The sequence below is a fragment of the Sarcophilus harrisii genome, chromosome 2 (genome assembly GCF_902635505.1).
Source record: "Sarcophilus harrisii chromosome 2, mSarHar1.11, whole genome shotgun sequence".
In the NCBI taxonomy this organism is placed as follows: Eukaryota; Metazoa; Chordata; class Mammalia; order Dasyuromorphia; family Dasyuridae; genus Sarcophilus; species Sarcophilus harrisii.
In genome coordinates, this window is record NC_045427.1 from 464,878,342 (window position 1) to 464,950,430 (window position 72,089).

The 72,089-nt window shown below is 37.3% G+C and overlaps 1 long non-coding RNA gene across 1 annotated transcript; it reads right to left on the reverse strand.

Annotated features, from left to right (window-relative positions):
• Window positions 1–24,866: 24,866 nt before the first annotated feature.
• LOC116421168 lies at window positions 24,867–48,598 on the reverse strand. The gene is made up of 4 exons (XR_004231471.1): window positions 48,473–48,598; window positions 41,953–42,103; window positions 30,104–30,194; window positions 24,867–25,181 (listed from the first exon to the last, which is right to left on the reverse strand). It is a non-coding gene; the product is annotated as an uncharacterized LOC116421168 (long non-coding RNA).
• Window positions 48,599–72,089: the final 23,491 nt, after the last annotated feature.

Consider the following 72,089-nt stretch of genomic DNA (forward strand, 5'->3'; position numbering starts at 1 on the left):
CATCCTGCCATCTGGGGGAGGGGATGGGGGGGTAGGTAAGAGGTGAAAAACTGGAACAAGAGGTTTGGCAATTGTTAATGCTGTAAAGTTACCCATGCATATAACCTGTAAATAAAAGGCTATTAAATTAAATTAAAAAAAAAAAAAAGAAAAATAAGGCCTTATCTGAGAAACTTCCTTCAAAATTCTTTTTTTTTTTTGCTGAGGCAATTGGGGTCAAGTGACTTGCTCAGGGTCACACAGCTAGGAAGTGTCAAGTGTCTGAGGCCAAATTTGAACTCAGGTTCTCCTGACTTTAGGGCTGGTGCTCTATCCACTGCACCACTCCTTCCCCCAATATGCAGTCTCTTTTTTCACCCTCCCTTCCTGTATTCCAATCCCCTCCTATTTTCCATATCAGGAGAGATTTCTTTGATAATTGAAAGAGGATGTCTAGGCTCTTTTTTTTTTTTTTTTTGATCGTGACTTTCAGATGATGAAATAAATTTTAAATTATCTTTCCTGGATCTATTTTCCACATCAGTTATTTTTTCAATGAGATATTTTACATTTTTTTCTATTAAAAATTTTGTTTTGCCTTTTCTTTATTGTATCTTGATTTCTTATAAAGTCATTAGCTTCCATTTGCTCAATTCTAATTTTTAAGGAATTATTTTCCTCAGTGAGCTTTTGTACCTCCTTTCCCAATTGGCCAATTTTGCCTTTTAAGACATTCTTCTCCTCATTTGCTTTTGGTATTTCCTTTTGCACCACTTTCAATGTTCTTCCTAATTTTTCCTCTATTTCTCTCACTTGATTTTCAAAATCCCTTTTGAGCTTTTCCCTGGGCTGGACCCAATTCTTATTTTTCTTGGAGGCTTTAGATGTAAGAGCTTTGACTTTGTTATCATTTTCTGAATATGTGATTTGATCTTCCTTGTCACCATAGTAGCTTTCTATGGTTGGAAACTTTTGTTGTTGTTGTTGTCGTCTTATTTCCCTAGTCTATTACTAGACTTCTAATTTTGTTAAAGTAAGGTTCTATTTCCAGGGTGGAGGGTGCACTGTCCCAAGTTTCAAAGATTTCATGCAGCTATTTTCAGAGCTCCTTCTAGAGACCTGACCCTAAGTACTCTTTTCTACCCTGGAATTGTTAGGAGTGTCCCCCACCCTGCTATAGCTGTAAGATATACTAAAGCAACACAGTCCTGCTTTGCTCCATCTGGGGCTGGGGTTGAGCTAGGGTGGGCAGTGCATTCCAGACTCCCATCCTATTGCACACACCCTCTCTGCCAGCCTTCTAAGTCTTCCTTGGATTTTGCAGGGCAAGAGGTCCAGAACCACCATCACTGCTGCTGACACTGCCTCGCTGATGCTGGGGCCAGGGCTGGGGCCGGGGCTGGGGTCAGGACAGATCTGGGATCAGGTCAGGTCCAGAGCTGCGGCTGGGACTGTGCCAGCAGGGCCTGCACTGACATTGTGTGCTGCACTCCACAAACCTTTCCCACTGACCTTCCAAGTCCTCTGGTGTCTCTGGGCTGGAAGTTTCTACTACTGCCACTGATTCAGAATCAGGGCTGGATCTGGGTCTGATTCTGGGTCCAGGCTGAGGCTGAGCTGGAGTCCTGCAGCAGGACTATACACTGGACTCCTTGTCATAGACCTTTTATGCTGAGCTTCTAAGTTGCCTTCAATTGGAATATGTTTTATTTCATCTTCTGGGGTGTTCTGATGCTCTAAAATCTTGTTAGAGATATTATTTAAAGAAATTTGGACTGATTTGAAGGAGAGGTTGGATGAGTTCCAGCCTTTACTCCACTCTCTTTGCTCCACCACAGGTGATTTTAATTTTCAAAAAAAAAACAAAAACAAAAACAAAAAAACACCCCCAAAACATTTTTTGGTAAATCTTTTTATGCTTAACTTGAGTCTTATATTTGGAGATCAGATTTTTCTGTTCAGCTCTGGTCTTTGCATCAGATATGATTTAAAGTCCTCTACTTCATTGAATATCCATCTTTTGCCCTGAAAGATAATGCTTAATTTTACTGGGTAGTTAATTTTTAGTTGTAGTCCATACACCTTTGTCTTCCAGAATATTATATTTCTGGCCCTCTGATCTTTTAATGTAGAAACTGCTAGGTCTTGTGGGGCTGCTAGATCTGATTGATATTTGAATTGTTTTTGTTTTTTTTTCCCCTGGCTGCTTGTAGTATTTTTCCAAGTGAAGACTAAAAGACCTCTTTAATTTTATTTTTAATTCAATATTATTTTCTTTCCCCAATTACATGTTAATTTTTATTCTATCTTTCCTTTCCTCTCCTCCCCCTCTTTCCCTAATGATAATAACTAATATGAATAACAAACAATCAGATATAGATTATACATGTGTAATCATGTAAAATATTTCCATATTAGTCATTTTAAACAAGAAGACTAAAAGAAAAAGAATGAAAGAAAGTGTAAAATACCATGCTTCAGTCTATATTCAAACAATATCAGTTCTTTTTCTGGAGGCTTGAAAAATGAGTTATTAAATTTTAGTATTTTGGAATTATTAAATTTCAGAGAGCCTACCTAGATTGTGCAAATACAGATTGCTAGCTGTAGTAGGTTAGGGTAGGGGAGTGATTGTAGGTGATTCAGTTATACCCTTCTTCACCTTCTCCATTGAGAACACAAGCCCTGATGTTGGAATAGTGAATTGATGACATTTTCTCCTCCACACTTTTTTTTTTTTAATAGGACAGCATATTCCCTTGGATCTTTTTAAACCATTCTTTGTTGTAGGCCTTCTGGAAGGAAAATACTTTGAATTTCCTGTCATCTGGGCCAGCTGGCCTGGCTTCATTATGAAGTTTCAAAGAAACATGGTGCTAAATCTGAAGCTGTCTCGGGAAGCAGAATCTTTCCTTCTAGTTTGATAGAAGTGCCAGTATTGCCTATGGATTCAAGTTCAAATTCCTTAGTCAAATGTAACTGTTTACTAATCAGGGATGTCTAAAAGTAGAATGAGCTGTTTCAGGAAGTCATGAGCTCCCCACAAATGGAGATGTGAAATTCAGAGTCTGGATCTCTATTGGTGGGATGTAATAAGAGGAGGTTTCTGCTTAAGTAAACATTGGATTAGATAATTTTTTAGGTTCTTTCCAATTCTGAGATTTTATAATTCAACTTCCTCTTCTCTCATTAACTGGGTGCAACTTTATCTTTCCAATCTAATATCATATTATTATCCCCCACACAGAGTTCTGGAGAGAGTTCTATTACTCCCAACCTAGTGTCATTATTCTTCCAGCCTACTATGATATGACTATCCTCCACACATGTGGGAACTCATGTTAAAATGGACTTTTCCCCCACTCTCAAATCTGGTGCCACTTTTTTTTTCCAGCCTAAATGGAGTTCTTTTTCCATCTCTGCACCTGAGTTCACACTGTTCTCAGTGTCTAGGTTTCCCCTTTCCATCTTTGCCTGTTGAGTTCTATCTGTTCTTTAAAGACCAACTCAACCATCTGCTCTTTTAAGAAGTCCTTCCTGATTGTTTCCCCAACTCCCTTGGTAGTGACTTTTCAACTCAGGACCTTACTTTCTTTTGCACACCTCTAATCTACCTAACATATATTATCTTTTACTACTTACATTATTTTCCTCTCTCTCCCTGAAAGTTCCAATAAGAAGTAACTATATCTTATCTAAACTTTGTGGGTACTCTAATATTTAGAAGAGTATTCTGTGCACAATAGGTGTTAAGAAATGTTTGTTAAGTTGAATTTAATATGAGCCTCATATTCAAGGAAAGTTATGAGAAAGACCCAACTCCCTCTACGTTCTTCCAAATTCTTTGCTCAAATTGAGTTTGTTCTTAGGGGAATACACATTGTATGTCTTGTATTAGATAAGGCCTTTGAAATTTTCTTTGGGAGAAAAGGAGGTAAAGCCAAGATGGCAGAGTAAAGTAAAGACTCACCTGAGCTTTCCCCCCAAACCCTCCAAATACTTTAAAAAATGAATTCTAAACAAATTATAGAGCAATAGAACCCCCAAAAATGAAACAGTTTTCTAGCAGAAGACAACTTAGAAAGTCAGCAGGGAAGGTCTATAGCACTAGGGTGAGAGAGAAGCACAATCCACCATTGCAAACCAAGCTTGAGTCAACCAGGATGAATGAATCTGTGGCAGCAGTGGTAATTTCCGTATCTCTCAGCCCACAGACAATAAAGAGATTGGATAATGGATCAGAAAGATATTTTCAGGGGTCCCTTTGCTGGCACCAGGCACAGAATTCTGTTGCAGATCTGAGTTACAATCCTATGTGTTAATCCAAGTGTGATGTGGAGCATCAGTGCAGCAGAACTTAGGGCCACAAAGGGACAGGATCCTGTTTACAATTCCAGGGTTGAAAAGAGTGCTTGTGGTCATTCACAAACATATAGTAAACACACACATTTCCCTAAATCATATCAGCTTGAAAAAATCCCAAACTTACAGGTCCTCAGAACTGGCTTTGTAAATGGCTATACAAAACACCTGAAGTTTGGGAAAGTTCCTCCTCCACTTGAAAAGCAGAACTACACTTTAGCATAGAGTCAAAAGTCAAGAAATAACTTGGGGAAAATGAGCAAATAACAGACAAAAATTCTGGCCACAAAAAATTATTATAGTGGTAAGGAATCAAAACACACTCAGAAGAAAACAAAGTAAAAATTCCTTCACCCAAAGCCTCAAAGAAAAATATAATTGGACTCAGGCTGGAAAAATGTGAATTGGACTAAGACATGGTAGAACTCAAAAAGGATTTTTAAAATCAAGAGAGATGGAGGGAAAATTGGGAAGAGAAATGAGAGTGATTCAAGAAAATAATGAAAAAAGATTACTGAGGAAAGTAACACCTAAAGAAACAGGATAGATAAAATGGTAAAAGAGACACAGTAATCCAATAAAGAGAAGAATGCCTTGAAAAACAGAATTGGCCAAGTGGAAAAAGAGGTACAAAAGCTCTCTGAAGGAAATAATTCCTTAAAAATTAGAACTGGAAAATGGAAGCTAATGACTTTATGAGATATCAAGAAACATTGAAACAAAATCAAAAGAATGAAAAAAATGGAAGAGTACTAAATATCTCATTGGAAAATGTAACCTGGAAAATAGATTTAGAAGAGATAATTTTGATAATATTTGATAATATTGGATTACCTGAAAGTCATGATCAAAAAAGAACTTTGACATCATCTTTCAATAAATTACCAAAGAAAACTGTCCTGATATTCTAGAACCAGCAAGGGGGGTAGCACATGGATCTTACTCTCATCAGAAATGGCTCAAAGAGGGAGTAATATACACACTCAATTGGAAAGTAGAAATAAAAGAGGATAAGAGAAAGAGAGGGAGATAATAGAAGAGAAGGAAGTTTGGGAAAAGTAAAAGTCAGAAGCAAAACATTCTTTTAAAAAAATCTCTTTATTTTCAAAACATATGCATAGTTTTAAAATATTCATCCTTGCAAAACATTGGGTTCCAAATTTTTTTCCCCTCCTTTTCCCCTCTTCCTCCCCTAAAAGGAAAGTAACCCAATATATGTTAAACATGTGCAATTCTTCTATACATATTTCCACATGCTTCACAAGAAAAATCAGATTAAAAAGGAAAAAAATGAGAAAGAAAACAAAATGCAAGGGAACAACAACAAAAGTGAAATACTTTTATGTGATCCATATACAATTCCCACAGTCCTCTCTCTGGGGCCAGATGGCTCTCTCCATCACACAACCAGTAGAACTGGCCTGAATGACCTCACTGTTGAAAAGATCAATGTCCAGAAGAATTGTTGTTGCTGTGTACAATATTCTTTTGGCTCTTCTCAATAAGCAAAACACTTTTGACCATTGTCAAAAGTGGACAGGGTGAAAGGAGAAAAAAAGGGGGAAAAGAGGAAAGAAAGAAGGAAAGGAGGGAGAGAGCAGACAGACAGACAAAGAGAGAGAAAGAGAGAAAGAAAGTGAGAGAGAGAGGGAAAGAGAGAGAGAGAAGAGAGAGAGAGAGAGATGGAAAGACAGACAGACAGACAGACAGACAGAGAGAAGGATAAACAGGAGGAAAATAAGATGGAGGAAAATACATAGTTGGTAATTGTTACTGCAAAAAAATTTACAGTAAGTTTCTTTGATAAAGACTTCATTTCTCAAACATAGAAAATGAAATCAAATTTATAGAAACAAGCTATTCTTCAACTGGTAAATGGCCAAAGGATATAAACAGACAGTTTTCAGACAAAATAATCCAAGTCCTCTATAGTCATATTGAAAAAAATGCTCTAAATCACCATTAGGAAAGAAATGCAAATTAAAACAACTCTGAGCAACCCACACCTGTCAGATTAAATAATCTGACAGAACAAGAAAATGACAAATGGTGGAGAGGATGTGGGAAAGTTAAAACTTTTACTGTTGTGGTATTGGTGAAATTGTATAATGATTCAACTATTCTAGAGAGCAATTTGGAACTATGTCCAAGGGCTATAAAATCATGCATACACTTTGACCAAGCAATGCTCCTATTAGGACTGTATTCAAAAGCAATAAATAAACAAAAGGTAAAAGAACTTATGTGTACTAAAATATTTATATCAACCATCTTAGTGGTGAGAAAGAATTAAAAGTTGAGGTGATGTCCATCAATTGGGGAATTTGGCTAACAACTTGTATATGATTGTGATGGAATACTATTGTATTTTAAGAAATGATGAGCAGGATGTTTTCAGAAAAGCACAGAAAGATTTCAATGAAATGATATAAGAACTGGGAGAACATTGTACCCAATTATAGCAATATTATATGAACAACTTAGCTATTTTTACCAATACGATAGCCCAAGAAAATTTTGTAGATATGATGAAAGATGTTGTCCATCTCCAGAGAAAGAACTGCTAGAGCCTGAATGCAGATCAGAAATACTTTTTCTTTATTTGTCTTGGTTTATTTGTTTTTTTGGTCTGTGTTTTCTTTCACACAATGAAATATGTTTTACATGACTAACATGGGTAGCCCATGTCAAATTGCTTGCCTTCTTAATGAGGGAGGGAATGAAGAGATGGAGAGAATTTTGAACTAAAAATTTGAAAAGAAAGTTTGTTAAAATTGGTTTTTACATGAAACTGGGAAAAAATTAAAATATTAAATAAGATTTTAAAAAACAACAATTTTTTTGGATGTAGAAGGACTCCCAGAACTTAAGAGGGAGACGGATTTATATAAAATATCATGAAATAATGGTTTTAAAGGGGATACCATGTTTGAATAAATAGATCTGGAGCAAATAGACTCTGGGTAAGGAGGTGACTTGGGAAAAGTACAGTAGAATCAATTCTTCAAGTAATCAACAAGTATATATCCAGTATATCTGATGTGCCAGGCACATATGTTCTGGGTTTAAAAACAGAAGATAGCTAACCTTTGCTCTCATTTTAATAATGGAAAGAGCATGAATATATGCATATTCAAAATGATAGAAGGTAACCCAGGGAAGGGGCATGAAGGAATTTGTGTGTGGGTTGCACACTAGGAAAAACCTCAGGTATAAAGTGTTTCTGGAACTTTTGGTGAAGAAACCTGATATTCCAAGAAGAGGAGGTGAAGGAGAAATGAATTTCAGAGGCAGCAGGGGGCCTGCCAGTTCAAAGGCATGTGGAGAAAAAAACTTCATCATGCCTGAACTGTAGAATTGTGACGAGTTGTAATGTGTAATAGGGATAAAAAGATAGGAAGGGAACAAATTGTGAAGTTAACATATCAAACATGTAAAAATCCCAGAACTGATCTCAGTTCAAACAGATCCCAGAGGGAATAAGGAACCATTGGAATTTATGAAATATCAGAACGAAATGATCGGACTTATTTTTTAGGAAAATACCAAATGTGATGTTGGGAGTCTGGGGCTCTAGGGAGTTGAGTTGGGAGGAAAGTAAAAGATGTCGTTTTGTGTCGATTCTTTTATAAGGGAGTAGGACATAATTTTACATATATGAGTGTTGTTATGTATATATATACATATATAAACATATATATACACACACACAATATCCCAAATATATATGTAATATATACACACACCCCCAAATATGTGTATATACATATGTGTGTATGTGTGTGTGTATATATAAATACACATATGTATATAATGTGTGTATGTGTATATGTGTACATGTATACATATACCTATTTATGTCTAAGGGTAGCCATCTCCAGAGCAGAGCAAAGGAAGAAAGAAAAAAAAAGAAAAAAAATTTATGATAATTCTGCTGTACATTTGAAAGGAATAGCAAATTATGCATAGTAGATTTGTCATTTTGTGTACAATTATCTTTTTATTGTATTGTTATGAAAATGCTTATTTTATTCCATAAATTAAAAAATAAATTTAAGAAAGGGAGTGGGACAAACTTTATTTTGGAGGAGAAGACCTATAGTGAGGAGGTATCTATATCTCTATAAATATATATTTATAAAAACATAAATAACATATATATGGAGAGAGAATGAGAGAGAAAGAGAAAGAATGAGAGAAAAAGAGAGACAGAGATAGATAGAAACAGAAAGACAGAGACAGACAGAGACACAGAGAGAGAGAGAGACAGAGAGAGAGAGAGAGAGAGAGAGAGAGAAAGAGAGACAAAGAGAAAAAAAGAGAGAGATGCACACACACACACACACACACACACACACACACACACGGAATGTAATGTGGATTGCCATAGCCAAGGAGAGAAAGTGATTTCCAAAGGAGCTGGGGTGGGAGGATCAAGGCCTCCCAGTGATTTGATGTCATGGTTTTTTCACTGAAAGAGCTTTAGAAGCAGCCTTCCCTTCCCCCACCGGCTGCTTCCTCCTCCATGAGGAAGTTGGACAAGATGGTCACTGAGGTCCCTTCCAGCTTTTGCATTTCATAGATCCCTCTGGAGGTTCTCATTGTCCTGGTGGCCGCTTTCACTCCGGGGAGAGTCAGGAGAGAGCAGCCCTCCTCCCACCTTTTCTGAAGAGGCAGGATTATGGAATACTTACTTTTCTTTCCTCCCCTAGTTACCATAGTATCCTGTTTCCTTGGTTACCAGTGACCAAAGAGAGGACAGGATTTTGATGGAGCTTTCTAAAGAGAGATGTCAGTGAGGACCTTGTCTCTTTTTAAAGAACACTCGTTCTGAGGAGGCTGCTGGAGAAGAGGGGGCCAGGACACTTTCTGTATGAAGATGGAATTTTAAAATTTCATCTTCATGAGCAGAACTGAAACACTTAAAAGAAGGCCTGTGAGAAAGCAAAGCCCTGGAGCACTAGCTAGGCAAGGGCATCACTGCAGAGCATAGATGAAGGTGAAGGCCCAGATGCTAATTAAGAAATAATTTCTGAGAGTGCTGTATCCAAAAAAATGCATCCATCTCTGCACGCTGTAGACTGCTTCAGTAATTCTGGGCGATGTTGTGTTGCAGTGGGAAGAACAGTGGTCTTGGAAACAGAAGATTGAGACTCCAACCAGTTCTGTTATTTGCTAGCTGTTATGACCTTGGGCAAAAATAACTTCATACCTCCTGTCTTCAATATTCTCACCTGGAAAATGTTTACAGTAATACCTGCAATTTCCTTTTGAATAATGCCTTTAAGGTGCTTTCTTAGCTGAAAGGCAGTATAAAAACATATTAGATGTCACATCAAATGAGACTGTATAGGTTAAATACTTTGTAACAGTAAGGTACTACATTATATAGCACCTTAATAATCAATACTGTGCCATGACTTCAGTGATTTTTGGTCTTGTGGGAATGGCTATTCCCTTCAATAATACAGATCTTAAGTTTCTATAAGTCATTGGTGGATCTATATTAGTTTCTGTTTTCAAAATTCATTGTAGCCAACTAGGCAGTAGTTATTTGAATGTTGTTAGGTTGGCTAATGCTTGACCAACAGACCCACAATTCTTTCCTGAGATCACATTGGCTATTTTTATAGCTTGTTAGATCTTGCCAGAACTTGGGCTTTGCTAACTTAATCTTTGAGAACTGAGATTTCCCTCCATATCATTATGGTACATCAAAATCATTCTTTGTAACAGTTATATATTACTAGCACACTGAACTAAGTGGCTTTTCCTGTGGGGGAAAATAGACAGCTGGCTATTAGGTCTGGTCTTCCCAAAGGGAGAGGCTTCCATTCCAATGGGTTAGTGAACAAGCCAGATTAGTATAGAATAGTTTGGGCTAAATTCCATTTTTCTCTAAGATAGAAATAAAGAATCAATATTAAAAAAAAATCCAACTTCAGAAATGGCAATACCATCCTCTAGGTACTATTTTTGAGAGTGATATCCATTATTATTCTGGGCTCTGGTCTAGAAGTGACATGTTCTGGGTTTTTTTGGGGAAATTCTGATTATGACTCCTGTGCTAAGGACCTGTTTCTCTTTCTATCTGGTTGCAAGTGCAGCATGGGCTAGACTTTAGAATTTAGAATGAATAATGACACCTTACATTCATATAAGCAATTTTATTGTTGTTGTCTAGTCATTTTTCAGTTGTGTCTGACTTGGTGACCCCCATTTGGGATTTTCTTGAACACTGGAGTGATTTCACATTTCTTTTTCTATCTCATTTTACAGATGAAATAACTGAGCCAAACAGGGTTAAGTCACTTGTCTAGAATCATTCGGCAATAAATGTCTGAAACTTCAGTTTACAAAATTAGCTTTCTCACAACCCTATGAAATGGATAATGCAAGGATTATTATCTCCATCTTCCAAGTGAAGAAACAGAGACTCAGAACAGATAAGACAGATAATTGGATTATACTATTAATTGGAGACAGTCTGGATTTGGAATCAGAGCACTTGTGTTCATGTACTAACTGCTAATTACTATTCTTATGAGGGAAGATAAACTTGCTTTTCTGAATCTATTACTTCATCTGTACAGAGTAAATTGGACCAGTAGATCTCTAAAGTCCATTCTAGGTCAGATATTCTATTATAATGTGAATGAACTAATCAGGGGGACATATATTTATTGATGGGTTTCAGTCTGAGTAACCACATGAAAATTTGGAATAAGCCTGTGATTGAAAGAATGATATTATGTGATAATGAAAGTCTTCTAATTGGCTTCAGAAGAGTTCAGAGGCTGCTGAACTCTTTGAAGAGTCTACAAATGGGATATTCTATCCCTTCATACTCTCTTTATTTTCAAGAGTTAGGACTTCCAACCTTGAGAAACAACTCCAAGAACTAAGTGGGAAGAAAGATGGCTACTCTTTCTTGTATTTAGCCAATTGTGGCCAAGAGCACATGGCCTTATTTGTCTCTTCTGTGTTTGTTCCTTTACGTAGAAGATGGATTTTGTGGATATATCCAAGCAGTGACTTTGTAAATCAGTGAGGAGGTAAAAAAAATCCAATCAGAGGTCCCGTCAACAGCAGGAGCTGGAAGTAGTGGCTGATGGCAGTAGTTGTAGCTGCATCAGTAATACCCAACAACAACAACAAAAACTAATAAGAAATAGTAGAATTAAGTCAGCTTAAGAGAGCTTGACCTCTTGTAATGTAGAAGGAATGCTAGCTATGGACTCTAGACAGAACTAACCCACAAAGTTCATAGAAGAATTAACACCTATCAGGAATTTTACAAGGATTCCTGGAAGGGAGAATGGATTTCAAGGGCCTGAGGTTTGAAGGTATTGCCACATGTGCCTTTTGCATACTCTGCCCTGGTTAAACAAACCATGGGTTATCAGCTCTTCTGTATGTGAAGTCAGTCAGAAAATTCCATTATCACACAGCTGTCATAGGTGATTCCCTCATGTGTACCTAACTAGCATTGAATTTTAAGTTTACACCCATTCTACCCATGGATGTTGTGTATTTGTGGGATGGTGTCCCTTAAATGTGGAGAAAATATTGTATAAAAGCTTTTCTTACTATAGCTTCTCAGTATAAACCTTTTTCTAAAAGCTAATTGAGGCTACTCTTGAGTGTTCACGGGAAACACAGTGGTGGAGTTTGTGAATGACAAGATTAGAAACCTAGTCTTTTACTAGGGTGTTGGTGAAGATTTTTGAGAGTTTTATGGACTTTAGAGAGTCCCTGGATCTCCTGGAAGGAGATCAAATCAGTCAATACTTCAAAAAAAAAGTTAATTTAGGTTATGTATTAGAAAGTCAGATGCTGAAATTGGAATACTTTGACTACAAAATGAAAAGATGGAACTCATTGGGAAAGACCCTGTGTTTAAGGAGATTGAAGGAAAAAGGACAAAGAGGATGGCAAAGGATGAGATGGACAGATAGTGTCATGGAAACAACAAACATGAGCTGGGGCAGACCTAGAGAGGTAGTGGAGGATAGAAGGTCTGGCATGCTTTGGTCCGTGGGGTCATGAAGAATGTGACAGAACTGAGTGATTGAACAGTAACAAGCCTCTTAGAGAGGCTCTTAGAGTTGTTCCTAGACCCCGAGAGTACTACTCGGTCCACTGGGTACCCAGCCTATCTCTATAATACAAGCTGGGGCAGTGAGCTCAAGAGAAGCAGCTACATTATATTCCAAGTTAAATTCCTGCTCTCCTCTTCTATGTCCCTTTCAACTCTGACTTATTATCTTCTAAGAATCCTTCCAGTTTTAACTCTGATAATCCTATTACTCTCAGTCATATTCCCAACTCTCCCTGTAGGGAATATGAACCAGAAGGAAATCTGCATCTCATGCAAATGTAAATCAGGGTCTTAAAGGAAGCCCAGCCAACTTGGTGGGGGTAGGGTGGGGTGGAGAGTGGAATCTGTGCTGAGAAGGGCAGTTCTCCCAATTCAATCAGAGGCTTTGGGAAGGGTGGGAGAGAAGGAGGAGGGGGATGATTTTATTTTGCTACACTTGCATAACTGGTAATTCAATCTTCTGTTGTTTTGCTGTGATCTTGCCCCCCCTTCCCCCCAAGCCCCCAACATCAATCAGGGCTTGTTTGTTCTATTGACCTTCAGTTTTGTCATGGAGGCAGCAGCGCATCATGAATCAGGTCCTGTCTCTCCCCTCACAATAGCACTACCTGGTCTGAGCCTCTGTGACGGAGCACTGTTGCATGCGGTGGCTGGGGAGCAGAGTTAATAATTCTTTGTAGAGAGCTTTCAGGTAGGGGGAGTGGACCTTTCCCAGGACACAGAGGGCAGAATGACTCTAGCCACACTTGCCATGCAAGACTGAGAACTTAGTTTGAGGAGCCTTTAGGAGATTAATGAAACCCAGAGAGAGAGCGCACATCCTGGAAGAACCAGAGCAAGGGTGGAAGCAAACCTTTCCAGCCCCCAAGGGGCTAAGGGTAAATTCCTGAGCATGCAGCCTGCAAAGGGTCTCACCCTGGACTCAGCCCTTAAACCATAAAGCCTCAGAGCTCATATTATTTTAAACAACCTCAATGAGTAGATGCCTCTTGACATTGACTTTTTTTTTTCCCCCTGAGGCAATTGGGGTTAAGTGACTTGCACAGGGTCACACAGCCAGGAAGTGTTAAGTATCTGAGATTGGATTTGAACTGGGGACCTCTTGACTCCAGGGCCAATCCTCTATGCACTGTACCATTCAGCCAATCTAGCTGAATCAACATTGACTTTCAAAGGTGAGACCTAAGTTATCCCAATGTTGGAGATAGAGTGTGCTAGAAACTTATAGTTTCAGGGAAGAGGAAGGGCAGGAAAGGCCATTCTCTAGAGATCTTGTTGGGCCTAGAAACTGGACCCTTCCATCCCAATGGCTTTGGGGAACCCAAGAAAAAAGCATGGGGATTTCCTCTCTTCTCTGAAAGATATGTACCAAGAGGAGCACTGTCAAGGATCCGGGATTGGACCAGTTTGACAGTGAACAGAATGCTTATGAAGATGAGGTCTTAGGTTGTAGCTCAGAGAACTTTCTTTACTGATCCCATAATTCTAGGAGGCTCTTTCACAGAGAGATCCATAGGTAATCATAACAGTGACAACTTGAGAATGTGGGTAGTTGTGTGTAAATTCATCCTACCTTATTTGAAATGTGTTTCAAAGGTCATGTCTTTCAAATAATGAGAATATCTCTCTGTGCTCTATCCAGTATGATATAGAACCTATGTGGGATATGAAATTCCTGTGGGTTGTTTCCTGTGTGGAATTCCTATGTGTTCATTTGCCAGAGATTGATGGAATGCCTCCTATGAAAATAGCATTGTGCTGATGATTATCATTCCCACATGCTATTTTCCAGCCAACTTGGCCAACTACTATTCTCAAAACTCAGAAAGCCATCTCTTGCCTTAAATACAGGCTGTCTACTAAGCTTGGGATATACTTCTTCATTTGAGCCTTAGAATGCCCAGCTTCTTTGGGGGATATGTTCAAGTGCTCCCTTCTTCATAGTCTTAGCTGATACTTTCAGTCATTAATACTCTCTCCTTCTTCAAATTTTCTTATATTGATTTCTGTGTGTATTCTATCCTCCTCAATAAAATGTAAACTCCTTAAGAGCAGAAACATTTTTTAGTCTTTGTTTCCCCAGTACCTGGCAAAATGATTTGCACATAGTAGGTGCTTAAATGTTTATCCATTGAGTCAAGCTTAGTCATTTTTTAAAAAGTGTTTGAATTCAGCCTGACATTTTTCAGGCTTGGTCTGAGTTTTTAGAGGCCTTGGTCCTGTGCTGGTTTGCATGGTTGACTTAAAGATGTGGTAACCATGGTGACAGGAATCCTATCTGTCTCTAAAGGACAAAAGGGATGTAAGAAAAGTCTTTAGAAGGCAGTGGAAGGCATTAAGTTGTTAGACTGGAGAATAGGATAATAAATTAATAGAATGTTTATAAGGATGTTGTGAATAAAAATAGTCTTTGACCTGAGCTCATGATACGAGATGAGAGGCCACATAGAAGGTTAGGAAGGGCAGTGCCCTTGAAACCAGAAAACCAGGGTTCGCATTCCAGTTCTGCCCTCTCTTACCTGTCTGACCTTGGGTAAGATTTCACCATTCATTAATCCTAGGACGCCCAGAACTTTCCTTTAATCTATTAATCCACAAATAGTGAGTACCTAACAGGTGCTCAGTCCTATGCTTAAAGACAAGTATCTTATTAGCTTGAATAGAAACCTCACACTTAAAATGGATTCTCTTTGAGGGGCAGCTGAATGGTGAAGTGGATAGAGCAAGGTCCCTGCAGTCAGGACTTGAGTTCAAATGTAGCCTCAGACAGTAATAGCTATGTGACTCTAGATAAGTCACTTGACCTTGATTGCCTTTTTAAAAAGTTCTTTTTGGAAAGGAAAAAAAAAATTCAACACATGAAGTTACATATTTAAAATGATACCTCTCTTAGCCTCTATTCAGATTTTAATCAACCCAGATTTGGGGGAAATGCATGACCTTGGTTTGGACTGATTCGGCATGTGACAGACATAGTCCTTCCTGGCAAAGGACTAGTTGGGGAGTCAAGAGAGGCTCTAACGGAGTGTTCCCCTGCGTGGCTGCCATAAAGGGAAGCGAATGCGAGCATCCTCGTTTGCATAGTCAGGGAAGCTGGACAGGAGAGAGAGGCTTGTAAGGAGTCTAAAGGACAAGTTTCGTTTGGATAGCCAGAGAAGGGGGAGGACACCTTTAGGGACACAAAGTCATGGAGGCAGGAGCAAGTAGGATGGATGGGAGTTACAGGGATGGGAGTGGGGGACAAGGCACGTCTGGGAGGGAGAACATCTAAGCATAGAAAGGGGATAAGAGAGCACAAGTCATGCTTATCACTGGATCATCCTCCAGAGGTGAAAGGGACCTGAGAGTTCATTTGGTCCAGCCTCTTCCTTCTGCAGGTGAGGAAACTGAGCCTGAAGAGTTTAAATGACTTTTCTAAGATCATAAAAATGGCAATTAACATAGCTAGAATTTCAAATCCATATCTTCTCACTCCAAATACAATGTTCTTTCCACTTTCTTCTACCATATCCCTTAGATCAATCAGGGTCTAGTGACCACCATCTTGGACCATGGCCAGAATATATAAGTATGAGTTCTCTCGGCTTCATATTTAATAACTCATGTTTAAATAACAAGAGACAATTTTCACAGAAGAAAACACAGTGGCCCTGGAGTCAGAGTTTCAAATCCTGCCTCTTTCTCCTATTTCTTGTATGAGTTTGAACAAGTCATTTAGTTCTCTGGGCCTTAGTATCTTTATCTGTGAAATGAAGCCCTCTGGGGTCTTCTGGTTCTATAACCTTTATCTGATGATCCCCATTTCACAGATGAGGAAACTGAAGCTCAGAAAGTTCTATTGACTTGCCCAGGACTACACAGTGAGCAAATGTCAAAGCCAGACTAGGTCCCATAATTGAATGCTCAACATACTTTCGACCCTGCCAACTTTAATCCTGGCCCTAACTTACTTGGGTTGTATGCAGTGAGGTTTATGCAATGTGCTCATAGAGCCTGCCATTCCCAGAGCCCGGTTTGCATTGGAGGGGCTCTGTTCACCTTCTGTCATTGCTGTTTGTCCCTGTATAACTCTGGGTCAGTTTCCTAACATCCTTGGGCCTCAGTTTTCTTTATTTGACTTTTTTTTTCCTATCTTGTGAGGAAGCAGGCTTCTTTACCATGTCACTTTTTATAGGCTTTTTGACACTATTCCAGATAGCTCTAGCTCCCCATTATATGTTGTTTTAGAAAGTCACTCTTCAAGGGCAAGGACTATGTCTCCAGTACTCAGCATAGTGCCTGGCATATAGTAAGCATTTAATAAATGTCTTATCTACCTATTCTATGTATTATTTATCTAGTGTCTATTATCTATCATCATCTATTCATCTGTCTACTTATCTGCCTATTTTTATTATCTGTCTTATATCTATCTGCCTACTTTATCACTTGTCTACAATCTGTCTACCTATCATCTATTTGCCTATTTTATAACTATTATCTATCTACCTATTTTTATCATCCATCTATCATCTGTCTATCTCTCTGTCTACTTCATCCATCCATCAATCCATCTATCTATCTATTTTTCTCATTCATCTATCATCTATTACCTATCTATCTATCCTTCTATTTCCCCTGTCTATTTTTCCCATCCCATCATATATCATCTAAATATCTATCCATCTGTTTTTATCTATCTATCTATCTATTTTTCTCATCCATCATCTATCACCTATCTCTTCATCTATTTTCCCTATTTATCTATTTTTCTCATCCATCACCTATCTATTTCCCTATCTGTCTATTTCACTCATCCATTTATCATCTATCACCTATCTATCTATCCATCTATTTTGCCCATCCATCATCTATCTATCTATCTATCTATCTGCCTGTCTGTCTGTCTATCTATTTATCTATCATTTATATGTCTGTGTCTATCTTCTATCATCTATCTATAAAATGAGGGGGTTCTTATTTATACAATGACCCTAAAGTTCCCTCCAGTTCTAGATTTGACAATGTCTCACCTTGTTTCCAACCCTCACAGAATAATAATAAAGATTTTTTTTTTTTTAAGTACATGTCCTCCAACTCCAAAGACTGCAGCACTAACTGCTTAGCACAGGCCAAGCAAGAAATCAGAAAAGTCACAGCAGTACAGCTGGGAAAGCTGTTGAGTCTGTCACCTCCTTGGGAGCTGAGAAGTGCCAGACCCCGTGATTGGGAACCGCAGCCACTGTTGTCTAATAAAGAATCCCTACAGACAGGCACGCCCTGCCCACACTATGCTGTGAACACAGGTCACCATCTCTCAGACTGGGAAAGCTTACGGCCGCTCAGTAACCCTCTGTATTCTCTTTATGTCCTTAGATGGGCCCCATCTAGAATTATTGTCCTTGAAAAGGGCTGGATCTTGGGAATCATAAATATGGAGGCTTGGAAGGGATTTCAGAGGGCGTGTGGTCCTGTGAATACATCCCTGAGAAGTGACATCCTCTGCTTAAAAAACTTGTATTGACGTAGAGCTCATCTCCTTCTCAGGTAGCCCATTCCACTGTTGGATACCTTTAGTTGGTAAGAGATTTATCTTTATATTGAGTCAAAAAATGTTTCTCTATAACTTCTACCCATTAATCTTACTTCTGCCCCCTGGGCTCAGGAAAAATAAGTTTAATGCTTCTTCCTCCATGTGACAGCCCCACAGATATCTGAAGGTAAGCTATCACATCCCCTCGAGTCTTCCTTCTACCAGGCTAAACATACATAATTTTTTCAATTACTCCTCATGTGACAGGATTTAGCAGCCTTTCACTTTCTCAGCCATCCTTCTTGGGATATTTTTGTGATTATCATTGTTCTGCCTAGAAATGGGCCTAGAATTAAATGTAACACTCCAGATATAGGCTGACCAGGGGATTTTACAATGGGACTTCGTTCCTTGTGGACATTATACCTCTATTAATAAATCCTAAGATCTTAGTAGTATTTTGGTTTTTGAGACATATTGTTCAATCAGTAACACAGTCTAGATACTACCAAAAAAAAAAAGACATTCTCTAATCTCAAAAAGCTTATATTCTACTAATAATAGCTTAGATTATTCTGTGCTTGATAAACATTATCTCATTTGAGTCTCACGGCAATCTTTCTTTTTAAAACATTTAAAACTCTATTTTTTATTTTATTCAGAACTTAAAAAATAAACATTTTCATAGCATGAGCCTCATGGTAATCTTTTGAAGTAAAATCTATTTTTAGCCTCATTTTACAAATGAGAAAACTGGAGATCAAAGAACTTAAGTAATATGTTTTGGATTCAACATCTACTTAAATATCTATTGAATTATTTTGAGCTTGCAAAGTTATGTTCTTTTAATGCAATATATATACCAAATAACCCTACTTCCTCCTTAAAGTTTTCTGAGATTAACACAAATGGCCTGTACAATTCTCAAATTCTCCCTTTCAACTCACTTCCGTAATTACCTTTTGCTATGTTTGCTTCTCTGCATCCCCTCCCCAAGCACTGCACATGTTTTTAGATTGTTGTCATCTTCCCTGAAACAAGGGCAAGGCCAACATTCTTTGTCTAATAGTTGAGACCATTGATAGCTTCTTTTTAGAATTTTTTTTTGGAATTTTATTTTTAGATTTATTTTAAGAGTATTCTATTTTTTCCTATTGCACATAAAACAATTTTTAATGTTCATTTTTTAAACAAAATTTTGAATTCCAAAATTTTCTCTCATTTTCATCCCTTCTTCCTAAAACCATTAACAATTTCATATAGGTTATATATGTAGTTATGTAAAATATAATTTCATATTAGTTCTGTTGTGAAAGAAACATATCAAAAGGAAAAAACCACCAAAACAGAAAATGAAAATAATATGCTTCAATCTGCATTAGATTCCATCAGCTCTTTGTCTGAATGTGGATAGCATTTTCCATCATAAGTCTTTTGGATTCATCTTGGATCATTGTATTGCTGAGAAGAGCAAAATCATTCATAGTTGATCATCACATAATGTTGTTACTGTGTTACTTTTTTGCTCTTTTCATTTTAACAAGTATTTTTAATTAGTTATTCAACTGAAGTCTGTAGCTTAACTAAAATGGCCAGCTTTAGAGTCTTGAATGTGGGAGAATCAGTTTCTTCCTTGTCTCAATTCTTTCATTTTCCTTGCTTTGGGGAATATGCCCAATTTTATAACATTATAAAGAATCTTGGGGCCATGGTCTTCATATAGAATCACTGTGAGACTTTAAATAATCTCCTTCCTATCTCTCAGCCTTAGTTTCCTTCTCTGTACAATGAATTAAATTATTTCTAGGTTTCTTTCCTATTCCGACATATTATGATTATCTAAAATTATCTCAGGGGACTGAGAGCTAAGAAAGGGCATATTTCATTTCTCCCTGGGATAATCCCTGCCCCAAGGCATAAGTGATCAGGGCACTGAGAGTATGTGGAATAAAATATCACAGGGGCATGTGATACAATGCAACAGAAACTTTAAGTAAACAGTCGGAAAAATGTGTCAACATTGCTTTTGACAAGCTTTCAGTGTAGGGAATTAATACCAGCACTGACATCACAGCAGGATTTTTTTTTTAAGTCACCACCTCCTCTTGTTTTATTCCAAGCAGCAGGATCTTGGGAAAGGCCAATGTGACCGTAATTGTGGACTCTGTTTTGTTCAAATGTCAGGAGGGAAGAGGATTCTTTGGTGGGGTTTCTGGTTGTCATGGCAGTAGAGGATCTAGAGCACTGGTTGGCGGTCAGTCTGCCTTCACCTAAATGAAGTTAAATACTCATCTGCTTTTCTTAACCAATTATTTATTCTGAAGCCTTCTGAGTAGACAAGAGAAAAAGTGATATTGAGTGAAAGGTCCAAGTTCATGGCAAATTGATAAACTGAAGACTATCTAAGGGAAGACAACAAGAATGGCCAAAGATTTTAAATTTATGTTATGTGAAGACTGGCTTAAAGAATAAACTTAGGGGAAATATTGGTCTATCATATTCCTATCCACTCTCTTATCACACCTACTAGATAGCACAGTAGAGTGTTGGACCTGAAATCAGGAAGACCTGAGTTCAAGATACTTATCAGCTGTATGATGCTGGGCAAATCACTTAACCCTCAGTTTCCTATCTATAAAATGATCTGGAGAAGAAAATGGCAAACCACTCTAGTATCTTTGCCAAGAAAACCCCAAATGGGTCACAATGATTTGAATGTGACTGAAAAATGACTCAATGACAATGTTCCATTACTGTGTAGTTCCCTTGTGTAGATGCAGAGATTGGGTTCCCTGTGGGATGAAAATCTAAGTTAAAGGTATTGGCTGAATCCTGTTTCCAAAATGTAGCTCACAAGTTCCCAACTATGTATTTGCATGTTATCCAGAAGACACAAATAGTTTAATTAAAGATATTTATTAAAATAGCACAATAACAAAGTATAAACTCCACTAAGACATATTCTCATTTTTCAGTCATGTATGACTCTTCATAACCCCATTTGGGGCTTATTTTACAGATAAGGTAACTGAAGCAAATAGGGTTAAGTGATTTACTTAAGGTCACACAGCTATTCAGTGTCTGAAACCAATTGGAACTCCCAAGACCCAGAACTCTGTTCACAGCACCACCTAACAGCTCATTGATGCCTGCAGATAAAAACAAAACAAAACAAAACAAAACAAAACAAAACAATAACAAAGCAAGAACAACCAAAAAACAGCTGTTGTCCTCAAGAAGTTTATATTCTTTTTGGGGGGAAGAGATATACAATGGATATAAATAAGTAAATACAAGGTAATTTGAGGAGGGAATTAGTACTAACTACTGATTAGATCAGAAAGCTTCATGTAAGAGATTGACCCTAACCTGAATTTTGAAGGAAGCTAAAAAATATAGATCCCAGATATTGAGCTGAAAGGGACCTCTGAGGTCATTTTAGGCAGGCTTCTTAATTTTTTTTCACTCATAAACCTTTTTCATCGAGAAATTTTAACTTGACCCTGGGCAGACAGGTATATAAAATAAGTATAGAAATAAAACATTTACTGATAAATCATAATTTCATGACACATTAAGTTATAAGATCCCATAAGGGATCATGAACCACAGTTTAAGAAGCTGGAATCTTGTCTAACCCCCTCATTCTACAAATGAAGAAACTGAAAACCAGAGAAATTAAGTGATTTTATCCAGACCCCACAGGTAGCAGATGTCAAGGGAAAATTCAAGCCCAGTCCCTCTAACTCCTGAGTCTGACCCTTTCTATTCTACCATGTCATCACTTCAATTCTAAGATGTAGAAATGAGGAAATAGTATATGCTCAGAATAAAGTTAGAATCTGTAAAAAAAAGACATGGAAATGGGAAATGATTTGGGGGACAGCTAGTAGCCCAGTTTGTCTGGAATGCAGAGTGTGCAAAGAAGAGTTAATGAAATTTTGTAAAGATTGATTAGAGTCAGATTATAAAGGAGCTTAGGTGCCAGACTGAGGAATCTGTATTTTATCCCAGAAGCAGGCAGATGAGAGTGACAGAGACAGATATAGAGACAGCCAGATAGACAGACACAGAGAGACAGATAATGAGAAACAGAGAGACAGAGACAGAGAGACAGAGACAGACACACACACAGAGAAAGACAGACAGACACACACAGATGGAGAGAGAGAGAAAAAGGAAGGAAGAGACAGAGAAAGAAAAAAGAAAGAAAAGACAGTGACAGAGACAGAAACAGAGTACTTAACTCTGTGTCAGGCAGGGTGCTATGAGCTGGGTATACAGTTTCTGACTATATTCTAAGGGGGGAAGATGACATATAAAAGGGAGTTGAAAATCAGGGGATGGGTATGGGGGAAGGTACTCTTGAAGGAGAAAGATTGAAAAGCAGTCCAGAAAGTAAAGAGCTGAGAGGTTAGGAGTGCTGATCTGGTATGGGCACTTCTTCAAGTGAAGGATGAGGAAAAGAGCTTGTGACTGGAAGCAGCAGCAGGTAGGGGTATCTCTAGGACGAGAAGGCTGCTGGAATGGAGGTGGAAAAACAATCCAGAGTCAGAGGACTGAGCCGAATTAGGAGTAAGAAACCACTGAAACTTTTTGAACAGGAGAGAGCCATGGTCAAATCTGTTCCTTAAAAGAGGGCCTGGAAGGGAGTACAACGACGTTAGCTAATTCAAACCAGGGAAAACCCAAAGTGGGAGTTTTTTCTCCTGAGATAATACCTCCAACTTCTGTGGAAAAGTGATGGAAGAACATCCTTATTTGAGTAGAAAAATGGAATTGGGAGTGTGGGACATCAATGGTGGTATGGGAGCAGGCAGCTCACTGCATTCTTTCAGTTGGCTGCTTCCTATTTTAGCTAATTTTTTTTTTTTTTAACTAACTAGGTGCTAAGCTCTCCTGTTTCAACATTGCTGAAGGAAAAACAACAGCTATTAACGTCCTCTAAGTGGGGCTTCCTCATATTCCCCAATTTGTCTTGCCCTAGTTACTGCTCTGGAATCAGGGTTTTTGACTCCAAATTCAGCATCCATTCCCTATATAATTCAGCTTCCTAGAAAGAGAAGACAACTTTTGTCTTCAGGAAGCTTATATAAGTATATTAAAGAGACCTAACAACTATTCTAATGCATTAGGTGTTCAACAATATTTGAGCAAGTAATTTCTGCTTTCTGAGCCTCAATTTACTCAAGTATAAAATAAGGAACAGACTGGATTAGGTTGATTTTGAAGGTTCTCTCTAGGTCTAATATCTTGTGATCTTAAAACAGAACAGTTGGATGGGTCAAATGTGTGTGAGTTGAGTGTTGAGGGAATAGGGTTTGCAAGAAGCTCTGGTCTGGTGGAAGTGCAGATATAAGGGCACTATATGCAAATGCAAAGTTATTGATGAGAATGTGTATGCATGTGTGCACATGTATGTATATGCATGAGTACATGTGTTGCACACATGGGTGTGTACATGTGTATGTTGTATGTGAGTATATATGTGTATATAAGCATTGTGTGCATGTATATGTGCATGTTTGTATGTGAGCGAGTAGATATTCCTGAGAGGAGAAGGAAAAAGAGCATCCCTTCTTTTTCTGATGTCCTTCTTCTTTCCATTGCCTTATATTGACTTCTGCTTGAGCATTTTGCTGGTTTGATGGGAATTTCCCAACACGTATTTAATGAAACCATGAGGTTGGGTGGGAGGTGGTTGCTGGAGGAAGGAGGGTGGCTGCCATTTCCAGGTGGCCCCGGGACAGGAAAATCATCCCTGGTGGGCCCACAACACCTGTCATCACAGCCTCCCCCTCCTTCCTTCTTCTTCCCCCCTTCCCAGCCAAGCCTGCCTGTGTGATTGGCCCCCACTGAAGGACTTGACATTTATCCAAAGCAGACTTGAGATTTCCAATTTCGGGCTCCTGGAAACTCTTTAATCCACACAGAAAACATGCAGGAAATCTTCTACAAATATACTGCCAAGGTGTATTTCTGCCCTCATTTGAACAGTCAACTGTTATTTATAGGACTCTCAAGGCACTTTCCTAAGCATTCTCTCTCAGCTACCCTCTGTCTTTGTCTGTCTCCAGTTGTATCTCTACAGGACTATGGATTAGCCCATGCTGGTTGGTGAGTGAGTTCAAGCTCATCTCTAACACTCTAACTGACCCCAGACCGTGCCTCGTGACCCAGCCAGACATCCATCAGGACATGAGGGATCCCCCAAGCCTCTGCTTCTAGCATACCTGAGCCTCTCTGCGCCCCCCTTCCCTGCCTTGCCCCCTCTTGCTGTGGGGACAGAAATCAAATCAATGCTACCATTGTGGCTGGAAAGGGTATGAAAAACTTATTGCCTAACATCTCTATTCACAATCCCTGTGACTTCCCAGACCAAAACTCCCTTCCCTAGCCACCATCTCCTAATGACTTCTCAGGGGCATTGAGAGGATCAAGTTAGATAAAAGTCATGAAAGTACCTTGATATCCTGAGCTCCTGGAAATGGCAGTTTTGTAACTTTTCAGAGCTAGTAGGTACCTTTGAAGTTCTCTAGTCCAACTACCTATTTTTACCTTGGATTTAGAGAAAAGGGAAGTGACTTACTCAATGTCACACAGAGTACTGACACCAGGTTTTCTGTCTCTGAATGACACTCTTTCCCTGTGCCACATTAAAATATAAAAGGTTATTTTCTTTGCCCACTGAAGACCCTGTTGATCACTGAGTGAGCTTTTTGTTGTTGTTTGTTTTTGTTTTTGATCTTAACAATGAACATTTTGGATACCATCTGACTAAAAAGGACGCTGAAAATCCATCTTATTCCTCTTCTTCCAATCAGGACATTTAATTCATACCAAATAACCAGTTTTCAATCCTTTTCTCTGAACAAACTCCTTTGGCAAAGGGTTCTATAGTTTCATAATTTTAATAACTGGAAAGTTTCTTTTAATATCAATCTCTCTAGTTATGGTCCATCCTCCTTCTCCCTCTTCTCTTTCTGACACCCTTCTCCTTTCCTTTATATTGACTTCTGCTTGAGCTTTTTGCTGATTTGATGGGAATTTCCCAAGACTTATTTAATGAAACCATGAGATTGGGTGGGAGGTGGCTGCTGGAGGAAGGAGGGTGGCTGCCATTTCTAGGAGGCCCTGGGACAGGAAAATCACCATACAAACACATCCTCTTTTTCTTGGTAGAAATGGAGCCCAGACATTCACCACCAACCTGTATCCAAGTATGAGCTGGAACAGGAATAAAAGAGAGCAAAAATAGCTTTTAGTCAGTAGAGTGCTGCTGAACCGCTTACAGCCAGTTTGAAGTGTTTGCCCAGAGCAATCTCTTCCTTTGAGTATCCTGCAGTGACTTGGAGACCTGAGTTGATACAGCTTCTCACATTAGCTTCCCCTTTATCCCGTGTCACCAGGGGCAAGAATCGAGACCAATACAGACACACATTTGAAGGTTCAGAGGCTCTCTCTGGGATACCAGTGGACATTAAAAGACTTGAGGTGTGTGTGTGGGGAATTCATCGTCCCTCCTTCAACTGTTGGAAAAGATCCCTGAGAAGGACTTCTTCCTAAGTAACTGAATGTGGATGTCTGAATAGTAATGCAACTTGTCTCAGGTCTCTTTTATTGGCTAGACATTTGATTGCCAACAGAACCTACTATGGTGCTCATTTGCCATGAAATGGTGAAGAGAAAGGCAATGACTGTGGATTTGGAATATTGTGTCAGAAACTCCCAGGTTGTTAGATTGTAAGCTCCTTGAAGATACTGTGTTTGCATAGTGCCTGAAACATAGTAGGTCCTTAATAAATGTTTATTGAATTGAATTATAAAGACTTATTTGTAAAGTCTTAGGCTTCTCTTTTCGGGGGCAGGAAGATGAGATAGGGCCATAGGAAAAGCTCTGGAACTGGAGTAAGAGAGCTGGGTTCAAATATGGTCTTTGTTACTATCTTCTGATATTCATCCAAAACAGACGAGATTTCTACTTTGAGGCTCCTGGAAACTTTAAACACAGAAAACGTGGGAAAATTTAAATAAACAGAGGGATAAGATATATTTCTCTCATGTTTTTTATATAGGACTGGAGAAGCTTTTCTAGGTTTTCTCTGTCTCTGCTCCCTTTTAACTCTGACTGGATATACAGCTGTAAGGTGAGAGGGATATCGGGCACATGGAAAGTGCTTAGTTGACTAACTGGATGTCATTTAGCCATAAATCCAGTGATCCTATGTTATTGAGTCCTTTGATATAAATGAGTTGGATCTATATATTGGACTGATTGGCAGAGCAGACCCTTTCACCCCTCACCAGTACAGCTGGCCATCTATAAAGTCAGAATCACAGACCAAACCCAGGTGATCTCAGTTTCTAGCTGAATGTGGCTATAAATGAAGCATTAAATAATTTCTTTGCTGTAAGGAATCTCGAATAGGTTAGTCCAACCTCCTTCCATCAGGCCCGTGAGTGTCTAAAATGTGCTAATTAGATACATTTGTCTCTTCTCTTCTTATAGATTTACAAGGATAGAAACACCCAATGTTCCTTGCTTGTTAGTTTGGGGATTGATTTTGGTTCTTTGACATTCTATGGCCAAACAAAAGGAAGGACCACTGGGCCATTCCATCTATCTTAAGACAATGCCCTGCAGACTCCCAAGGAATAACCATTTAACTTGCCAATAAATCCTAGCTGCCAACAGGCATTTTCATCTACCCTACAATGACATTTTCTATATGTATTGTCTCCAACAATTAAAATGAGAGCTCTTCTGGACCGGGGACTGCCTTTTATTGTTTGTATTCCCATTGATTAGTATGACACATAATAAGTGCTTAACAAATACTTTAAAAATTAATTAATATAATTCAAATTGTTGTGGATCTGCCGTCAGAAGACCTGGCTTTGAGTTCCAGATTTGCCACATAGTTGCTCTGTAATTCTGGATAAGTCCATAACTTCTCTAAGTTTCAGTTTTCTCATCTGTAAAATGGGGATAATAATACTTACACTACCTCTCTTACAGAGCTTTTAGGAAGATCAAATGAAATGATGTGAGAAAATACTTTGTAAACTTGAAAGTTCTATATAAATGTTAGCTATTATACTTCAGTGGATCTTTGATCTCTTTGATGTGGGTATTCCTTCAATGATATAGCTCTGGTTACTTTGGTAAATGCCAAGTAGAGGGCTGAGGCAATTTCTGAGTCAATTCAGGTCCCCAATCTAACTTCTATCTAAAGGATCCATGCAACTGTAACTATGCACCTGATTGTAAGCAAATCTGAAGGTATTAGAACTGGGGTATGAGCAAACAGTTCTCAAAAGAAGAATTACAAACTATTAACAACTTTATACAGACTATTAACAATCATATGAAGATTGCTACAAATTGCTAATAAGAAAACACAAATCAGGGGTAGCTAGGTAGTGCACTAGATAGAGCACCAGCCATGGGAACCTGAGTGCAAATGTGACCTTAGAAACTTAATACTTCCTAGCTGTGTGACCGTGGGCAAGTCACTTAATCCCAATTGCTTCAGGAAAAAAAAAAGAAAAAAGAAAGTAAACATAAATCAAAATAATTCTGAGATTTTACTTCATATATAGTAAATCAGAGAAGATGATAAAAAGAAGGAAAGAGTCAGCATGGGAGAAGAGACAGACTAATAGCGATTGATAGAGCTTTAAATTGGTTCAATCATTATGGAAAACAATTTGAAATTAAACTAAGAAAATGATTAAAATGTTCATCACTTTTGACCTAGAGGTCAATATGCTAAACATATACCCAAAGGAAGTCAGATATAGAAAGAAAGGTCCCATATTCACCAAATTATTTATAGCAGCTGGAAACAAAGCAGATACCCATTGATCAGGACATGATTAAACAAACTGTGGGGCATGACTAAATAGAGTATTACTGTGTCATAAGAAACAATGAATACAAAGAACAGAAGGAGAAATAGGAAGTCTTATGCCAAAGGGAAATAAGCAGAACTAAGAAAATAATGACTAAAATAATGTAAATGGAAGGAATAAATAGCAATAAAAAACAGAACTGAATGCTTTGTAATTATAATGGCCAGGTTTGGCCCCAAAGATATAAGAGTTCACCTACTTTCTGGTTTTTATGAGTGGGGAGAAGGGACTAAAAAGGTACAATACATAATAAGAATTGATCAAAATACTGGTTGCTTTTTTTTTTTTTTAATTCTCTCTTTCTTATTCTTTGTTATAAGAATGGCTTTTGGGGACAAGGGATTTTATTAGGAAGTGATGGTTATTTGGAAGTTAAAGTTATCCCTGTATATAAAAGAACTGAGGTCTGAAACATTATGGTATTACATATTGGAGATAGATGATATCTTAGAGATCATCAATATAGTCATGTCATAAATAAGGAAACTGAGGCCCCTTGAGGGGAAGGCAATTGCCTAAGATCACACAACTGATCTATGCCAGAGCAAAGACTTGAACCCTAAGAATTTTTCAACTCCTATTCTAGAATTCTTTGCACAACAGCACTGTCTCCTAATGGAAATACTTAGGACTGATGAGAAATGTTTTTCTCATTAATTCTCCAATATGTGGGTCAACATTCAAATGAAGTCTGCAGAAGGAAGCCCCTTGCAATAGAGTAATCCAATTAGCTCTCATCATGTTAGAATAGAAATGGCTCTTCTGCAAATAAGTGCATTTTCATCTCTTCATCAAACTTTCAGATCATAAGCTCCAGGTAGAGAATGTGAGAAAGTATGTTATGCTTAAAAAAATCATATCCCTCAATTCTGATGGACATGGCTTTTTTCAACATTGAGATGATTGAAGCCATTTCTAATGATCTTGAAATACAGAGAGCCATCTATAACCAGAGAGATGACTCTGGGAATTGAGTGTGGATCACAATGTAGCATTTTCACTCTTTTTGTTGTTGTTTGCTTGTATTTTGTTTTCTTTCCTTTCTTTCCCTTTTTGATCTGATTTTTCTTGGGCAGCAAGATAATTGTATACATATGTATACATATCTTGGATTTAACACATATTTTAACATGTTTAACATATATTGGATTATTTGCCATCAAGGGGAGGAGAAGTGGGGGTGGGGAATTTGAAACAAGATTTTGTAAGGATCAATGTTGAAAAATTATCCATGCATATGCTTTGAAAATAAAAAGGTTTAATTTAAAAAATCATACCCCTTCCCCAAATCCTTACAAGTCAAAAAACCACAATCAGATTTGAAAGTAGGTATGGGAGTTAACTTATTTTAAATTATGGCTATCAGGAGCTATGAAGACTAAAGAAACTTGATGTAGGAGGGATGAGAATGACAACTGCTTCACACAGGCTGATTAGGAATGGTTGCAAAGTTCTAGACATTCATGGAACCAAAGTTTTATTACTGACCCCCCCCCCCCCATAGGTAGATGACCTCTCCCTATAAACAGATCCAATGCTCAAAGAGTTGGAGGCTCAGTTTAATGATTTTTCATACAAGGGCACCTACGCTGAAGCTGTCTGAGGGTCCACTATCTAAAAGAAAGCTGCTTAGTGCCAATACTGGTCTGGTTGGACTTTGCATTTATGACTCTCTTTTCTTAATAATTCAATCTCCTATATAGTGGATTTTTTAAATTAAATGTTCAATTAGAAGTTATCATTGTGGTTAAAAAAAATCCCAGGCTTGAGGTGGTAATTTGCTTCTTTAGAGCTTCCCAAGAATTGATTTCATCATGTTTAGATACTCTTAAGAGTTTTCCCACAGAAGGGAATCATGTAGTTCAATTGCCACGAAGAAGCTGATGCTTGCAAGTGGAAATTGCATGAGATTATATAAGAAGTTAAGAGCTAAGGTAAGATTTGAATCTTATGCCTCTGGCTCCATATCTAGTCGATTTTTTCATGTTCTAGACTTTGGGATTCCATCTCTTTCTGCTACACCCTCATTCATCACAGCTTCCTATCTGTAAGCCCATAAAATAGAATATATTTCCCTAAGTAGTAGAGTGAAAATAAGGGCTAGACATATGATTTCATTGGTTTGGGAACTCTAAGATTAGGAAACTTCCTCTACTGCAACTTACATTATAGAAAATTGCTCAGAGCTCTGCAAGGTTAAGCAACTTGACTAGGGTCACACAGTCAGTACTTACCATTTGCCAGACTTGACACCATGTATACCAGACCGTGATTTGCTTTTCTTTAGCTTCTGGATCATGCTTCTTCCAACAGAAAAACAGGAACCTGATGCACAGAGAATAAGTGACTTGACCAAGTTCACATAAGTGGTAAGTAGTAGAAATGAAATTCAAATTCAGGTCCCGTGACTCCAAGTTTTAAGTTCAATAATCTTTTCATTGCATTATGCTATAGCTAACAAATGCTGGAATACTAGATCGAAGTCTTGGCTTGGCTTGTGTGACCTTCATCCTCTCTGAATCTGAGTTTTGTCTGTAAAAGGTTGAATCCTTCCAGTTCTAAATTTCATGATCCTCCCGTGTCAGAACATTTGTAAAAACTGTAAATACAACAGTCATTTGGTAAAAGCAGACAGAGAAAGGGCAGCTGCCTTCAGAGATGGAGCCTCAACCTGCCTAGCCTGCCCAGTTTCTGCCTTCATTCTCTTCTCTATCCAGACTTGCCCCCTTTCTATTGCTCCCTAGTTCAACTCAGTTTATGGATCTTGAGCTTGAAAGGACCTTACAGATCATTTGGTCCAAGGCCCTCATTTTCCAGATGAGGAAACTGAGGTACAGAGATAACCAGCTAATGATTGTATGAGGCAAAATCCCAAATCAGTTCTCCCTGATTCCAAATTCATTCTTCTACCTAAGGTGCCACCTAATTCCATCCAACTTGGTGGAACTGGCCTTATATCAAGTTAAACATTACAATTTTGGCTTTGTTTCCAAGGTACCATTCTGTCAATTCAATTTAATTCAATTAAAAAAACCCAAAAACCTTTAAGGGATTGATTGAGTGCAATGTTCTCTACTTCATAGTGAAGACATAATGATGATAAATGACATAATACCTACTCTCAAATGGTGTAAACCACTTTTGGAATCTTTTTGGAATCCCAAATGGTCTGATGGAAGACCAGCTATGGGAATCTACATGAATCACAGTCCTAGTGAAAAATAGTCACAGAAATCCAAGGCAGAGGATATTCCATCTTTCCTCTGGCCTATTGTTGGTTTGGGGAGATAATGAATAGGTGGGGTGTTAGAATGGGTAAATCCTCTCACTATGTGTGTCACATAACCTTTTAGAACTGCTGTTTCCCTGTAGATAAAATGGGGATAGTAATATCTGTAGAAACTATTTCACAGGATTATTATGATGCTTAAAAGAAGTCATATATGGGAAGTGCTTTGAAAACTTCATAATTTTATGTAAATGTCAGTGATTTTCTATGTATGGAGCTCACCGCTTAATTTCTTTTAGGTATAAAGTTAGTGTTATTTTCAAGGCTCCAGGTTCTACAAGGATAGGAGTGGGAGGGAGCTAGTGCTTCTCCTATGAGGTCTCAAAGCTTGCTTGGGGGACAGAGAGAAAAGGAGAGAAATGGTGCCTCCAAAAGAGGAAAAGCAATAGAGGGTCAGAAGACTAAGATGAAAGCAAAAACAAGAGAAGAAACTAAGAAGCAAGGGAAGGAAGGAAGAAAGAGACAAAAGATAGAAGGGAGAAAAGAAAGGAAGGAGGGAGGAAGAAAGAGACAAAAGGTAAAAGGAAGGAAGGGAAAAAGGAAGGGAGAGAAGGAAGAAGGGAGGGAGAAAAGGTTGAAGGGAGGAAGGGAAGAAAGAAGAGAGGGAGGAAGAAAGGGAAGGAGGAAAAAAGAAGGAAGAAAAGAAAGATGGAAGGAAAGAAGGCAGAGGGATGGATGAAAGAAAGAATGTGACATGTGTTTCCCATGTCTCAGTTTTCAGACTTCTGGCTTGTAGCACATCAAGCCAAGTCTTTTCCCAGTCATACCCATGGCCCCATCTTGGCACTAAATTCAATCACTTCCTCATCTTCATTCCCATTTCTTCTTGCTGAGAAAGCAGGAGTCTGATTTTTCCACCCAGGACACTAGCTGAGCTCCTTCTGATTTCCAGCTTCAAGCCCTCAACCTTTCTATAAATAGCCACTTCAATGAGGACTGCTGCTTTCCTCTAGCATGCAGAGTTCCTTCAACTTGCCTTGCTAGTGTTCCTTCTAATGCAAAAATACAAAACAAAACAAAAAAAACGACCTCTCTTCTCCTGCTTTTTGTAACCCAAAGCTGAGTCTCTCTGACCAATGATCATAGTCTCTATGCACATAAAGCAGATTTAGAGGTCCTGGAGAGAGGAAAAGGTGAGGTGGAAAGGGCCAACCAATTATTTTCCTCTCTTGTCCCGGCATAAATTCTTTTTCAAAAATACGTTTTATTGATATCTTCTGTTTTTAGATCACTTGCCTTTCATTATATCTTTCCTTTCCACATTCCCCCACCATCTCTTAAAACAAAGAATAAAAATAGAAAAAAATCATTTGAGTAAACTAATCAACACAATGAAAAAAGTTTGACATTATATGAGATGCTACATAACAGTAGTATCAGTAGATAAGGCATAAATTTTCCCCCAGACTTTATTATAAACCTTATCCTATTATGATTCACTTGGTGAGCTATGACCAGTGATAATGGGACCAAGTTTTATGAGTTGGATGCCTACGACTTCATAGTTTCATGGACCACAGACTACCCTTCTAATTCTAGGCTTTCTTAGGTCACAAGAGGAAACGGGAGAGAGTGCAAATGGTACCATGTAACCCATCAACCTACATTAATAATTCAAAAGAGTTCTGATTTTATATGGTCATAATTTTAAAACTAAAATGGATCTTAGAGTCCATCTAGTCTTGCTCCCTTTATTTTACAGAAAAGGAAACTGAACAACAGAGAATTTAAGTGACTGTTAATAAATGTCTAAGGTGGGATATGAAACTAGGTTTTCCTGGTACCAAGTCAAATCCTCTATCGACTTCAATGAGTAGCCTCTCTAATGATACTATGAATCTAATTAATGTTACTCTCTCCTCACTCTTGTGGATGGCCTTACTAATTGACTCAGATTGAATATAAATAGCAATTATTTCTGCTTTGATGGGAAACCATGAGGGTCTTCCCCTCCCAGAGTCATTTATTTATTTATATTTTTTTTTGAGGGGAAGGTTGTAGAAAGAGGAGTTTCTTTGGCTCAATAACTATCTAGCCTTATGGTGCAGTGGATAGATTGGTAGTCCTGAGTTCAAATTCAGATTCAGATACTAGCTTTGTGACCTTGGGCAAGTCACTTAGCCCCAGTTGCCTCAGGAAAAACAAAACAAACCAAAAAACCCCTACCTAGCTTTAATCACTGAATGGGTATGGTCTCAATCAAATAGACCTGTGGAAGACCTTAGCTTAAAAAGACCAAGGTCTCCCACTGTCTCCAGGGACATCTCCAGTCGTCCAAATCTATACCTGGCCCCTAGACATCCTCTTTCACTTTAATCCAATTCACTTGCAGGTCATATCATCCCCTCCCTGATGTCCTGGTCCTCTTGGAGAATGAAGGACAAACAACAACAATTACATCCCTGTCTCCCCCATCCTCATACACTTCAATTCAACCCCTGGTAGCCAGCCTTCTCATGCTGAATCTCTCTGGATTTGACCAGTCTGGTGCTTTGACAAGAGAGACACTTTCCATCACAAAGTCTCCCTATAGCTTGGTTGAACCTGCTCAGTTTTTTGCTTCACTTACATAGTCTTCTGGCAGCTATTTGATACAGTGCAGGGAGGACTGTGCCTGGAGTCAGGAAGAACTGAATTCAAACCCAGCCTTAGACATTTACTAACTATGTGATTCTGTGTAAGTCACTATCTCTGCTTCAGTTTTCTCAAATATACAGTGGGGATGATAGTTATAGCACCTACCTCCCATAGTCATTATGAGGACCAAATGAGATAATATTTGTAAAGCACAGTGCCTGGCACATAGTATACACTGAATAAATGCAAGCTATTATTATTTTTGAACCCACAACAAAGGGTGCACCCAAAGGAGATTTTTCTATACCCCAGCATACATACATACATTTTAAAACTTTATTGGATTTATAGATCACAGAGCCTCAGACCCTCAGAGTTGGAAGAGACCTTAGAAGACCTCTAGACAAAATTACATATAAAAAAGAATTCCTCCCATACTTCCCTAACAAGTGATCATCCAGGTTTTTCTGGATGACCTCTGGTGAGAGGAAGTTTATTGACTCCCAAAGGAACCCATCTTATTTTTGGACATCTCTAATTGTTATGAAAGTTTTTCTTTATGGGAAATACCAAATCTTCCTCTTGGCAATTTTCACACATAACTTTGAGATCGAGTCTTTTGAACCAAGAATATGTTGAAGCATTCTTCCATATTATAAGCCTTCAAAGATTTGAAGATGGTCAACAAGTCCACTTTCTCCCAAATTTTATCTGTAGGAAAAACATTGCTAATTCCATTGACTCATCCTTAGATGGCACTATCCTAAGGGCCTTTCTGACCATTGTTGCCCCTCTCACCTTTATCATTCTTCAATTTATTGATAGCAATCAAAATTAAAAATAACATTCCAGATATTGGATGAACAGTTTAGAGCAAGGTAGACCTAGTACCTTCCTAATCCCAGAAACCATAACTCTTAATAAAATATTCATTTTGTTGGGCTTCCATCTCACATTCTTGAATTCATGCTGAGTTTCAGTCTATCAAAACCCTGAACTATTTTTCAGATCAATTGCTTTCTTGCCATGCTTCCTCCAACTTATTTATGTAAAATTGGTTTATTGTGCACATTTTAACATCATTTTTTTTCATCTGATCCTTTGACTTCATTAGTGGAAGGGATTTCCAATGTAGAGATTGTTCCCCTCTATTTAGATTAGAAATTAATGAACAATTTACAATCACACAGACCTTCCTGGGACAAGAAGAGATTATCTTTAGCTAATACAGGTCAGGGGAAGGACTTGAACTAAGGTCATTATGACTCTGAAATGATATCTATTCACTGTGCCATGCTATCTAGAAAATGCAGTAATGGCCCCTCTGTGCTTTGCCCTGGTCAGACCATGTTCAAAGTGTTATGTTCTGCCCTTTTCAGTCCAAAGATAATTTTCCTTGGCAGAAAAAAACAGAAATAAAGTAACAGATTGACAATTCAGCCTTTTCTCCATCATTGGTTATTAGTCCTACATCCACAGTGAGCAGTGGTCCTATTCCTTTTCTGATTCTCCTTTTTCCCCTTATAGATCAAAGACATCTTTTTTCTTTCTCTATTGAAATGCCTTTGCTAGGCTCAGCTGAGGAGACAGCTGTAGGATTCATGTAAAGATAAATTTCCTGGCAATTAGGGGCATCTATCAGTAATTAGAGACATCCCAAAGTAAAGTAAAGGTCCCTTGGGAGATAGTGATTTCTCCCTCACCAGATATCTTGTTGTGGTTGGATGAACACTTGGAGATGCTGTCAAGAAGATTCTTGTTCAGGTCCAAATTGGGCCTCTCAGGGCCTTTCTAACTCAAGATTCTGCAAGATTCTATGATTTTTTTCTTTGGGGCCAGTCCTGGGATTTCATCATTATAAGGAATTCCCAAAGAGGAAACTTCCTTTTACCCATGTAGATCTGAGTGTACTTTTCAACTTCAGTGAATTTTAAAAAGTTGGCTGGGACATTGAGAAGTTACTTACCTAGAGAAATATGACTAGTAAGTGACAGAGGTGGTACTTGAAGGTAAATCTTCCTGACATCAAGACTAGCTTTCTATCCACTACAATATGGTGCTTCTCTCTAGGATTCTTAGTTCCTTTTTACATCTATACCCATCCCTAATGGCTCTTCAGCTTACACAGTCCAGCCCAATCCAAATGTAAATTGTTATCTGGGCCATAAACATTTCCCCTCCGTTTGGGTTTTTCTATGTGGACTGTTAAGTTGAAATCTTTTGATTAATTGGCAGTCTTATGATAGAGGCTTTGCTGTGTTCTGATCAGAATAAATCAGTGCAATGTCATCTGCCAGTGAAAACACCCCAAAGACCTTATTATCAATAGGAGATTCCTCTTTCCTTTGGACTCTGTGCTGGACATCATCCATGCCTTTCTCCAGTGGCAAGCACCTTTGAATAGTATGTGCCTTTCTATTTTATGCAAACACCCCCATTAATGGAAAAAACACCTCAAAGAGAGTGAGCTACAGATATTGGGTCAGGAGCATGATTTTTTTTTTTTTTTTTTGTGAGAAGGCACAGTACCTGAGATCAAAGCTTTGCATTTCTCTGTTGAGAAAGCATCTTAGAACTTCCTTTCAGAAGACAGAATGAATGAACCAAGTTTTCTTTCATGCAGAAATGACTTTAGAAAGTCTTTCACCAGGGAAGTTATTTTATTTGGCAAAGATAAAAAGCTACTAAATATTTTATAACAAATTGGGGCTCATTTCAGTCTATATCCAAGCTATATTTCTGTAGGATAAAATGCAAACTCTTTCAACTAGCATTTAAAGCTCTCCACAATCTCATTTCAACTTGTCTTTTCAGGCATCTTGTTCATTTATCCCCTTCACATAATTTATGTTCCAGTCAAATTGACCTATTTGTTGTTCTCTGTACATGACATTTAATTTCCCACCACTATGTCTTTGCATGTGCTATTCCCCAATGCCTGAAAAACTCTTGATTCTCACCTTTGCATCTTGGCAAAGATCTCTTCAAGTCTTAGTTCAAGTATATGCCTTTTCTTACTACCTTGCTTCCTTTATTTGTTAATGTTCTCTTACCCTTGATATGACCTCATATTTATTCTATCTATCATCTATCTATCTATCTACCTGCCTACATCTCTCTCTCTCTCTCTCTCTCTCTCTCTCTCTCTCTCTCTCTCTCTCTCTCTCCCTACCTATCTATCATCTATCTATCTACCTATCTATCATCTACCTACCTACCTACCTCTCTACCTACTTACCTCTCTCTTTGTCTCTGTCTGTCTCTGTCTCTCTGTCTCTCTCTCTCTGTCTCTTTCTCTCTGTCTCTCTGTCTCTCTCTCTACCTACCTATCTACCTATCTATCTATCTACCTATCTATCTATCATCTATCATCTACCTACCTACCTACCTCTCTACCTACTTACCTCTCTCTTTGTCTCTGTCTGTCTCTGTCTCTCTCTCTGTCTCTGTCTCTCTTTCTATCTTTCTATTACTTTTGTTTATATGTGGTACAACCCCTTCTCAATTCCCCCAGGAGTTTTATTTTTGTCTTTATAACCCCAAAATCTAATAGAATGTAAGATATAGAATAGGTGCCAGATAAAAGATTGTTTTGGCTTGTTTTGAATGTAGAGGAGAATGGCTTGCCCTACCAGGGTCAGCCAGGTCCTTTCTAGCCCTTTCAGAGCCAGCACCCTGATTGCTTGCAGGGAAATAGAGCTTTCCTTTAATAGTCATCAAGACTCTGCCTTTGAGGTTATTGGCTTGTTCATGCTGCTTGATGATTCCAGGTTGTTAGAGAGAGTGGATGATTAGCTCTTCTCCCCAGGAAGCTCTGGGCTTCACAGAAGAAACACCACTAGTATTCTCTCACAACTCTTTCCTCTGACCTATAATACTGGGTCTCTTCTGGGATTGAGAGGAGAATTACTACCTTGACATGGAATTTCAGCTTTAAAGACATCTGTAAGCTTGTTTCTCCAGTGAAATATTCTGAGATCACTGTGCTTCACAGAAAGTTAGTCATAATGGGAGCCAGAAATGGGGACATATTTGAATGAATTTATGTAGGGCCCAATTTGGAAATGTTCATTAGCACCACAAAACAATAAAGAATTTATTACTGTTGCTCTAGTCAGGCAATCTTCCCAGAAAGAGGGAAGGTTTGGAACCCATCCTGTAAATAATTTGTGCTTTACTGAACAGTGTCCTGGCTCTTAGAGAATATTTATAAAGTCAGCTCCTTCTTTTCCAGTTAGGATCAATGCTCCCCATTCTTTCTTACACATATTACTGGTGGATTCCTTTGGTATCTGTGTAAGTACAAGGTATAGTGGGGTGGGGGAGAAAAGGGTCCTTTTAATACAGGTTCCTTAACAAGGTGTCCTCAGAGACTGCTGTTGGCATCCAGTTTTAGTTATCTTCACATGTCTGACTTTTGTATTCCTAACTTATGGCACTTCTTTCCATTTCTTTCTTCTTATTTATCCTTTATGACTGAGGTCATAAAAGTCAGTGACTCTTCTGGAAGAGTCAAAGAGTGAGCTTTCTGAATTCTAGAATGTAGAAACAGAATATTGTAATTGTCTGAATCTAGAATGTATAACAGCCATGATGGAAGATAGGAGGCTGCATGGTGTGGTGCTAAGAGTGATAGTATTTAAAGTCAGAAGATGTAGTATTCAAATCCCAGAGCGGTTACTCCCTCCCTTGGTGTCCTTGGAAAAACCAGTTCACCTTTCTAGATTCCACTTTTCCTACCTGTAAGATGTAAAAGGGTCGCATTAGATGCCCTCTAAAATTTCTTCCAATGCTAAAGCTAAGATCTTTTGAAAATGAAGGGCTTTTTTGCCTCTGAATTCTATAATACTAAGCTGTTTGAGCAAAACATTATCAGATAAATGGGTGGGGGCAAATCTCTTGTTTGTTTCTTCTCTAGACTACCTCTCCACTCCCTCCCTTCTATAACTGGTACCATTCAGTGGAGTGAATTAGTGTTTAGTCACAATAAAAGCTATTCAAGAGGGAAGATCATTATTTTAATTCTATCTGTTCTTGCCCAGAAGGGAACTTTCATCATTTTTCCCATTGTGGAAATGTCTTATCTGGCTCCTTGAAGCAGTCATATGTCATTGACCTGGAAGATTAGTTTTAGATGGAGCAGAAGGTCAATTTCTTGACACTCTCTTTTCTCACTGGTCCCTGGTAGCCCTAGGCTCCCCATTCCCCCAGTTTTCACCTTTGCGTTTATAGGTAACATTTTACATTTGTCTCCATTGACCTTCTCCTCTGACATATTTGTACACTTACTTAATCTCTCTGGGGGGATTGGCATCCAAGAAGGTTATGGGGGTCAGTTTATTTTGAGGAGAGTTTGTGGGCAGGCACAGAGGCAGACTTATGGCACTCCCCATTTTTCAATTGCCTGGAAATTCTAGGTTCCTGGTCTCCTTTCTGGCCCCATGGGCCATATTCTTCTTCCCAGGCAGCTCAGGATAAGCAATGGCCTAAAGGCTTTCTACTTGTGATGTATTAGGGAGCAGAGAACTCAGAGGACCAACAAGTATTTATTAAAACCTTACTATGTGCTAAGCACTGTGTTTTGGGATACAAAAAAAGAAGAAAAAAAGTGGTCCTGATGTCAAGGAGCTCACCTTCTAATGGTGATGTGGACTCCATCACAATTTTAAAGAAGATAAGAATATTTTTTGTCAAAGAATTTCAAAGAAACTAAATCATAACTTGAAATTAGAAGGGACCAATTGGGGAACACCTTTTCTTTCTCTTTCTTTCTTTCTTTCTTTCTTTAATAGTGCTTAGAAAGTTTACTTTTAATTCGGGAAGACCTATTTTCAGTTTCACTTCTGACCCATACTCAATGTATGATGGTAAGTATGTATTATAAGTGATTTTTAAGATTGTAAGTTGCAGAAAAAGTGTCAATCAGCATTGGTAGACGGGATTTCCTCACCTTAGAGTTCCTTATAACAAAAAAAAAAAAAAAAGAAAAAGAAAAAAAGTCATGGAACTAGATCCAGTCTCTATTCCCTTTTGAATGGAAAACCAAGCTATTTCTTTGTGTTTTTAAACAATGCTTTAGATATCTGGTGAACAGTTTAAACTGAGAATGAATTTACATATCATCTCTGAGCTGAGATTATTCTTCTACTATATAACAAGCGTAAAGAGGGAAATGTGTTTTTTTTTAACCTTTGTTATATCTCCTAGCTTATAGTTCAGACCTTTGAACACAGTAGCGGCTTACTGAATGTCATAATATTTATTGAATCAGGAATTCATACCAAAAAATTATAATCTCAAAATATTATCAGAACTGAATGCTTAAAATCATTATTTCAATTTTTGGAATACTTGTTTTGCCTTTAATTGACTTTGTAAACCCCTAAGTGAAAAGAACCTGCACTAATTAGTCTTCCTACCCCTACCTCACCACCATTTTGACCTCTGTACTTCTGCCTATTCTTGATTCCTTCCCAATTTTGGAATCCATGAATCAAATGCTGATTTGGAAGTGAACTTAAAAGTCATTAAGTCCAACCACATCCTCTATGAAAGCATTTCTTCTGCAGAATCCCAGATGGTCATCTATCTTCCACTTGTTTCCTTGCCTTTTTATGGAGGATACTAAATGAAACAAAGTAAGTAAAATACTCTGCAAAGTTTTATGCATAGGAATCATTGAGGTATAGTGGAAAATGTAGATTGAAGACTAGGTTCATGTCCTTTGAAATCTACTGGTTGTATAAGCCTGGGAAAATCACTTAACCTCTCTGTAGTTATCCAGGCAACTAAGACTATTCAACTGTAGAGAAAATACTGATTCTAAATGGTAGAGGAAATTCCATCTAATCATCAAACCACATGAAATTATAAACTTGTCAGCTATTTATATTATTTATTAAGTTCTTATATTCATGAAATAAGGAAGAGTTGAGTTTAAATCTTCCCTCAAACACTTGCTAACTATGTGACTGTGGGCAGGTTGCTTATAATCTTTCTATACCTCAATTTCCATATCTGTAAAAACTGAGAATAACAATAGCAATTCCCAGAGTTGTTTGAGGTTCAAATGTGGTAACATATATAGAACACATTGCAAACCTTAAAGCTATATTATATATATTAATTATTATTTTTACTCTTTTAGTTATTTTTACTCCATGACATAGCCCACTCCATATCTGGACTGGTATAAATTTTAGTCAGCTTAATATATAAGTTAATATATTAGCTTAATATATAAGCTAAAATCTTTCTATAAATTCTGCTTTCTGGCCTTATCTTCGCTGTTCTTCACTCCATTCTGCATTGTTTATTATTGTTGAATTATTTTTCAGTTGTGTCTGTCTCTTTATGAACTCATCTGGGGTTTTCTTGGTAAAAATACTAGAATGGTTCCCTTCTCTAGCTCATCAGATGAGGAATTTTACAGATGAGGAAACTGAGGTAAACAGGGTTAAGTGATGTGCCCAAGGTTACATAACCTAATAAGTGTCTGAGGCCAGATTTGTACTCAGGAAGGTACATTCCTGACTGTAGATCTTTAAAACTGGGACATTAGGTACCGATTATATGCAAGTTACTCTGCTGGTGCTAAGAATAAAACAAAGCATGTTTGTGCCTTCTCTCAAGAAATTTGTAGCCTACTGAGGTGGAAGAGGCTTCATACAAGATATATCCAGATTAACCTAATGCAAAGCAGAAGTCAGTGAAATCAAAGACAAGATTTGTCCCCATGTTACAAGAAAATTCAGAGAGGGGAGACCATTTTTAGCTCTTGTGCCAGGGAATGGGAAGGGAGCAGCAGAATCAGAGAAAGCCATGAAGGCAGGAGGAGCATCTTATTGAAATTTTCAGTCTTTCCCAAGATCTGGCACAATGCTTTGTACAGAGGAAGCACTTACACCTCTATTAATTTGAATTTGCTTTTAGAGTCCCAGATCTGCTGCTAACTTCTAAATGGAAATTGGATAATTAGGAACAAGGGTAATTTCCAGATGTATAATTGACCCACTGGCAAAAGGTGAAGCAGAAGGTGGGCAAACAGCCATGTTGTTTCCATATGGATGGATCCAGTTTACTACCAGGAGGAAAGTGGTACAGGTAAGCAGATTTGTGCTGCAGCATCCCTCATCTGGGGTCGGCTCAGGTGCAGCACATTGCGGTGGGGTCCTGAAACCTTGTCGTGTCCCCAGGGCATCCTGACCAAATACTTACCTTGAGCTATGATAACATGCTTCCTCCCCCTTAGAATCCAGCTCTCCTAACCTAGGCATCTGCCTAGTGAAGGCTGATCTTCATGATAGTTGGAGCTTGGAGCTGTGATCTCATGTATCTCTTCTCCTGAGCACTCCAGGATGCGGGTGCCCTAGTGAAGGAATGAAGGTGTTCCATAAAGAGTCTGCTGAGTTCTTTTCAATTGTCTGACTTTTTCCCTGCTACCTGAGACCAGGTAACTAGAGGCACCTCATTTAGAGTGCCCCTAGTATATGGCTCTCTACTTCCTGCTGAGACAATCACTAGCTGTGACCACTAGCTCCGTCTCCTTGCTGGGCCCAGTTCCTTCATCTAAGAAATAAAGGATTGAATGAGATATTCTCTAAAGTCCCTTCCAACTCTAATATTCTATGATTATGGGAGTATAGGAGACCGGGAAGGGGGAAAACACCTTGAGAAAAATGGGAATGGGCCCATCCTCCTACTCTCATTCTGCTTTTCATGAAAAAGTGGTTATTTAGCCTAAAACAGAAGTATTTTAAATATACTTTAAATATATATATGTATGTATATATACATATACACATATACACATACACATAAATACATACCGTATATATTCTGGTGAAGCAAGTTTTGAAAGCTATGTTTAGACATCCTCTGCTCTAAACCCTAATAGTTTCCATACTGATTTCAGCTCTGAAAATACTGAAGAGGACTGCCTTTTAGAAGAAATTGAACTAATAATGAAGCGCTATCTTCTCCATGTATATATAAATAACTTATATATACATACCATGTAATACCACACCAAGTGGGGAGGGAGAAAGCATTTTTAAGTACAAAATTATGCATATGTATATGTATGTATATGTGTGAATATACACATATAGTATTTATGCTTTATATAGTTTATATACAATATAAATACAATTTAGGTATAATATGTATATATACACATAAACACATATATATCTGCATATATAGACATACAAACACATTTTCACAATGTACATATATACATACAGATTAGTGCACACATGTATATGTATACACACATATACAAATGCATGCATACATATAAATATGCATATAAGCAGACATACAGTATACAAGTATATGTGTATATATGTATTACATATATATATATATGTGTGTCTATATATATATATATATAATTTCTTGACCATTATTAACTGAATTCTTGCCTATTACTTTGTGTAATACTGCTCCTATCTATATTGGGATTATGGCTTTTTCTTTCTCTGCTTATTTTCAGCTCAGCAGTAGTTGGAGTTGTTAAATGCCACATTAACACTTCCTTATTATTATTAGGAACTACAACATTTCAACTAACTCTCTAGTTCTCTGAGGCTTCATTTATTTCTCCTATCTTCCAGAGTAATAAGCTTTTATTCAGCTCTTCCTATTTTCTGTTCTCTGGGCTAAGCAACCTTCTATACTTAACTCGAGGCACATGATATCACTGGGTCTCACCTCTGTTACTTCTAATTCTTTCTAAATCTCTCTGAGAGGGCATGGCTCACAATGGGTCAGCATTTTCTCACTGTACTACTCAACCTTTCCCTTTAGACTGTGGGAATTCTATATACATGGTGATGTTTTTTTCAAAGACCTGGTCTCAAATCCCATGCCCTTCATCTTTACCTAAGCCACATATGGAGATGATCATATCCTGGATCCCATTATCACTCACAAATGTTTCGTTTCCATTTTCAAAAACTCTCAGATTTTTCTTTCTGACTATAATCTTCTATCATCACCTCTCTCTCTCTCTCTCTCTCTCTCTCTCTCTCTCATTCCTCCTAAATCAATTTTTTGTCATTGCTATTAATTGTTGACATTGTATAAACAATAATATTACTAATTGTTGGCTTTAATCTTCTCAAAGTACTTTACAAATATCCAATTTGATCCTCAAAACAAACCTGGGAGATAGGTACTATTATTATTTTCATTTTACAGATGAGAAAACAGAGGCAGACAGAGGTCAAGCAACGTGGCCAAGATCACATAGTCAGTAAATGTCTAAGATCAGAGATGCTCTCAAGTTCTCTTGACACCAAGTCCGGTGACCCATCAACTGCACTGTGACTTCAGTCCCTTCATCCTCTTCATCCTTCAGAGCTGTCCTAGGTCACTTCTAGTTCTTTTCTCTTCTCATTCTTTTTTTAATCATTTCTTTAAATTTATTTTCATTCAAAACAAATTTTTAAAATTTGTTTTAAAATTTTTGAATTCTAGATTCTCTCCTTTATCCCCACCCAAAATTAAAAAACCATATCTGATCTTTTCTCATTCTTGACTTTATGATATACTAGTTTAGCTTCATACTCTCCTGTGCTCTCTAAACCCCTACCTCCTTGTCCTATTGTTTTCAATGCCTTGCCAAAACCCAGCCTGGGATTATTCTTGCCATCTGCATCTACCTCTTCAGCTCTTATTCCTGTGCAGCTGAACTGTGCTGGAGGAAATCACACAGACTTGCTGTCTGGATCCACTAGAAATTTATGTTATCTAATATTAACTGGGCCTTCATTGCCACAAGGGAATATTTTTACTCTTCCCTAATTGACTTTTTTTTTCTTTTCTTATAGCAGCTGTTCTAAAATTTTTCTTCTCTCCTTAACCTGGTCTGTCTTATTTTACCCTGCCCTCACAGCAAATGATCTTCCATAATACTTTACTAGGAAAAAAATTGAGGTAATTTACTATAAACATCTTCTTCTCCATTTCATATCTCGAAATCCCATGGTATTATCTTTCATTTTCTCCTTCTATACTTCGGGCTCTAATAAAGAAGTGGTTCTTTTTCTTGCCAAAGTTCACCCTTTTATGTATTCTTTCAATCCCATAGATTTTTGTCCCCTCTGGCAGATTGTCCCAATAATCATCCCTTTCCCCCTTCTCAAATCTTTATTTCTCTCCATTAACAACAACTCTGCTGCTTAAAAACATACTTATCTCTCCCATCCTTAAGAACCCTTTATTTGACCTTGCCAAAAAAAGAACACAAAAGACTAAACTTATTTTGCCCCCTTTTTAAAGGAAAGGTTAACTGTGAAGATAATGTGGGTGACATTCTAAGAAGGAACATAAGCCCTCAAAAAAATCACGTCAGGAGTTTATTACTCACAGACATGTAATTCTTTGGTCCCATAGGAGGGACTGGACATCTAGTGGGATTTGTAACCCAGTCAAGAGCACAGATCTCTGTTTCTGCCCTTATATACAATTTCATTGTTGCTGGTTAGATTCATAGATATTCAATAGGAAGGCAACCTTAGGGACAGTTGATTGGTGGATGGTCTGGACCCAAATTTTAACTCTACCCTCCCTCTCATGGACCACAAGGGCATCATGATTAGGAACTATTGCTAACCCTGCATACCAGAATTAGATGGAGATTGCTAGACTGATTAAGATCAGTAGAGGATTGCATTCCGAGCCTAAATATAGCTGACTTAACTGATACTGGATGTATAGAAGCTTTCTGACACAAAAGCAGATTAGTTAGTAGTCACTTCTGCCAGCTAGGGCCTAGTAACAGGTCAACTCTCATAGTTATTGAACTAGTAGGTAAGAGTAATATTGTAGATATAATTTATCTAGATTTTAGAAAACCATTTGATGAAGGAGTTGCTGCTATTACTGTGAAGAAAATAGAAAAATGTAGATAGAATAATAATGTAATATATAGATTTGAAAGTGGTTGAATAGTCAAACTCAGAATGTCTCTAATGATACAATATCAACTTGGCACAAAGTCTCTAGTGGAGTACCTCAAATATCTGTGCTTAGTCCTGTATTTATTAAATTTTTAATCAATGCCTTGGAAAATGACATCAGTGACATGTTCATCAAATCTGCAAATGAATGAAATGATGCTGGAGGTTATAGATAACACAGTAGATGACAGATTTAGAATTCAAAATGATCTCAACAGGCTAAAACATTGGGCTAAATCTAACAAAATGAAATTCAGTAGGAATGAATGTAAAGTCTTACTATTGGCTTAAAAAAATCACCTCCAATGTACAGTATGGTAGAAGCATGATTAGATAGCAATTTGCCTGAAAAAAAGCACATGGAGTTTTACTGGACTGCAAACTCAATATGAGCCAGCAGTGTGATATGGAAGCCAAAAAAATTACGTAATCTTGGGCTATATTAAGAGAGGCATACCTTGCAGGAATAAGAAGATCATAGTCCTTTTGTACTCTGCCCTAGGCATCCCTCATTTGGAATATCATATTCTATTCTGGGTCCCACAGTCGAAGACAAAGTAGAGAAAGTCCAGAGGACAATCAGTGTGGTAAGGAGTCTTGAGTTCAGATGTATGAAGATTGGTTGAAGCAACTTAGAATATTTAGCTTGGAGGTTAGAAGAACTGAGGATGAGGTAGATATGATAACTGTTTTTAAGCATTTAAAAGGAAGTCATATACGATAGAGACTAACCTATTCTGTTTGAACCCATAAGGCTGAAGCAGGAGCAAAGGAAGATGCAAAGAGAATTTAGAGACACATCAAGAAAATCTTACTAATAATTAGAGATATTCAAAAGAAGAGGCAAATTATCATCTTAATAAGATTTCCTTTCATTGGAGGCCTTCAAGAAAAGACTGGGTAACTACTTGTCAGGTTTGTTGTTGTGGGGATTTTTTTTCAGGTGTAGTTTGGATAAAGTGTTCTCTGAGGTCCCTTTCAACACTCAAGAGCTATGAATCAATCATTTCTTCAAGCTCTTGTCCCTTCTCTAGACTCCCTTTCATAGCAAAACTAAAAAACTTCTTTATTCTTGTTGCTATCTCTTCTTTACCTCTTCCTTCTCATATGCAATTTGGCTTTCAACTGCTTTACTCAGTTGGAACTTCTACCTCTAAAGTCACCAATAATCTCTTCATTGTCCAATGCTCTTTTCCCCAATCCTCATCTTTCTCGATTTGCAGCATTTGATAATGTTGGCTATCTTCCCCTCCTGAAGGCTCACTTTTTGAGCCACCCTGTTCTCATTTTCTCCTACTCTGTCTGATTCCATAGTCTCTGTTGCTAGTTCAGCACTTACGTCTCATCCACATACTATAGGTAGTATAACTAAAGCTCTATCCTATTTTCTTTTCCCCTATCCTTGATCTCACTATATAATCACTTCTCCTTGGGTTTAATTATCATCTGTCTACAGATGACCACTACATCTATTTTTCCAGCCTGTTCTTTCTTCTAAGCTCCATTCCCACATCTCCAATTGCTTACTCAGTGTTTCAATCCTCCTATTCCTTAGTCATCTCAAACTAAACATGTCTCAAGTAGAACTATATCTATTTCCTCCAAAATCTGTTCTTTCAACTTCCTCAGTTCCATTGAGAGTATCACTGTCCTTCTAATCATCCATGTTCAGAGCCGCAGAACCATCATATTCCTCAGTCTCCCTCACATCCTCAAATTTAATTAGCTGCTTATCTTATCTGTCCCATAGATATTTTAAATTCAGCATGTCTTTTCTTCAGCCCCTCTCCTCTCTATTTCTAACTTTCCTCTGGCTGGTGAGGGTACCACCACTATCCCTTCAGGCATTGAGGCTTCATCTTCTCACTCTCTTACAGCACTCTCCCTAATTAATCCGTTGCTACATCCTGTTTATTTGGCCTTCACAACATCTTTTATATATACCCCATTCTTTTCTTTCACATTGACACAATGCTGTTAGCGGCCTTTATCTCTTCATTCTTGGACGATTGCACTTACTTTCTGGATGACCTCTTTGCCACAAATCTCTCCCCATTCCAGTTCATCCTTCACTCCTTTTACTTCTTAAAATCCTTAGCTTCCTTTAAACTCAGTTCAATCATCACCTCTCCTATGCAGCCTTTCTTAATCATCCCAGTTTCACTTATCTCTATCTGGGCAGCTAGGTTGTTTAGTAGAAACAATCTAGGACTCTTCTAAGCTCTGTGATTCTGAGCAAGTCACTTTTCCTCTTTTTGCCTTACTTTCTTAACAGTAAAATAGGAATAATAGTAAAGTTGCTGCGAGAATCAAATGAAATATTTGTAAAATAGTGCCTGGTACACAGTAGCTGCTATACATTTTTTATTTCCTTCCCTCCCTACCTCCCTGCCCCTTCCAAAACTGCTCTCTCATTGATTATTTGCCCCTTCCCTGGGACTCTTGGTAAGTGGGATCAGGCTCTGGCCAGTGACTGGGCAAAGAATACAGCTGATTCACACACTTCTGTTCTTGGCCTCTGGGGCTATAGAAAGAAAAATCCTACTGCTTGGGGGAAGATAGGCTGACTAACTATTTCCTTTCTGTTCACCATTCCTCTTTCCCCCTATGCCCAGGGGAACTTTAGGAATATGCAACCTATACCTATTTTATAATCTAGCCCGAAAATACCTTCCATACCCCTGTCCACAGAGCAGAAAACCTAGTTACTAAAATTAACCCACTAACCCCAGCCCTGGGATGGTTGGCTATAATTTTCTTTGTCAGCTCACCTATATATTCCATGACCCAGGCAACCTGATGGAGACTGACAAACTTCCCCACCCCCCTGATCCTCTGCTGCCTGAAATGCTACAGCCCCCCTGCTGTGTTCAGAGGGGAAATTTTTCTCTCTAGTAACTCAGCTTAACAGTTAATAATGGTACCGAACATGCATGTAACAGTTTTCATCTTCTGGGCACTTTACAGCCATTATGAAGCTAATCACCATATCTGTTACTTTCTATAAACACATCACAATTGTGTATACACACCCATCATCCAGGGAACAAAAGCTCATTATGGGACTTGGGAAGAAACAGCAGTGTCAAACCAGCCTTCTCCTTCTGGTGCCTTATTTATTTATTTATTTTTAAATAGAAACTATGGAGAGAGAATAAAGTGGGAACAAAACAAACTCAGGCTAGAGAAATGGAGCAGTCACCAAACAGAGTGCAAAATAAAGCAGGCTGAATGCAAAAGAGCGATCAATAAAGCCATGTGAGAGTTCACAGAAAAAAGTATACATATGGAAGGTAGCATTGGAGAAGGCTATTTGTAAGAGGCAACATTTGAACTAGATCTTGCCTGGTAGATAGGATTTTGATATTCTTCTTTGGAATGTGGCAGATTTAGATTAATCAGAGCATTTTAGTAGTCCAACCCACTTCAAGATACTGCTTCTGTACTCTGGGGCAGCTGGGTGGCACAGTGCATAGAACACCAAACCTGGAGTCAGGAAGGCTCATTTTTCTGAGTTAAATTCTAGCCTTAGACACTTGCTAGCTGTGTGATCCCAGGCAAGTCACTTAATCAAATTTTCCTCATCTGTAAAATGAACTGGAGAAGGAAATAACAAACCATGCCAGTATCTTTGCCAAGAAAACTCCAAATGGGATCATAAGAGCTGGACACTACTGAAAAATAATTGAATTCAAAGGCAGAGATTTGGTTTCTGAACTTTTAAAGGTAGAAAAGCCATAATGGAAAGAGCTCCAGATCTGGAATCAAGGTATTACATGAATCACTTTATCTACCTCAGTTTTAGTTTTTCATTTGTAAAATAAGGGATTTAGAATAAACAATCTCTGGCATCCCTGTGTCTATGTGGCTCTGTGTTTGAATTCATTTTTCCCTTTTGTAAAATAAAAGGATTAGAAGAGATGGCTTTTAATTCTAAGGTCATGACAACTCTGAATCCCATGAGTTCATAGTGAACTCTTTGTAAGAGTAGGTCTCTCCAGACAGAGCAAAAGATCCTAATCAAATCCTTCATACAACACAAAAGGATCAACTACTGTTGGATCAACAAAAAGAATCAACTAATCACCAAATATTTATTAAACATTTACCCCATACCAGACACTGTGCTATGTATTGAGGATGCAAAGTGAAAATGGAAACAGTCCTTAATCTCAAAGAATTTACATTCTAATGGAAGAAACAACAGATAGATAAGTAGATAGACAGATAGACAAACAGATTCAAAATAAATACAGGACGATTTTGAGGAGGAAGGCAATAGGGGCTGGAGGAACAAGAAATACATGAAGACTAAGGAGCTTGAGCCAAAATGTTAAGATAACTAGGGGATTCTAAGAGATTTAGGTGAGGAAGGAGAGAATCCCTGGCAAAGGGGGACAGCCTGTGTGAAAGCATGGAGATAAGAAATGGAGATTTTTGCATGAGCAACAGTAACAGCTTTCTAAGTCACAATCAAGTCTCAGGCATATTGGCAGGCTTCTACAGCAGTTTATCAGCCTTCCCTCTTTATGGAAATAATTATAGGATCATGGAACTCCAGACCTGGAAAGCAGCTTAAGGTTCTCTTTGAACAGAAATGCTGATAGATATAACCAATAGGCGAGTGATCATCCAGCTACTGCTTGAAGACCTCCAGTTAGGGTGAAATTTCCTAAGGTAGCTTCTACTGCTTTTAGAATCCTCTCAGTCTCCATTTTGACATCTCCAATAGCCAGGAAGATTTTCCTTGTGTCAAGTCATGAAATATTATAATATTATTATCATTATTATCATATGATATAATATTATTGATATGATATTGATATGATTATCATATCAATGATAATAATGATAATAAGTATAAGATATTGGTCTATACCTAGTTTCTGCCATACTATTTTCTAGTTTTCCTAGCAGTTTTTGTCAAATAGTGAATTCTTATCTTTGAAGCTGGAGTCTTTGGATTTATCAAACAGGTCATTTTAAGGTTATTTACTACACATATAGATACAAAAGGTATCTTTTGTAGCTAATCTATTCCACCAATCCACTATTTTCTTTGTTAGCCAGTTACTAAATAATTTAGATAATTTCTACTTTATAATATTATGCCTATATTTTGTAAAATTTTTAGCATTAAATAATATTGTATTTTTTTCCATCTAATGATATGATTGTGAAGTTTTGGATGTCTTGGTTTTTAATAGTGTTTGATTAATATTAAAATAATTAATTTTAATATTATTTATTATGTTGATAGTTTTCCTATTTTTAAAGCACTGTTGCAACGCTGGTATAAATTCTACTTAATTATAATGAAGGATTTATTATATAAATCTTCATAGTTTGCTTGACAGGATTTAATTTAATATTTTTAGAGTCAATGTTTATAAATGATATTGGTTTATAGTATTTCCCCCTGTCTTTTATCTTTCCCTGGCTTAGGTTTTAGGACTATATTTTGCTCATAAAACAATTCTGATAGTATGCCTTATTTCTTAATTTTTGAGAATTATTTGTGAAGTATTGGTACTATTCTTTAAGAGTGGGATAGAATCTTTCTATAAATTCACCAAGATTAGAAGTTTTTTCCTTTGATAATTACTTTGTAGGTAGATCTAATTCCTTTTCTGAGATAGAGTTATCTCTATTTGGTTTTCTGATAGTTGGAGATTTTATATTTTTGAAATATCCCTCTATTTATTTTGAGTTCTCAGTTTTATTAATATGCAGTTGTGCATATTGGTATGTTTTGGTTATTCATTTTATTTCTTCTGATTTTCCTGTTATTTTACCTTGCTTGTTTGCTGTTTTATTAATTTGACTTTTTCTTCTTTTTTAAAAAAAATTAGATAAGTTAAAGTTTTGTCAGTTTCATTGGTCTTTCATATAACTAGCTTCAGTTTTATATCTCATTTGTATTTTTTGTTTCCAATTCATCTATTTCTTCTCTAATTTTTAATATATTCTTTTTGTGCTTCTTTTGTTTTTTTTATTTGTAGATTTTCTATTTTTTAAAAAATTTATATTCAGTTCATAATCCTCTTTTTTCCTGTTTTGTTGATATATGTTGAAGGATTTTGCTTGATGATTATGCTTGTAATGTCTGATTTTTCCACCGAGGGCTGCTTTAGCTGCATCTCAAAATTTTTGGTATGTTATTTCATTGTTATAATACTTCTTTTACATAGTTATTGTTTCCATGATTTGTTTTTTCACTCACTCATTATATAAGATTTCATTGTTAAGTTTTCACTTGGATCTGTAATTTTGTTTATGATCCTTTAGTGAATTACTATTTTCATTGTGTTATAATCCATAAATGATGATATTTCTATTTTTTGTACTTGTTAGCAATATTTCTGTACCCTAGTACATGGTCAATTTTTGTAAACATTCTACATAGTGCTGAAAAATATGTATATGCTTTTATTGTTCCATTTAGAATGTATCACAAGTTTTTCAACTCTGTTCTCTCCAGCAATTTGTTCAGTTCCATAGCTTCCCTTTTGTTCATCTTTTTGTTAGACTTATTCAAAATTAAGGAAGGATATCAAAGTCTCCTATCACTACTATGTTATTGTCGATGTTATTCTGCCTCTCAGATCATGTTTCCTTCAATAATTTAGATACTAAGGTATTTGTAGTATATACTTGCTACAGTATTGGTTTGTTGTCTATAGTTCTTTTTCCTCAGCATAATATAGTTTCCTTGTTTATTCCTTTTTTATTTGTTTTGACTTTGTTAAAGTCGAGTGTATTTTTTTGAATGACTCGATGCACAATAATTTTTTTTCCATTCCCTAAGTTTTATTTAGTGTATGTCTTTGTTTTAAAAATCTTTTTTTCCCTAAGCAACAGATTGTAGAGTTTTATTTTCACATCCAACCTGCCATTCTTTTTTGTTTTATTGGATTGTCTAATCCATTCACATTTAAAGTGGTGAAAGGTTTATATTTTCATCCATCTGTCCTTGACATTTTTTTCAAGTTAGGGATTTTTCCCCTCTTCTGCTTAAATCCTGTACTATTTTCCAGAACCAGGAGAACGTTGTATGTGTAATACCAAAATTGAATCCTTTACCTTGACATTTTTAAAGGTGATTCTGTTCTTTCCCCCTTTACTCCATCCCCTCCTTTCACTTGTTCCTCCTTTCCTTTTGAGGTTTTGTTTATTAGTTCCCTTTTATCTCCTGATTTAATCTGATATAGAATTCTTCCTTCTCCCTTTTCCCACTCTTAGTCAAACATATTTCCACTTACCAAGATTAAGAGAGCCAAAGTTTTCTAATCTAGAGGGTCATTCTATTTTCATATTTTTGTGGGTAGCAAGATTCATTTGGAATTGAGACTCAATACCTTCCTCAGTAAAGAGTTCTGGCTTTTCTTCAAGCATTTACAACAGAAAATAAAGAACCATAGGTTTAGAGATGTCAAAGGACTTAAAGGATTATCCAAGCTGACCCCCTTCTCTCTTCATCTCCCCCCCAATCCCTCTTATTGAGGAGGCAGAGTAATCTCATGCACACTATATAAAGAATGGATATCTATCTTAAAATTCAAAATTTGCCAAGTCCTCCCATTACAAACTTGGGAAGTACAGATGAAGAAAATGAGTCCTAACATGGGGAATTGACTTAGTCAAAATTATATAGTAAGTAGTAGAGGAGTTTGCTCCCAAATCTTCTGATTCCATATATGAATCCTGTAGTGTGCTATAATGGAATGAGCTGCAGACTGAAATCAGAAGACCTTGATTTGAATTCCAGCTTTATTATTTTACTTAGTGTATGTTGGTGTGCTCCTGGTTAAGTCATTTAATCTCTCCTTAACTAATTTTCCTCTTGCCTTCTTCATGTACCTTACATATAATACTCCCTCTTGACTCCCTGCATTTTCATTATATGCCTGGAATTTTCTCCTCCTCATCTCTTCATTGTACTTTTCCTCTTTTGATTTTCTCCATTTTATTCTGTAAATCTTGTTTGTATATAAATGTTTGCACTTTATCTCTTCTATCCAATTGTGAGCTCCTTGAGAGAAGGGATTGTTTTTGTCATTGTTTGTATCTCAGAGTTTAGCACAGTGCTCAGCACACATTAGATGCTTGATAAACACTTGTTCATTTGCCTGCTTGACTTCTATTTTTGCCCATTTCCCAGGGCTGTTGTAGAACACTCTGAATCCTAAAGGGCTATTAAAATATCAGTTACCATGATATAACACAGAACAAGATGACTTTATCCTGATAGATACTTTAAGGCAAAAGTTACCAATGAATCACTTGTTCATAAAAAATCCTAAATGTGGTCAAAACAGAATGTCAGCTTTTAAGTAGAATTGTATCTTGATGGGCCCATCAGGATGAATTAACTGCTGAATGTGCCTTCAAGTAGCCAAATGAGTTGATTTGTTGGATGGATTAATTTCACGATTGGCCATTTAAATGTTGGGAACTAGCTAACAAATAAGACAATTTTCATTTTGGTATAACTGATGCCCAGTTACTTTTTTTGAGCAGTAAGTAACCAAATATTTGTAAAGCAACTCTATGCCACCCTCAGAGAGAGGGACACTTGTCTTCCTGCTTGTTAAGCAGGAGGATATAAATCCACTTAATTTAATAGCTCTAAAGTGAACAGAACCAGGAGCATGTTGTACACAGTAACAGTAATACTTTGTGATGATCAATTATGATTGACTTAGCTTTTCTCAGCAATACAATGAAAGACAATTTCAAAACATTCACAATGGAAAATTCTATGCACTTCCATACAAAGAACTGAGGGGGGCTGAATGCAGATTGAAGAATACTGTTTTCACTCTTAAAAAATGTTTCTTTTTGTTCTGTTTATTCTTTCACAATACAACTAATGTGGAGATTTGTTTTATGTGATTGTATATGTATAACATATCAAACTACTTGCTGTTGTGGGGAAGGGTTAAGGGAGAGAAAGATGAAATAAAAAGCTGGAACTCAAAATCTTTCAAAAATGAATGTTGAAAATTATCTTTACATGTAATTAGAGAAAGCAAAATACCATTAAATAATAATAAAAAAATTAATAACGCTACCAAATTGTTCAGCTAAAAGTTGTTCAAAAAGGACAAGTAAGCAGCCACAAGAAGATTGTGTGATGATTAACTATGACAGACTTGGTTCTTCTTATCAATTAAGCAATCCAATACAATTCCACTAAATTTTGGATGGAAAACACCATCTGCATCTAGAGAGAGACCTATGGAGACTGAATTTGAATTTGGATTCTGTATGCTATTTGTAAAATTTTCTTCTTTTTCTCTTTTTTTCTTTCTCATGGGTTTTCCCTTTTGTTCTAATTTTTCTCTCCCCATCTGACTCATGGAAATGTGTAAAAATGAATGTACATGTATTACCTAAAAAAATTAAATTAAATTTTAAAAAGGACATGTAAGACCCAGCCACATACTGAAATATAAGATCATAGATTAGAACCAAAATAGATCTTAGGGGTCTATTTTAACCCATTCATTTTTTCAGATGAGAACACTGAAGTTGAAAGAGGTTAGGTGACATAACTAGTAAATGTTAGAGGAAAGATTTGAACTCAGGTCTGTTTTGACTCTAAACCTAGTGCTTTATCCACTATACCACCTGATATCCCTAACTATGGATATATATATTGAATATTATTTTGTTGAATTTGGTTTCTCCAAACTCCTCTGAAGATAATAAAAACATCTAGATCTTCCTACCTTCTCTTCAGTTCCTATTTATCTTACTCTCAAGTTCAAGGTACTCTCCTATTGCTTCCCTAGGAAACTTCCCCCAAAACTGTCATTCTGTTTTCTTTTTATCCTAGTTTCAAACTCTAGTTCAGCTTTTTTCCCCTCATCAATCTACCCCTACTATTCTACTAGTGATGGCTGTCAATCCTTCTGAAGTAGGGCTCCAGCAGAGACTTTCTATGATGCCTCATAATGTCATAGTAACAATAGGTTCTTGAAGGCTCTGCAATAGTACAAATGCTGACAGGTCCGATCTGGTAGGAAAGAGTTTGAATATGGATCAGTGAGAGATATATGCCTGCTATCTAAAGACCAGCTTAATTAAGTTTGAAAAGACTCATAACCTCTCCCAGAATTGGCCTCTGGGTGAAATTTTTTTTTCATACACATAAATTCATGAAATCATTCAGGATGGTGAGGAGAAGTTGTGATCTGTAATGGCAGAAGAAATGCACACACTTGTGATAACATACATTCTTAAAGTAATTATGCATGTGTGTTTATTTATATCTATCATCTGTCTATTCAAATTCATCAAATATTTATTAAGCACTGGATTTACATGTATGAGACAGTGTGCCAGGCAATGCAAATACAAAGACAAGAATGATGCAGTTCTTGCTGTAAGAAGCTGATATATTCTACTATGGGGGGGAATAATATATTTCTATAACATGTATAACTGTATATTTCTACAAATGTATATAAAAATCAAGAGGGATAAAACACTAATAACTGATGGAGAGGGAAGGGAATCAGGAAATGCTTATATAGGAGGCTTTACCTGAACAATGCTTTGAAAGTCTTTAGGGATTATTTGAGGTGGGGATGAGTTCCAGAAGAAGGGAACTACTTGTGACTCTCTGACAAGTAAAGGAACGTGTTGTGTGAGCAAAATCTAGTGGCTCTTTTGACCAAACAGAGAGTGTATGAACAAGAATAATATGAAAGAAGCCTTCATTTATTTGGTGAGTGCCTAAACTATTAGACTTTTTTTTTTTTTTTTTTTTTTTTTTTAGCGGTAGGAAGCCATTGAAGGTTTTTGAGTAGGGTAGTCGCATGATTAAAGCTCATGGTCTAGCCATATCACAATTTAATAAAAATGGCACTACCTCTCCTCTCCCTCCTTCCCTCACCCTTTCTCTCCCTCCTTCTCTCTCTTTCCCTCCCTTTCCTCCTCCCTCTCTCCTCCTTTTCCCTTCCTCCCTTCCTCTCTGTCTTTCTCTCTCCCTTCCTCTTCTCCTTCCTCCCTTTCTCTCTCTTCCCTCTCTCCCCCTCCCCTTCTCTCAGTCTGTCTGTCTCCCCTTCTTTCTCTTTTCTCCTCCCCCTCTTTCTTCACAGCCTCTATTTCTCATTGTTTCTCTCTCCTCTATCTTTCTGTCTTCCTGTCTCCTTTCCCAATCTGTGTCCCTCCATTTCTGTTTCCCTTCCTTCTCATCTCTCTCTTTTTTGTCTTTCTTTCTCTCCAATCTACCAATCTAATTCTGAAAAGGTTCCATAAGTGAGTATTCAAGTTCACTGTAACACATTATAAAATATCCAAGTAAACTAAGAATTTTACCTACTATATGCATATCCTATACATCACCAATTTTCAAAAAATAAGTGTAATAAAAATATTTAACATGAAAATGATGCTATTTCTTAGCCATTTCATCCTTTTTTTTTTAAATCAGGATCCTTTTGATTAAAAAAAAAACTCCTTCAGGATCTTTCAAAGCTACTTTATGAACTGCAATTCATAAAAGATGAAAGCCCTTCTGATCATTTTAGCTTTCTGTTTCTTTAGATTCTGGAAAAATGGAATCCCAGGGTTTAAGGCAAACAGAGTTCTCAGAGATCATCAGGGACTAGGAGGAAAAGGAAAAACTTGGTCAAGATCACATGATAAAGTAACAAAAGCAGGATTTGAAACTTGAATCTCCAGTTCTAAATCCATTCCCCCTCCTGGCAGCATACTCTTTTTTGCCTGCATATATATTACAATTTGTATTTAAATCCTCTTCTTGAATTCTGACTATGTGTTCTCAAAGATGATTCTGGAGTTGAAGGAAGAACTGAACGTTTACATGCACATGTATGTGTATATATGTAACACATCAAAATCCATTTCCCAATAGATAAGTAGTTCAAAATACATGAATAGTAGTTCAAAATACATGAACAAAGCTTAAAGAGGAACTCTTAAAAGAATTGTAAACTATTATAAAAGAATTTCCAGATCATTAATTATAAGAGAAATGCCCATCAAAAGAACTTTAAGATTTTGCCTTACAACCAACAAATTAGCAAGTCACAAAAGTTGGGGATAATTGATGTTAAAAGAGTTGTGGGAAGATAGACACATGAAAGCATCATTGGTAGAGCTATGAATTAAAATGATCATTTTTGGACATTAATTTGGAATAAAAAAACAAATGTCCTTGCTCTTTGACTCACAGATTCTTTTACATATATCCCAAGGAGGTCATTGATAAGTATTTATACAGCAACAGTTTTTGTGATAACCAGAAACTGGAAACAAAATAGCTATCTTTCACTTGAGAAATGGTAGACACACTGTGACACATGAATGTATTGCAATATTATTGTTTGAAACCCCTGATACAAGACTCATTGGTATCAGACTCTCTCTTCATTGGTGAAGATGAATGTCCTGCCCTGTGTAGGGGTGAAGTAGTGTTGGCAAGAGCCAGAGAGTTCCAATATTGTTCTATTCTCTTTGGATTCTTTAAGTTTCAAGTCTTCTTTAAGGTTTGAAATAGATGAGGCCAAAAAACAAAACAAAACAAAACACACACACACACACACACACACACACACACACATCAGAGTGGGAAGACATGAAAAGAGCTGGCTGCCTCTATCATGTCCCTTTTCATAGTTTGCTATTCTAGAGACTTCAAGGAGTTTTTCCTTGGGTGAGCTCTAGGACTCTCTCTTAGTCGAATTGTATTATCTTGCTTTCAATTGGAGAGCTCTGCATTGTCTGATACATGTTTTCTGATGTGTATTTCTTTGATTTCTGGTTTGCTACTGAGCTGAATAAAGGGGTTTTCTTGGCTAAGTGCTATATATGTTCATTGCAAAAGCACTATTAGGTGGGAAAGGAATCAAGCTTTGGATATAGAGCTTGAATTCCACTTTTGCCTCCTACCCCCAAATAATGGCAAAGTGATCGTAGTTAGATTGAATATAGTCATATTCCTCAGACTAATACTATTTAAGAGAGCTTCTTGTCTTGGCAGGAATGAAAAGTTTCCCTTGAAGAAGAGTAAGGAGAGAAGAGGCTAGAGATGTCCCATTGAGCCACACAATGATATCCCTATGCTTCAGTCTCTCTCCATTTAGGGCTCCTCCAATACTGTGTTATAAGAAATCACAAATAAGGTAAATACAGAGAAGCATGGAAAGGCATGACTTGATGTAGAATAGAAAGCAGAAAAACAATACACAGAATTAGTATAATAATGGAAATGGAAATAACAACCACCACAAAATAGTTAAAAGTGCAAAATTACAAAGAATAAATAAAGCTCCAAAGAATATATATGAAGATATATTTCCTCCCACTCTCAACAAACTCATTTGCACAAGTGGCAAGTCCCTTGGTGTGGTGAATTACATATATATTTATATTTTTTTCTATGTGAGCATGGGTTTTGCTAATTTTTCCTTCCCCAATTTTTTTTTTTTTTAAAGTTGTTATTATATGGATGACTCTCTGAGAAAAGCAATAGGGTAAGGCTAAGGCAAGAATTTTTTCGTGATATAAAACAAAAAGTTATCAATAAAATTTATTTTTAAATAATCAAAATTAATGTGAAAATTTGAAGTTTCTAAAGAACTTTTGCATTCAGAAGTTGAATAAGTCTTTTCATTTCTTCTAAAGCACTTTCAGCTGGTTAAAAGCTGCCAAATCCATCAATCAATAAGTATTTATTAAATGCAATGGTGTGCCACACCCAGTGGCAGGTGATTGGAATACAAAGACAGAAAACAATTCAAAGACAAAAAATAATACAAAACAAAAAAATACCCTCCCAAATTTCAAGGACCATACATTTTGTTAGGGGGCAATCAATCTAAACCATAACAAATGCATGCTGAATGAATACCAAATAAATGCAATTTCATGAAGCATCAGGTAGTTAGGAAAGGGAGGGCACTTATAGTTAGGGAAACTAGAAAAGACTGCCTATCAGAGAGAAACAAGGTTTAAATGCCTACATTATTTATCGTTACCTACATTATAATCAATCAATCAATCAAGACAGTGAACATCTTTAACATCTTTTTTTAGACAATTGTTTATTATCTTTGAGTACCAAGATATACAAAGCAATAAAACCAGAGAGTTCAATTTTAGGCTAATAAATATAAATGTAGTGTAAATATTTTAATAAATATAAAATAATTTGTACAGCCTGATAAAATGTCTTCTTCAGCTTCTCCAGTGTCTTGCTCCATGCCATTAATTGTAGTGTCAGTTGATGGATCTGGAAGCCAATACACTACACTGAAAATAGGGATGATTTGGATTCAGAGGCGAGTGCCTAAACTTTCAATTCAAAACCTTTCTTGGACATTTATTAACTATGAGACCTTGAATAAATCATTTCACCTTTGTGGGCCTTGCTTTTCTCATTCTTAAAACAAGAATGTTAAATTAGATATCCTCTAAGGTCCTTTCTAGATCTAAATAAATGATCTTAGGAATTTTTAAATTTTGTTTTGACCACACCAAGATCTGAAAGGATTGTTATCTGCATAGGTGGGCAGTTAGGTGGCACCATAGTGCACAGAGCCCTGAGCCTGGAGTCAGAACCACATCTTCCTGAGTTCAAATCTGACCTCAGACACTTACTAGCTGTGTGACTCTATGCAAGGCACTTAACCCTGTTTGCCTCAGTTTTTTCATCTGTAAAATGAGCAGTAAAATGAAAGAAATGGTAAACCACTTCAGTGTCTTTGTTAAGAAAATCCCAAATGGGGTCACAAAGAGGAGGACAAGACTGAAAAACATGTGAACAAGAGCAAAAAAAAAGATAGCCAGGTACATGAAATCATAGATTCTTGAAGGACATCAAATACATTTTCATATCTTAAGACTTTGAGAGAAACTGAGGAAGGCCTCCAGGAAGGAGGATGTACAGAATCACAGGGGACCAGAAGATTTCGAAGGGATTACCACCCACATGGGTCTAGAAAAGTATTCAAACTAGGAGACCATTGAAGCATCCTATCTATAAAGATACATTTATTGCATTTACTGCATGGGGTAGGGAAGGTTACCTCTGGTTGTCTGTGCCATTAATCAAATGACTTAGCTAATATGTCCTAAATTAACACCATTACCAGCCTCTCGTAATAACTAACCACTGGCACGCTTCATTGTGATCAAAATAAGACTGTTGATGAAACCAAAGCCTGGTGCGGGAACGTTAGGAGACTAGAGACGAGATTGATTTTAATTAACTTCTTTCTCATATTACAAAGGTGAGAAAAGACCTATTCTCAATAGCTCTGGATGAAAAAAAAAAGGCAGAGACTGATGAAAATCATTGCTACAAGGTGTTTTTGTTCTCCTGTTCACCCAGTGCATTTTATTACTAGGCTGACAGACACCTAGCACAGTGAGTTGAGATAGCAGTATGTTTTCTTATTAAAGGGCTCCTGTTTGGGGAGGGTCTGGGCCTCCCCTGGTTTTATTTGCTCTGGGCTACAGTGAATCAGAGTGATCTTCAGGACCATTGCAATACTTCTCTCCCCCTACTTTTCCTACAGTATTTCATTAAACATATTTGATCATAAAGTGGGGGTGGGATGAGGGGAAAGGAACATTTTGCTATTTTATAACAAATAGCATTTCTATAGTGATTTATAATTTGCAAAGCACTTTATATGTTATCTCCTTTGATCCTCAAAACCTGGGAGTTAAGTATTATTATTATCCCTATTCCAGAGATGAGGCAATTGAGAATGGATTTGCCTAGAGAAAGGACTCAACCAATAAGTGTCTGAGGCAGGATTCAAACTCAGCTTTTCCTCACCACAAGCCCAACACATTACTAATGTACTAATGTAACAATTACTAATGTACTTTACTACTAATGTACTGAAAACCTCACTACTTCATGAGATTCACATAGAGCTTTAAGGGTTGCAAAGCACTTTTATATGCATCATTTCATTTTTTTTTTTTACAACAATCCTGTAAAGTATTTTTTTTTTTTTTGCTTTTTGTTTTGACCTATGTTTCCATCTATGTATGAAATTCCTCATGAGGAAACTCATTTTTTTTTTCAATACAGTTTAGTAACTCTTCAACAGCATTTGGTATTAAAATTTTGCATGAAGGCAATTAAATAACATGCCTAAAATCACAAAGTACTATGTGTCAGAAAGGAGGCTTCCACCTAGGGCTCTTATTTCTTACCTAGTCTTAGTTACTGAATGAGTGTTGCCTTAGACAAAGTGAGCCCTGGGAAAGATCTTACTTTAAAAAATCCAGGGTCTCCCACAATATCTTCAGTCGTCCTGATCTATGTCTTGCCATTGGACTCAGATGGCTCTAGAGGAAAGAATGAGGCAGGTAACTTTGTCCAGCTCTGTCCTGCTTAAATCCAATTCACTTACAAGTCAAGTCATCATCTCCCTGATGTCATTGGTCCTCTGTGAGAGTGAAGGACAAACAACAACAAAAATAACAAATAACATTTTTTTTTACAGATCACACACACAAACACACAGTCATTTACTATTTCAGAATGTCTTTAGAGGTGAATATAACTGCTGGTATTTTAACCCTATTTTAAAGAAGAGAAAAATTAAGGTTCAGAGAGGTTTTGCTTATGGTCACACAGGTAAAAGACGGAAACAAGATTTGAAGCCAGCCATCTCCTATGTCTAGGGACAGCACTTTTTCCAATATATGCTATGCTGCTTCAAGGCTCTTTCTTGGGTCCTATTAAAGCCAGGTCTGAGTTTCTTTGTGTGGATCTGATTTGGACTCTTCTAGATGGATATCTGCAATGACAGAATTGGCTTTAAGCATTTAGCTCATGAGTACTTGGGAGGGCAATGGATGAAGGCAAACTCCTCTATCTCCCTACATCTTAGCTCCTAATCTATCTTGCATTGGCACATGCATGTGCATGCCAGGCCTCAAAGGTTCATTGTGCCATCTTAGGAGATGGTATCACATGAATATTCTTTTGGCCATCTCAACCAAATTGATTAATTACTTCATCCAAACCAACACCCGTCCACTGCACATGAGAATATTTTCTAAAGTGTAGAGCTTCTAGGTGGCTTAGTGCAGAGATATAAAACTGGCAGCTGAAAAACTCCTGAGAGAGACCTGAAGCAGATTAAAATGTAATTGGAAAATATTTAACAGAATAAATAAAAATAAAATATAGCACAATATTAATTTGTGGTTTTTGAAGTCAATATGTGGCCATCAGGGATGAGTTTCTAATTGAGTTTGAAACCACTGGCTTAGTACATAGAGCTCTGAACATGGAATAAGACAGAATGAAATGAAAATCTTGAAAGTCTTCAGACACTGATCAATTGTGTGACACTGGTCAAGTAACTTAACCTCCGTCTGGCTAAGTTTCCTCATCTATTAAATGAAAATAATAATAGTGCCTACCTCCTGGGGTTGTTGTAAATATAAAATAAAATAGTATTCATAAAGTGCTTTGCAAACCTTATAATACTATGAAAATGTTAGCTGTTACTTGTTATTGTTATTATTTTAATATTGTATCCCAAGTAGGAGGCCCCTCTCAAATTGCAGAAAGTGAGAAAGAGCCCTAGCATGGGAGCAGGGGACAAATGTATTCATTCTGATTCTGCTGCCAGCTTGCTGTGTTACTTTAGGCAAGTCTCATTTCTGTGGTTCTTGGTCCTTCATCTGCAAAATGAGGGTAGTTGTCCAGATGGTACTTTAATCTCTAGGGACCTTTTCTGTTCTAAATCTATGATCCTTTGAATTACAGCAACCCAGAAACTATGAGCCAAATAAGACTTCAAAGGCCATTTAATCCAACCTATTTCTGACCAAGACTATAGTGGTCAATTTTCCCAAATTTTCCACCATTGCCAAAAATCTCCCTTCATTAAAAATCCACCAACTTTATTTCACTTCTGGATAGTTCTAATTAATAGGAAAATGGTTCCCCCCCCTTAATCAAGCCTTAATTTACCTCCCTGCCCCATCTATTTATTACTCTTATGTAACAGCAGGGCAAAAACAAGCAAACCTAATTCCTTTTTCAAGTGATAGTCCTACAAATATTTGATATCATCTATCAGATTCCCTCTAAGTCTTGTGTAAAAATTCCCAAGTAGTGTCAATAAGTGGTATGTGCATTAGTTCTCTCACCATCTATATCAGCTTCTTCTGGTCATGCTCTTCCTTGTTTAGTTCTTTCTGAAAACTTTAAGGGTCAAAATTTAATGTAATAATCCATCTGTGGCCTATCAGGGCTGAGTGTAACACAATGGCTCTCTTCCTGGATCTGCATGCAACAGATGTCTTTCTTAATGTAACCAAGAATAGTATCAGGATGGTGGTGTTTGCTGTTGCTGTTGTGATTTTTGTTTTGTTTTGTTTTGATTAATATTTTATTTTTCCCTCAACTATATGTAAAAAACAAGTTTCACTTTTTTTTTTAAAATTTTGAGTTCCAGGGGCAGCTAGATGGTGCAGTGGATAGAGCGCCAGTGCTGAAATCAGGAGGACCTGCGTTCAAATCTGGCCTCAGACACTTAACATTTCCTAGCTGTGTGATCCTAGGCAAGTCACTTAACCCCAATTGTCTCAGCAAAAAAACAAACAAAAAAACCCCAGCTACCTTTGAGTTCCTAATCATCTCCCTCTTTTCCCATGCTCCCTTTAAGAAGGCAAACACTCTCATATGGTATACACATGTAATCATTCAAAACACCATATTTTCCATATTTGTTATGTTGTGGAAGAGCGCATAGACAAAAAACTCAAGAAAAAAAAGTTAAAAAAAAGGAATTCTTCAATGTGTATTCAGATACTGTTCTTGGTGTGGGGATCAAGAACATTTTTCACCATAACTTCTTCAGAATTGTCTTGGATCATTGTATTGCTGAAAATTGTTGTTGCTGTTGCTCTTGGGGCTTATATGGCTTCCAAATCACTCTGATGAATCTCAATAACTGAACCTCAGTCTACTAAAATCTTTTTCACGTGACTGTGTATTCAGTCATTCTTCTTTTAATCTGGATTTTTTTTGAAATTGAGTTTTTGAAGCAAGCATAGAACTTTACATTTATTCACATGAATTTCAACTAGGTCAGTTTTGCTTCATCATTTCAGCCTTTTAGAATCCTTTTTTGTTTAAAGACCATGTCATCTAATAAGAGTTATCCCTTCAAGATTTCATCCATATGATAATTTTACAGACAGGCTATTGCATTCATTGGCATTAATGATGAATTAGTCAGCTTAGTGATTTTGAGAAAGAGAAAAATAGAAAGAGAATAAAGAAATCAGGGATTTTTTTTTTCATGTGAAGTAGTAACAGAACCACATGGGATATTTAGTGGAATACATCATCAAAAGAAACCGTGTAGGACAGTAAAAAGAGTTTGGGACTTGAGGTTAATGGGTCCATCACTTATTTAGTATGTAATTTTATACGAGTTGCTTCACATTCCCAAGACTAAGACAAATAAAGAATTTCCACATCGAAATGAGCAGGACCAGGAGATCATTATATACTTCAACAACAATACTATATGATGACCAGTTCTGATGGACCAGGCCATCCTCAGCAACCTGAACCAGCTATGCCCAGAAAAAGAACTCTGGGAGATGACTAAAAACCATTACATTGAATTCCCAATCCCTATATTTATGCACACCTGCATTTTTGATTTCCTTCACAAGCTAATTGTACAATAATTCAGAGTCTGATTCTTTTTGTACAGCAAAATAACGATTTGGTCATGTATACTTATTGTGTATCTAATTTATATTTTAATATATTTAACATCTACTGGTCATCCTGCCATCTAGGGGAGGGGGTGGGGGGGGTAAGAGGTGAAAAATTGGAACAAGAGGTTTGGCAATTGTTAATGCTGTAAAGTTACCCATGCATATATCCTGTAAATAAAAGGCTATTAAATTAAAAAAAAAAAAGAATTTCCATATCTGTAAAATGGGGGATAGTAATGCATACACACACACATTAATATTACCTTACTGGATATTATGAGGATACTGATAAAACATATATAAAATGCTTTGTAAAGCTTAAAACAATATATGTGTAATGTACTGTGTGTGTGAGAGATGTAAGGCAATTAAAGCATTCTATAATCCTGATGCTGGTGGAGACTGATATTGGTGAATAACTTGAATTTAGGAGTTTCAAGCTAAAACCAGTAGAACTAAAACCAATCAGGTGTCCATACTGTCTGGTCAATAAGATCATCCCTCTCCACCAAGAGTAAGGGTTTCTAGGCTACCTAAGGAAGGTGTGGGTCTGAATAGAGGTCAAAGATTTTCTGTTGATTACTAATAGGATTGGTAATCCTAGTGGTTACTGTACTTCCAGGCTGGATGAGAAACACCCTCTCTCTGTGTGTGTCTCTCTCTTTCTCTTATTCTCTCTGTCTCTCTGTTTCTCTCATTCTTTCTGGCTCTATTTCTCTGCCTTGCTCTCACTCTCTCTTGCTCTCTTCCTCTCCTTCTCTCTTCCCCTTTCTGCTCTAAAGCTATGATCCTTTGAATTACAGCATTTAGGAGAGCTGGGAAAGACAGAGACAGAGACAGACAGACAGACAGTCAAGCATCTCTCTGTCTCTTTGTCTCTCTGTTTTTCTGCCTGTTTCTCCCAGCTCTCCTGGATGCTGTAATTCAAAGGATCATAGATTTAGAGCAAAAAGGGGAGAGAGAGAAAGGGGGGAGGGAGCAAGAACAAGAAAAAGTCAGGATACAAGATTGTACCATTTAGTGCTTAAAAACTAGATGCAGATTAACTAGCACTGCTGTCAGGGTAGCTGTGAATTTTTCCCATTGGCAAGGCATTTCCTGCTTGAAATTAAGTCAGTCTTTTTGGAAAATTTGGACTTTCTACTTGGCTTTCCCACCTTGACTTTCTGTGTGCCTTGGCTTCTAGGCTGAGAAAAGCACAATCCACAGAGTAATGTTTGGCTCTGAATCAAGGATCCCTGGACATGGAAGACTTTAGATGAATTTAAAGCTGCCAGTCCTATGGGACATGGTTTTATCAGTGTAGCAGAGGAGGCCAGTCCTATAGATAAGCCATCTCAGACTCAGTTAGCCCTCCAGAGAGTCTCTATCTTATAATCATTGAAATAAAGGATTAATACTTCTCAGAGTGATGCCCAAGATAAACTCTTTAATATCTCCCTAATCTGGGATGATTTGTCAGTGCAAACAAAGGGGATCTCTGAGAGATGAATTACTTCTTAAGTTTTTCTTTTCTAAACCTCAGTTGGAATCCCTTGCCATCCCCTAGGAGCCTGGTGATGCCATGGGTAGTAGATATGGATCTTTCTTGGCAAAGCTCTCAAGCTTTCTTAAAATCTTTCGGTGAGGTTTGATGCAGAGATGCCTTGGCCTAAGACATGAGAAATAAAGTGAAAGTTAATTGTACTTTATTATTAATTCATGAAGTAGTGAGTTTCTTATCATGAAAGGTGCTGAAGTGGAGAAAGAATGATCCTTTGTCACTGCAGAGCAGATTCATGTTACAAAAGAGATTCATGGTTCAGATATAGTTTGCACGAGGTACCCCCTATGTGAAATCCACAGACTATTAGCACTTCTCTAGAGACTATCTAGTCCACCTCCCTCATGTTATAGTGTAGAAAACAGGGGCCAAGGGAAGATAAGTTACAGATCTAAGGCCATTATAAAAATTTTGAACTTGCAACCATTCCACCTCCTCCTTCACTGATTCTCTTCACAATCCTGGTAGTCATCCATCCTTCTAGGAATCTAGTTCTCTGCATACCCAGGGTTCCCCATTTAGGCTGTTTTCCTTGGGCAGTGCTTCTATATTTCTTTCTTCTTCTCATCCCAAGCAAAACCTATTTCCCTCAAAAAACTCATGGGGAAAGATATGATCAATTAATTCTATCTCTAATCAAACTAAAAGGAACTGGAAACTCAACACCTCTGGGAAATGTATGCCAATACATATTCCAGCTCACTGATTCTCTATACCATTGGTTTTCCTGAGTGTTCAGGAAAATTGTAGCTATTTAAACTATTGATTTAGTTAGGGTTATGTTATAAAATTGTGTGGGTTTGATTAAGCCCAATGGAAGATTTAGAGAAAGTCTAGCTATGACTATAAGCACAAGGTTTTTCTGGCTCTTACAACCTCTATAGTGATCACAGCTTACATTTATAGAGAATGTTAAGGTTGACATAGGAAGTCCCAAACCAACAATCAGGTGATATATGCAAAAATGATCATTCTCATTTTTTTTTTACAGATGAGGAAATTAAGGCTCTGAGAGAAATAATGAGATCAAAAAAGAGAGTGGGTTGATTAGGAAAAGAGGAAGGAAGGGAGGAGGGAAGGACTGAGGGAAGGAAGGAAAGGAGGAAGGAAAGAAACAAGGAAACTAGGAAGGAAGGAGGGAAGGAAAAAGGAAGGAAGGAAGGAAAGAAGGGAGGAAGGAGGGAAGGAAACAAAGAAACTAGGAAAGAAGGGAGGGAGGGAGAGAAGAAGAAAGAAAGGAAGGAAGGAAGAAAACAAGGGAGGAAGGAAGAAGTATTTATTAAGAGTCTGCTATGTGTCAGGCACAGGGCTAAGAGCTTTACTATTATTATCTCAATCCTCACAACAAGCTTGGATAGATGCTATTATGATCTTCATTTTATAGATGAAGTAATTGATTCAGATAGAAATTAAATGTGTTGCCCAGGGTCATCCAATTAGTAAGAATCTGAAACTGGATTTGGACTCAGGTCTTTTTGATTCAGTGGTAAAAATGCTGAACCTAAATTCAGGAAAGATCTCATCTCAATTACCTACCAGCCCTAACACCCACACCCCCCAATACTATTTACTTGCTGTGCAATTCAGAAAATTATTGAACATCTCTGAATCTCAATTTCATGGGAATAATTACCTGAGCACCTACCTCATAGGATTTTTATGAAGCTCAAATAAGATAATATATGATACCTTGCAAATTTTAAGGAGCTTTAAAATCAGTTATCATTATTGTGAGCTTGGTTTTGAATATATTAGCTCTGAGATGCTGATGAAACATATAGATGGAAGCATCCTAAAGCTGTTGACAATGTAGATGTGGACTCAGAAGAGAGATCAGGACTGGTGAGATCTTTTGGGGGGGCTATCTGTATAATGGTGATATTCAAAGTTGTGGAAATGAATGAAGTTGATAAGAAAGAAAGTGTAATGAGAGAGACATTAGAAAAAAGGCTAAAAGACAACCCTTTGAGGAATACTCATGTTGAAATGGTCAGGAAAAGGATCAGGAATCCATTTGAAAAAACTGAGAAGGAATACTTAGAAAGTTAGAAGAACTGAGGTATTGTGGTATCCTTGTAGAGAAGAGAGATGATCTCATAGTGTAGCATGGGATTCCAAATCTATTATTTTGTGTTTGTGTTTCTAGAAAGCCTGACATTACTGAAAAAAGACTGTGAGTAGGGATGGTAGGCTGGGACTAAGCTAAACACATTACAAGGAAGAATCAGGTCCAAAGGATCAAAGTCAAAGGGAAAGTCCTAGGCTGTAGTTTGGATGGGGTTTCCCTAACTTATAGAATACATAGGATTACAGAGCACCAGAAGTTGAGAGATAATAATGCATTAGTACTTCCTGCCCTCTGGTAGCTAGAAGGGGTGAAGTTTCTTGAGTACATTCTAATGAGTTACAAGTATCATCCTCCGAGGTAGGAATGTAAACAGAGAAACCTTATTAAATCCCTTATGATATAACTTCCCTGATTACCTCCTTATGCTTCTCCAGAATTCTGCATTTGAAAATCAGATTTTCCATTCAGCTCTGGTTGTTTTATCTCAAACTCTTGAAAATCCTGTTTCATTGAATGACCACCTTTTCCTCTGAAGGATTACTCAGTTTTGCTGGGTAGGTAATTCTTGGTTGTAATCCTAGCTCCATTGCTCTCTGGAATATCCTTATTCTAAATTCTTTAATGTAAAAGCTGCTAAATCTTGTGTTATTCTGACTCCAGTTCCACTATACTTGAATTGTTTCTTTCTGAATGCTTGCAGTATTTTCTCTTTGACTTGGGAGTTCTGCAATTTGGCTATAATATTCCTGGAAGTTTTATATGGGGAATCACTTTCAGGAGATTATCAGTGGATTCTTTCAATTTCTATTTTACCCTCAGTTCTAGAATATCAGGATAGTTTTACTTGATAATTTCTTGAAAGATGATGTTCAGGCTCTTTTAAAAATCACAACTTTCAGGTAGACCAATAAAATTTAAATTATCTTTCCTGGATCTATTTTTCAGGTCAGTTGTTTTTCCAGTGAAATATTTTACATTTTCTTCTATTTTTTCTTTTTTTTTTTTTTTTTGGTTTGCCTTTATTATATCTCGATTTCCCATAAAGTCATCAGCTTCCATTTGTTCAATTCTATTTTTAATGAATTATTTTCCTCAGTGAACTTTTGTACCTCCTTTCCCAATTGATCAATTTTACTTTTTAAGGCATTCTTCTCCCTATCAGGTTTTTGTATAACCTTTTGCACCTCTCTCAATTCTTTCCCTAATTTTTCCTCTCTCTCTCTTACTTGATTTTCAAAGTCCCTTTTGAGCTTTTCCATGACTTGAGACCAATTCTTATTTTTCTTGGAGGTTATGTATATAGGAGCTTTGACTTTGTTATCACCTTCTGATTGTGTGTTTTGATCCTCCTTGTCACTATAATAACTTTCAATGGTCAGAAACTATTTTTGTTGTCTGCTCATTTTCCTAGCTTATTACTTGGCTTTTAACTCTTTGCTAAAGTAGGGCTCTGTTTCCAGGGTGAAGGGTTCACTATCCCAAGATTCAGGGATTTTGTGCAGCTATTTTCAGAAATTCTTCTAGGAATCTGACCACAAGCCCTCTTTTCTGCCCTGGAGCTATTAGGTGTGCCTTCACTCCACTGTAGCTGTAATAGTGTGTTGGCTGAGCTGGGGTTCTACTGACCTGGCTGCACTGGGACTGAATACCAAACTCACATCCTGTTGCCACAGACCTCTCCACTGACTTTCCAAATTCTCCCTTATGTCCATGGGCTGAGAGGTGCAGAAGCCTCCAGGACTGCTGCTGATGCTGGGGTCCATCGAGGGCTGGGACTGGGGCAGGCTTATTCCCGGATTGTATGCTGGGCTCCCACTCTGGTTCCACAGACATTTTCTGCTGACCTTCCAAGTCCTCATTGGTGTCTCTGGCCTGAGAGTAGCCACTAGTACTGTAGCTGATTCAGAGGTTGGTCTGGACTGGGCTGGATCTGGGACACTCCCACTCTGATATCACAGACCTTTTCTGCTGAGCATCTAAATTGCCTTTGGAAAGTGTTCTACTCCTTTTTCCATGTTCTAAAATTTGTTTAGATCCATTATTTAAAGGAATTTGGAGCAGTTAGGGGGAGAGGTTGGGTGAGTTCCTGCCTTTATTCTGCTATCTTGGCTCTGCCACTGAGAGATTTCTTTATTTTACACATAATGAAAGACTTTGCACTGAAGATGTGGTTTTTGGTAGTCCTCCTTCCAAATCCCCTCCATCCTCCAAACTGACTTATAAACCATCTAGTACAGACCTGACTCTTTCTTGGCTGCATTTGCCATCATCCAGTCCCCATTTTGATGAAGGAGAGGGGAGACAAGGAAGTGTTCAGTAGAACCAAACCATTTCTATCATTATATATCCTTGCTCTTTATCCAATATTGCATCCTTTTATGATAAGTAAACCTAATCTTTTATAATCTCCTTACCAGTGCTCCATCAGTAATTATGTCATCAAAATACAAGGTTTTAAGATAGCATCCTGAGTTTCCTAACACAATAGTTTAGATATTTCTACCTTGAAGAATGTGGAGTAAAGTGCTTTCATATGGGAAACCTTGCTACTGTCAGAAGAAGAATAGAAATGCATGCTGAACTTGCTGTAAACAAATATCAGTTAATATTTCAATTTTCAAATTAAAACAAACAAACCATTTGTCCAGTTACTTTCATTGACGATTTTAATCTTCCACCATGACAGAGCTTAATTTATCTTCTAAATTGTATGCCTCTTGCATTATTTTTTTGTTTTCTCAAAAGATTATTTTAAAAATTCAGCCTTGCTCTAACATGGGGGAGGAACTTTGACACTGTCCTAAGTCTGTGTTTGAAATACTTCCTCCTTTACAGCTGTGAGTAAACAATAATGCCTCAGCCAAATGTTAAAAATTACAGAGAACTGAATTATTCCTTAGACAGTATGAAGTATGATCCATTATGTTAAAAGCAGCAGAGCAATGGAGAAGTCTAAAGAATTAAAAAAAAAAAAGAACAAACCCAAGGTTGTTGGAGCTAGAATTAGGAAATCATTGGTAACCTTTAA